We start from the raw sequence: 72,089 nt of genomic DNA, 5'->3' as shown, positions 1-72,089 counted from the left end.
AGACTTTGCTAAAAATTAATTGTTTCTGCTTCTAATTGTTTGGGAAGAAAAAGAAAACTAGTGTGTTTACTGTGGACGGAGGCAAATGTGGAAAAAAGAGAATTGTTAGAAGGTTAAAGAAACTGAAAAAATTGAAAGCATTAGGTTATTTACTAATAATGCTAATTAGAACTATACTGTATGTTGATTTGGCGGAAGATGGACCTAAAATGCTAGTTGCAAATGGTTTGAACAAAACTCAAATAGGACCAAAGCAGTTTTTGTTTGCACTTTCAACATTTTAGACTTTTTTTTTGGTTCCAGTTCATGGAGTCCCATCCCTGTTAGCAAGCTGAGTGCCCTCCAACAAAACTCAGTCATGGGTGACATTTAAGTAGGAGGGGACACACAAAGAGCATTTATAGGGCTCATGACTATCGTTTTTTAACTGAGATTATATTTTTATCACTGTCTGTTCTTGTGTAAATAGTGTGAAAGTCGCTTTGGTCCGTCAGCCCAACCATAGGCCATTGTTTGGTTGACTAAGGGTGTACTGATGTTGAGATATGGCAGGTGTTGAGATATGAGAGATTTCTACTAAATCACAACCTCCCTCCTTCTCACTTGTAAAAACTGTCATGCCAAAAATAATCATAGGGAACCAAGTGAAACCAGTTTGTGACCAATCAGTAATTCTAAATTTTCTATCGTCAGCTGGAGACAGTGACAACTCTTGAATGCTTCTCCACAGTCCTATAAGCATAGCATGTTTGCTGCATGTAATTAATACATCATCTTTCAAGTAGGAACTACATCTATTTTCCAGGAACTTTTATTTATTTATTTATTTATTTTCGGTACCAGGGATCAAACTTGGGACCTTGCGCTTTTGAGGCTGGCGGCAGAACCACTGAGCTAAATCCCCGGCCCTATTTTCCAGGTACTTTTTAAAAAAATTTTCTACTAAATCCCTTTAGGATAGCTTTCTTTGACTTTGAGGCATACTTATTTTTAATGTGAATAATAGTAAGGACACTGATGACAAAAATACTGCCGTGAAAGCAGGAAAACAACCAAAAGTAAATAGGACAGTGGGTGGCTCTTTGGAGTGAGCACAGCGTCAATAAAACCAAATTCCTCTTGTGGCTGAGAAGTTAGCAAAGGAGTTAACAAGGCACATGGCTCCCTTCTCTTCCTGCCGTGGAAGGGACAGTATCACTGTCCAGGAGGCACTGAGCATCTTAGCCCATTAAGCAATGCTCCCCTGCTTCAAATAAAGCACAGCTTCAACTCAACTCTTTGGCCTGGATTTCTCGCCAGTTAAACACATTAATGTGGTTGACATTAGTATTAGTGTTCAGAGTTGTGGCTGGCATGGTTGTCATATCACACGTGAAATGTTTGCCTCTCTTTCACTTTAAAAAAAATTTTTTTTGAGACAAGGTCTCACCGTGTAGCCCAGGCCCAGGATGGCTTTGAACTTGCAGCAATCTGCCTATCTCTGCCTCCTGAGTGCTGGATTTACAGGTGTGTGCCACCACACCTGTCATGCCTTCCCCTTTAGGGGTTTGCAAGATTAAATAGTAAATAGTAGCCAGAAATGGCAAGTAAAATTGTTAATCTTGGTTTTATTGGAAGTGGTTAATTTGTTGATATTAGAAAGCATTTGAACTGCTCTGTGTCTCAAAGTTATCACCAGAAATGTCTTTAGAATTACATGGTCTCTGCCATATATGATGTTAATATTTACATTTTAATAGATTTTCCCTTTATATTATAGAAAACTTATTTTCAGTTTCATGCTATTCTTGTGAATGATTTAAAAACTGACAGGTGCTGGGTGGAGTAGCGCATGTCTTTAATCCCAGCTGCTTGGGAGGCTGAGGCAGGAGGATCAGGAGTCTGAGCTCAGCATGTGCAATTTAGCTAGATCCTGTCTCAAAACAAAATAAAAGATGTGGGAGACATAGCTCAGCACTGCCTGGGTTCAATCTCCAGTAACACACACACACACACACACACACACACACACACACACAAAGACAAGAGAATACAAGCTGAGATAAGGCCAAAATACAGGTATAGATGTGTTTGTTGTAACTGAATGCTATTATTCTCATTAGCTATGTGATATTTTATTCTAGGAGTTGTTGATTTTAGTTATTAGAGTATCATTTATCAAGATTGACTTTGAAACTTCTTATTTTTATTTATGAGTCTACATAAATCTGTTTTACTTTTTATTTGTGCATGTTAGTAATGCAGAGCAGGAATGTTTGTGTTGGAACTGGTGCATGAGCACATGTATCTTTCCCTTTCCTCCACTCTCTCTGACCCTTGCCCCACCTCCAGGAGTCTGCCTTCCAGTTTCCTATCATCTCTCCTTTATTTTATTCATTTATTTATTTATATTTTAGGTTTTTCATAACAAATCTACTTTAAAATGAACACTTTCAAGATTAAAAAAGAACCCAGTGGTCTTTGCCATATAGGATAAATAGTACTTGGTAAATCATCAAATTCTAGACAATTAACAAGAAATGGTAGAAATTCAAATTAATACAAGCTTATTTTTTGGTAAACTTTGTGATGTTAGCATAACCTAGTAAGATTTGTCATGTATTTTCTGACCTTGACAGACATAAAGCCCTTCATTTTATGCTGAAGTTAAACAGAATGTGCTCTTGGTCCAGATAAACGCAGTTCCCAATGTTTGATGCTGACCATGCTTACCATTATGCTTTCAAGGAGGAAAAAAATCACCCATCACTCTTACCCTGTAGCAGTACTCAGAAGCACCAAGACAATTTGTCAGTTTACTTCTGGTCTCTAGGGACACTTTATAGAGTCTCCCTTAAATCAGGCAAAAGGTAGATTCTTCCGACCTACATTCCCAGACCCTTTGGCACTTATTCAGGAGACACTAAAACAATGACATGGGGTTTATCTAACTACTCTCCCTGCCAGCATCATTAACCAACAAAGAGAAGTAAACACTGATAAGACTTCAGAGGCCCTCTGGATGGCTCAGCTCCAGAGAAGCTGTGGACCCTCCTTCCAAAGATTCAAGAGAAGGAAAGAAACTGCTTCCTCGATCTGCCTTCCTGCCCATGAGCACACCTGACTTAAGGTTTGGGTTAATACTGGACTTGGCTGCTTCAGTCCTCCTTCCAGGTCAAGAGATGGAATCACGAGGTTCCCTTTCCTGATGGGGCCCATTTCGCTGTGGTCAGGATAATGAAAGACTGACTTGAAAGACTAGGCCCTGATAAGGCTTCATTCTAATGCACAAATGGGAGGTGATCCCTACCAGAGCTTCTCTGTGCCTTCATACTTATGCTTCTTTAGAGGATAAAGAGGTCCAGGAGTACTAAAAATTAAAACTATTGGGTGTGTTGGCACATACCTATAACCCTAGCACTCTGGGAGGCTGAGACCCGAGGGTCAAATTCAGGCCCAGCATGTGCAATTTAGGGAAACTATCTCAAAATAAAAAGGTAAACCTAGGAGTGGTGGTGATCACCTGGAATCCCTTGGGTGCTGAGGCAGAAGGATTGCTGAGAGTTCGAGCACAACCTGGGCTACATAGTGAGTTCAAGGCCAGCCTGAACTACATAGGGAGACCTTGTCTCAAAAACAACAACAACAAAAACCAAAACCAAACAAACAAAAGGGCTGGGGATGCAGCTCATTGTGAAAGTCCTGGATACAATCCCCAGTACTGAAAAATAAAAAGTAAAAGAGTTAAAAACATGCTGCATGCATTAGTTTTACTGTTATCCAAAGTGGCTCTCATTTCATGCCTTCAAAATGAGGACAAGAAAAGTATTTTGAATGCATTTGTGTTTCATGCCAATTTTGTAAAAAGCACTATTAGCTCGTGGGGCAGAAGTAAGGGGTTCATTAAGACAAACCTCCCAGCTGGAGATTCAATTAGAATCCACCAGGGATTTATGGAAAACACGGGGTATTGGGAGCTGTAGAAAATGGCCTCAAAACATACTTCAGCTGGACAGGTACAGAGGAGTGATCCAGGCACCAGAAGTGTAAGCTGAAAGCTGGCACAGCCAAAACAGTGCCAGGGACTTCAGGGTGCTCCCTGTGCTAGAGGCAGGGAGTGGAGGTGAATGCAGTCTGTGGGGACAGTGGGAACTCCAGATTTTGCCTAGTGGAGCTAAAAGGTTTTAACTTTATTGTCAATATAGTGGAAAGAATCAGAGGGTTTTAAGGTGTGCCAGTTGTGAGATGGGAATGAGAGGAGATAGTGAAATGATTGGGAGTTGGGTGAGTGTAGAGCAGATCTTTTGTTTTTTGTTTTTGGTACCGGGGATCGAACTCAGGACCTTGGGCTTGCGAGGCAGGCACTGGAACCACTGAGCTAAATCCCAGGCCCCTGCTTTTGTTTTTTTGTGACAGGATCTTGTGATATTTTCCAGGCTGGCCTTGTACTCACTATGTAGCACCGGCTAGCCTCAAACTCAGGATGATCCTCCTGCCTCAGCCTCCCAGAGTCCTAGGCCACTATGCCTGGCTCTGGGCAGAGTTTTGTTAAGATGTCTCTGGTTCCATGGTGGACCAAGTGGAAGAGAGTTGTGCCAGCTCCCTTGGTTGTCCTGATGAGAATGGCTGTCACTGGGACCTGAGTGGATGAGAGAGGGAGGAAAAGTAGATGGTTTAGGCCTCTAAGATTCTTTGTGTTTTCAAGCATATGTGAAAAGGCCAAGGAAAGTCATTTAATGAGTAATGGAGGAAATACTTGAGATAAAATGGGAATTACTATGATTTCTTTTGGTGTGTGAAATGAAGCCTGATTTTCAATATGATGTTTCTAATCTCTAGTGCTGAAGGGGCAAAATATTCATTTTAGGATCTGGAAAAAAGAAATATCAACTTAAACCACTTACACTCAACAAAATATGACTCGGAAATTAAGATGAATGCAGGCTTTCTTTTTAGACTCTTAATTTTAAATTCTGTATGTGATTAGGTCATAGAAGATATATTTTGGTACTTATAGCAATAGATTTAATTGGCTACTTAATCAAATTACAGATTTTTTCCCCTGAATTTCACAACGAAGTATGATGAAATTGGTGAAATTACTCCTATTTGACCTATGGCACACACGAACACTCAGCTTTAAAGTCTGTATAATGTGATCTATAGGACACGCCAATGTGTTCTCCATATGGTCAAAATTGTTTAGCCATGTTATTTCAGCCACAACAAGAACTGCAGCAATAACAATGTACTTGTGCTTTGTTTTTCCCTAAGAACAAAGGCACTTTTTTCTCAGTAAATAGGGTTTGTGTGGCTGGCAAATCCTAGCTGGTTCTCAGTTATCGTTCAGTGTAGATGCAGTCAGTGTCTCTAAGAAGAGCCTGGAGCTTCCTATATGGGTCTGATTCCAGGTTCAGACACAAGGAGACAAGGATTCTTTATTTCTTTCCAGAAAAATTTAAGATCATCTTATCTTTTCCAAACTTTCACTTAAGATATATCTGTTGAAAATAATCTTTTTCCAGTTTTTTAAAAATTATTTTGGCAATCACACAATTTCCTTGCCTCTTTCTCTTTTTTCATTGCAGGAAGTCACACTCATATGTCCCATCTGAACACCTGTAAGGCAAGTGACAGGGCCATGTTGAATCCTTTATTTAGAAGATATTGGCTGGTCCCCCACAGCTGCCGCCTCGAGGGCCTCTGTCTCCAGAGCTCCCAGCTTTGCTTGTGACCCCAGAGAGTGATCTGAGTTTCCGTGCCACCTTGGAAGAGTCACTAATTCTTCCACAGAGCCCAGATAGTACTCTGACATGTTCATCCAATTCTCCACCTCCTCTTGCCCAAACAAAACAAAACAAAGCAAAACAAACAATTTTTCTTTTTTATTGGTACCGGGGATTGGCAAAACAAAACTTTTAAACTGCATAAGATCCTAAAATTATTCATGGATCATTTTTAATGAACTGGCAAGGGGAGGCACAGAATTCCCGAGATTAAATCTCTGAGGTTAACATTTTTCATTACCTCCCTTGTAAATACAGCTTTGTGAGATATATGGACTTAAGTCCATATCTACAGATTTATCTTCTTTATGATTTTCTTGTTTCTACGTCTCCTTTGGAGAATGCCTTTCTCCTCACTGATAGGTAACTTAAAATCTTGAGGGTGGCGATGTAGCTTGGTGGTAGAGTGCTTGGTAGCATTCGAAAGCCTTGGGTATCTTAGATGAGAGTAGAAAGGGTCTTCTTATTTCAACATGGTTTGATATTTTAAAGAATACTTGATTTTTGAATTTAATTTTTAAAGTCTAATGTAATCTGAACCCTAATATGTTTCTGCCTTTTGAAGTCTTTTATAAGCGGGAATGTATTCCTATAAGTTTTTGTTTAAGGCAGGATCTTGCTATATAGTTCAGGCTGGCCTTGAACTCATAGCAATCCTCCTGCGTCAGCCTCCTGAGTTCTGGATTACAGATGTGTGCCACCAGGCCTGGCCTCCTCCTACAAGTATTTTCTTTCTCTCTCCCTCCTTCCCTCCCTCCCTCTCTCTCTCTCTCTCTCTGTCTCCTTTCTTTCTGGCACCGGGAACCAAACTTGGGACCTTGCGCTTGGGAGGCAGGCAGCTACAAGTATTTTCTTGCATTAATGTGTCAAGCCGGGAGAAACAATATAAGTAGGCTTCCTAATTGGGCAGCATGCAGTTTCTTGGAATTTTCAAAAATACAAATGCTAAGATTTGACTTTAGACCTTCTTATCAAAGTACTGGGCAATGAGGCTTTAGGATATTTTAAAAGACTTCCCAAGTGATTTTGATGTAACTATCCACTCATTTCCAGGTTGTCTAGGATTTCTAAGAATTTTCTTGGACAGAATACATTTTCTTATAAAACCTGTTTTGGGATCTGACACCATTTCAAGATGTCATTAGGAAGTGCTGTAAGAGAAGAAAAATCGTTTTTCATTTTGGTTGCTTCCACAGTGTTAATTTAAAAAGATAAAAAAAACCCACCTCCCCAAGCCTCTCAAAATACCAGGGATTGAACCCATTCCTGGCATTGAGTCCTCAGGTATTTTGTTACAACGTGATGGGATTAAACATTTCAAAAACAGGCATAAAAACCTGTCTATGGTGAGCTTTGACCTTAATATTTGTAAATCTGCTTTCAATGATTTACCATAGTAAGCTTAGCCAATTAACTGGGCTTTGCCTGGTTCAGATAGTCGCATATTGAAGGCATAACTATATAAGGTTTCTACTAACTAAGCTCATTGATTTTTTTATATTTGCAATATGTAGTGTGGCCTAATTCTTTTTTTCTTTTTTTGGGTGCTGGGGCCTGAACCCCCAGGACCTCTCACATGCTAAGCATGTGCTCTATCACTGAGCTGCATCCTTAGCCTGTTGTGGTCTAATTAGGTATGAGTGGTCTAATTGTGGTCTAATTAGGCTGAGTCACAAAAGCCGTATCTTGAACTACAAACAGATACAAATGTTGTTTGTCAGCAGAGTCTACAATCTCGCTAGAAGGTCAGAGAGCACCAAATGTGTTCCTCCCTCCCCCCCCCTCCCTCCCTCCCTTCCTTCTTTCTTTCTTTTGAGACAGGGTCTTGCTATGTAGTTCAGGCTGGCTTTGAACTCACTGTGTGGCCCAGGCTGACCTCAAACTTATGGTGATCCTCCCACCTCAGCCTCCCTAATGCTGGGATTACAGGTGTGCACTACCATGCTAGGCCTATTTTTAATTTTTGAGACAAGGTCTCTCTAATTTGCTAAGTTGCTCAGGCTGGGCTTAAATTTGTGATCCTCCCACTTCAGCCTTCCAGAGTGCTGGGGTTACAGGCAAGCGCCGCAAAGCCCAGCTAGGATTTCTGTTTATATCAGAAGGGTGCGAACTTAAAGGGAGAGCTACAAATAGGCAGTTTGGGGTTGAAGGAAACCTATTGTCTTTTTGTTGTTGCTGTTTTTAGTACCTGAGATCGAACTGGGACATTGTGAGGCTGAGGCAGGTGGCTGGTGGAGCCACTGAGCTAAATCCCCGGCCTTCCTATTGTCGTTTCTATTTTCCTTTGCTTCACTTGTTTTTACAATGGTGGTAAATGAGAGGCACATAAAATCAAAGAGCATATTTTCCTTTTTTAAATTAAAAAATTTAATTATCTGGATCATTTATACATCACATGGTTCAAAGTTCAGCAGATACAAAAAGCTGTGTATTGAAAAGTCTCCTTCCTGCACTTTTCCCCCAGACCCTTAGATCTCCCCCATTAGGAACCCAATTCCTTGCTTATTCTTCCAGAGGTTTGTAGGTTTAAAAGCAACGATAAAACAAAACAAAAAAAACCCCCCGATGCTTCTCATTGATGACAATGATGATCCTCTCAGCTCTGCCATTAATGGCTTGAAAGCAGCTGCAGTCAGTACCTCAACAAATGGGCATGGCCACGTGACAAAAAAACTAGAAGAGCAGGTGGGCAGCTGGATTTGGCCTGTGTGCCCATGGACTGTCAACACCTGTATACCTGTCCTAAAGCATTGAGTATTGTGTAGTTTATCTTTTATGAAATTAGAGTGGTATTGACTATAGCCTACCCCAAGAAAATAGAAAATAGATACTCAAATAATTTTCTGTATAGCCAGGGATTTAGCTCAGTGGTTCCGGCGCCTGCCTCGCAAGCACAAGGTCCCAAGTTTGATCCCCGGTACCAAAAAAAAAAAAAAAAAAAAAAAAATTTTCTGTGTAACTAATTCTCTTGCAAACCGTGGTTGAGAAAGTCTGTGGAATCTAGAACAGTGTCTTGTAATTGATGCAGTGGGTCCCTTTGGACACTGTGAGCTTTGTCTCTGGAAAAGGCAGGCAGTAGTGCAGCTCCTTCCTTCTCACTTGACACCCTTAGTCTGTGGGACCCTTACTCCCACCTTAGCCTGGCCCCTGAGGTCTGATGGGAAGTATCCACCATGGCCTCCTGTGTTTTCTAATTCCCTAGCACAACGTATGCGTGGATTCCCATGACTTAATGATGTCCATGGTATTATTTTTTTGTTTGTTTGCTTATTTTTTTGGTACTGGGATTGAACTCAGGACCTTGCGCTTTTGAGCCAGGCACCAGAACCACTGAGTTAAATCCCCCACCCAAAGAATGATATTTTACTTTTTTTTTTTGGTACTGGGGATCGAACTCAGGACCTTGTGCTTTCAAGGCAGGTGATGGAACAACTAAGCTAAATCCCCAGCCCTGTCAATGGTATTTTTGAAGCAAACCTTGCCTCATTATAAGCTCTTCCCAGTATGTGGGAACCTAATGGATCAAGTATTAAAAATATTTCTTATTTGGGCCGGGATTTAGCTCAATGGTTCTGCCACCTGCCTCACAAGCGCAAGGATCCGAGTTTGATCCCCAGTACCAAAAAAAAAAAATTTCTTATTTGGGTGAGGTGGGTGTATGTAATTTTGGGGGAAAAAATCAGGGGCCAGAAAAATTAATGACTCAGGTACAGTGGTATATCACCGGAGGCTGGGTCAAGGACCCAGGCTGGGTATGTAGTGTCGCTCCTGGATCACAGAGGACAGAATGTGTCCTTCTGAAAGTGGGAAAAATACGTCTTGCTTATCTTTACACATTTTTTCCCATGTTTTTATTTCCTACCAACCTTCTGGTCTTTTCCTTGTTCTTTTATATCTTTTTCTGGAGGGATTTAGGGCTGAAAGAAGAAAGAAGTTAAAACTTAGGCTAGTTGGTCTAGTTTCTGGTTAGCTCTTCAAATAGTAGTTTAAGCTCAAGAGAAGCTTAAACCACCAATTAAAGTCAGCTCCTCTTTCACTTGTGAATTTCAGATATTCTCTATTTTCAGGTAGCACAAATAAAGGATTGTTTTTCCCCTTAGAAAAATTGACTTCTGTTTTCAAGTCACTGCGCAATGACTGTCTTGTTTGGGCATTTTGCTCCCATCTGCGTATTTTATCAGTCATGAGTCCCTGGAATAAAAAGTTTTTTTAGGAAAAGAGTAACCCAAGTTCTTTCTGTGGCCTTTCTTCCCAAATCAGGCCAAAGAGGAATAAAGTACTTTAGCCTTTAATCAGTTAAAATATTGATAGTTGGGAAAATAACAAACAGTAGAGTGTTTTTCTGCCTATTGTAAAGCAAAATAAAATGTTTACTTATTGGGAACACTATACCTACTTCAAGAGTCTTCTCTCCTATCTTTTCTTCTTATTTTCTTTGATGCAATCTTTCTCTTATCTGAGTAAACATTTTTCATGGTTTGACTTATTCTTGGCACAGATGTGAGGGTGACCCTCTAATTCTAGCATAGGTGGAAGTTTGAAATGCAATTCTTTTTCTTTTTTGTTATTTGTTTTATTTATATTTATATTTATTTTATTTTTAGTACCAGGGATCAAATTCAGGACCTTGCGCTTGTGAGGCAGGTGTGGTGCCACTGAGCTGAATCCCTGGCCCTTGTTTTATTTTTTAAAATCCATCATATTTCTCCATTTACTAAATGTCCTTTACAGCTTTTTAAACACCTCACAATGTGGAAAACCCTTTTGGATACAGCTAATTCTTTGGTAGGTGTATAAAGAAAAGCTATTAATAGATGTAGGGTTTCATAGTCTAGTATTTGGCTTGTGAAAGTTGCTATTAAGTCAAGAGAACTTTTTGTTAAGTGAGATTAAAGTTAGAAAAGTATTTCTAGCATCCTCATAGAAGTAAAAACATAAGCTGTCTATGTCTATATGTTTGTAATAAAATTCAAAGGACAAGCATTATATATATATATATATATATATATATATATATATATATATATATTTTTTTTTTTTTTTGGTACTGGAGATTGAACTTGGGACCTTGTGCTTTCGAGGCAGGCAGCGGGATCACTGAGCTAAACCCCTGGCCCTGTCAAGTATATATTTAAAGTTATATATTAAAGCAGAAGGCATTTTGTGAGTTTGAAAAGGTCTGAGAATCACACAAATGCTCCAAACTTCAGTGTATATCTAAACATTTTCATCAAGAAACCAGTATGAAAAAAAAAAGAAACCAGTATGGAGCGCTGGGGATTTAGCTCAGTGGTTCTGCCGCCTGCTTCACAAGCATAAGGTCCTGAGTTCGATCCCCAGTACCAAAAAAAAGAAACAAGAAACCAGTATGGAAAGCTACAGGATTTCCTGAGAGAATTCCAGTACCTTCCATTGTCCAGGAAACTCAGAAGTTTCTCATTCAATTTACTGTTACCCTGGCTGTAAATCAGAAATGATAGAACACTTTAGATAAAGTAAAAGATGAGATGTTTGTTAAAATATTGGAAAGATAATTTTCTGTTTCATGAGGACAAAGTTGAAGAACACATTGTCTATCCAAGGTAGTTTGTCATTGCAAACATGAATACGCAGATGTGAATGGCTTAATTCTTATTTTCAGTATGACGGCCCTATAATGTAGTCATGAAGCGCACTGTTGCTTTTGAAGTACCTCAGGTTGATATGATAGATTGGTTGTGCTTTGAGTAACAAAATGATAGCCTGGCCTTTTACCAGTTGTTTCATGATTGTGTTGGAGAGATTTTCACATCTCCTCTTTACCATCTGTCCTGACAATATTCTTAATTGCAAAGGGCTTCTTTCTTCCAGCCAGTAGAGTATTAGGTAAGAGGGGCTAAAGGGAGTGAACTGGAATGCACCCACGTATTTTGAACCATGTTGTAGATGTTTCTGCTTTCCTGAAAAACTGTATCTAGTAAATTTAAAAGTCCAAGGAAATATAACTGTTTAAAAAAATAGCTAGCCTTGTTTTGCAACTACCTGAACTCTGAATTACATGTATTATGTACACTGTCTCTTATCCATTCATTAATCCAGCAAAGAAGGTCTTTTTTTTTTTTTTTAAGAAGGCCTTTTTTATCTTCATTATCTAAGGAGAACATCCAGGCTCAAATAAATTTTCTTTTTTTTTTTGGTACTGGGAACCGAACTTGGGACCTTGCTTGGGAGGCAGGTAGTGGAACAGGCTCAAGTAAATTTATTTTCCAAAGGTTAAATAATAAGGAAAGGTTGGAGCAGAGGTTCCAGTCTAGATCTGCTTATCTTTATTTATTATTATTATTATTATTATTTTGATCTGCTTGTCTTTAAAGCCCACACTCTGTTGTTCCTCATGCAGTGAGCTTGTTTAAATTTGTATGATTCTGACCTGGCCCACTACTTGGTTAACTCTGCTAAACAGTTGACAGTGGTATGCCTGTTTATGTATGGCAGGGAATCAGCTTTATTAAGTCTTGCTTGAGAGCAAAAAGTACAGATCAGGACAAAGTATAGGTGACTTGGGTCTCTCCCATTTCTGAATTCAGTAGCCAACAGCAATGGAGATTTATAGTTATGATTTCAACTATGTGCAGATTAGGTGTTTTTGGCAATCTCATGGATTTCTTCCTGTCGCTATAATTGCTGTCAGCACTGATTGTGATGGTTTAGTATCTATAAGATAAGAACAGAAAATTTCACTTTCAGGAAAATGATAGACACAGAATGACACTTTTTTCTAGATGTTTATACATTATGTTTGTTTGTTTGTTTTGGTACTGGGGATCGAACTTGGGACCTTGTGCTTGTGAGGCTGGCAGCAGAACCACTGAGCTAAATCCCCGGCTAGATGCTTATACATTATGGATTCACACATAACTAGAACCAAAGGTTTAGAAAAACTCATATGTTTGTAATCAATATTGCTTTAGGTTTTAAAACACACTGACATGGTAATATTTCCATTCATTTTTGTAAACTGTTCAGCTGCCTTTAGGCTAGGAAACTATAGTTTTTCTCTTTTGTGTTTATTTCAAGAACAGAAGCAATAATACAGTTAGTACAGCTAATTGTAGGTTTTTAAAAATCAGAGTTAAGGCTTATAAATTACCATGTGTATCTCAAGTTGGAAAAAAAGGTGATTAAAATCTATTCTCTCTCTGTACTGGGGATTAAACCCAGTATCTTTCACATGCTAGGCAATTGCTCTATATCTGAGGCCTTTTTTAGTTTTTATTTTGAGACAGAATCGCAAAGCCTGGGCTGGCTTCAAATGTGATTCTCTTGCCTCACCCTCCTGAGTAGTGTGAGCTACCATACTTGACTATTCTTTTCTCTAACCAAATTATAACATATAGTTTGAGCCCTTCTTGCTCTTTGTGCTGTCTTATTATCGGTACCACTTTGGCTGTATTCCTTTGTATAATCCGTCTCACCTAGCATGATGCAGTGCTCTTAACAGGTGGAGTATTTTTGAATAAGGCTGAATCACAAAACTGCTATGAACCCCTTTTTCTAGAGTTGCGTTAATTAGAGATGATTGTGGGCATGTGTGTTCAGTAAGTACGTCTTTAAACTTTCTTCATCTTTCTCTCCTGTTTCTTACTGTAGCTCCAGTAGTCACTTCCTCTGTTCCAGAGGTGAAAAATCTGTGGCTGCGAGTTCACGGAAGGCTGTCAGATCCTAGCTATATCATTTCAGCTTTATGCTCTTCCTCTGAACCATTTTTCTTCTTATTAAACTCTTTTCTTTTCTTTTTCTTTTCCTTTATTTGGTATTCTTCTTCTATAATAAAAAATAGAAAAAAGGAATTAACCATTTGGAAAAAGCATAAATTAATTTTGGTTATAGAAGAATTTGAGTACTCAATATTGTAGCTTTTCCTGTTGGCCAGGAATGAGATTACATGTAGGGAATGAGAAAAGAGCAAAGAGAGAAGAAACTGACCACTAGAAAAAGAAGGCTGAATATGCACTTCTTCCTAGATAGTGTTTTAGTGCAGTATCACAAAACTAAAGACCCACTTTGCAAGGTGTGACCTGTCTGAAATATTTGAGCATTTAGACTGGTGTTAAAATTAACTGTGTGCAAAAACATGCCATGTGTAAAGACAGAGGAGGCTGTAGGGGGCTGGGTGTGTGAGGCAGTTCTGGGAGCCACCATGCAAGGATTTGGGTCCATAAGCTGAGGTCTTTGACATTTGGTCTGGTGGCCAATCTCAGTCTGAGTCTGGTCTTCAAATGTACTATGTGAGCTACTAAGATAGGATCTATTTAGGCACTAGTTAGTATTTCTTCGGAGCACAAAGTTAAACATCATTTAGATACAATTAGGACTGTTCTCCAGGTTCTCAAGAAGATGAGGCTACCACATTCCGCAGGCAGGAGAACCAGTGAAGGATCTGGGGGGAAAGTAGCAACATAGAAGAAGCACTTTAGAGTCAGATTGTCTTTCCTCCTTGTCACCAGTGTCATCGCTCATAAGTCATTTTCTGAACTTTTAAAAGGGATTGTGTTGGATAAGTGGTGAAGTATCTTATGGCTTTGAAATTCTACTTCTTGTCATTTTTATTGCTCATACATACACTTACACTATTTAGTACTGATGTCATTTCCTTTTTGGTATTGGGAATTGAATCCAGGGTGGCTCTACTGCTACCAAGCTACGTCTCAAGCTGTTTTTATTTGTTATTTTGAGACAAGGTCTCTCTAAATTGCCTAGGCTGGCCTTGAACTTAGAATCCTCTTGCCCTAGCCTCTGAATTAGTTGAGGTTACAGATGTGAGCCACCAACTAACATCACCTTTTTTGTTTGTTTGTTTTTTGAGACAGAGTTTCCCTAAATAGTTCAGGCTGGTCTCGAATTCACTCTGTAGCCCGGGCTGGCCTTGAACTTGCAGCAGTCCTGCTTCAGCCTCCTGAGTGCTGAGATTCCAGGCATACACCACCACACCGGGGTCTAACATCATGTGTTTTTAAACCATTCATTCTTTTTCTTTTGGTACCGGGGATCAAACTCTGGACCTTGCGCTTTCGTGGCAGGCAGCAGAACCACTGAACTAAATCCCCGGCTAAACCATTCATTCTTCATTGAACAATTGTTACTGAGCCCTTACCACGGATAAGACTCTACTCTCAGTGCTTGAGGTATGACAGTGAATTTGCCTGAGGAACAGGCCTGTCTCTTGGTTGTGGTTAATTTTATGGGTCAATGAGAGTGGGCCGTGGAGCACCAGGTTAAACCTGTTCCTGGGTGGATCTGAAAATCTCTAGATGAGATTCTAGGGGTGTCTGGTGCTCTTGGCAGAGGAGATGGCTTTCCCAGTGTGGATGGCACCAACCAATCTGGTGGGGGCCTGAACAGAACAGCAGTTGGAGGAAGGAGGGGTCCTCCTTCGCCTGCCTCACTGCTGGCGCTGGGCACCTTTTGCCATCCACTCTCTTCCTTCCCATGGACATCGCCATCCTAGCTCTCCGGGTTTGCAGACCTCAGGAGCAAACTGAGTTAAACCATCAGTTTCCTGGGTTTCTGCCTAGTAGATGGTGGATCATGCTGGTGTCTCCCTGCACAACCTTGGCACCCAATTCCTCATAAAACTCCTTTTGCCTGGTGTGGTGGCGCATGTCTGGAATCCCAGCACTTGAGAGCTGAGGTAGGAGGAGTTCCACAAGTTCGAGGCCAGCCTGTACTACATAGCAAAATCCTGTCTCAAAAAATAAAACAAACAAAACAAAAAGACTAAACTTATCAAGATATATAACTTTGTGCTGGGGATGTAGCTCAGTGGTAGAATGCTTGCCTAGCACACGTGAGGCTTTGGGTCCATCTCCAGTACTGAAAAAAGAAGAGTTATTAACATTTACAACTTACTGATTACAATTTCATGTTTTCTTTGGTACAGGTTTTCAAACTCAAGACCTTGTGCTTGCAAGGCAGGCACGGTGCCGCTGAGCTAAATCCTTAGCCCATGTTTTCTTTTTATAATAGGAAAATACACTTTAACAGAAGTAAGTATATAGGTGAAATAGACATTTAGAGGTGAAAATAGAACAATAGAAAAAAGTATATTATTTTTAGTAGTATGTATTGTTTGACTGAAAAATATTAACTATTTTTTGTTTTTTTCAGACAGGATCTTGCTATGTAGCTCAGGCTGGCTTTAAACTCACAATCCTCATGCCTCAGCCTCAGCCTTCTGAGTGCTAGGACTACAAGAGTTCACTACCATGCCCTGCTCATATGATAAATATTTTAAAGGCTGAGTAAGAACTACTTTCATAGCATCTGTAAAGCAGAAATAGGAAAGATTATTTTTCATGTCAAAATTGATTTTAGTCACTTTAAAGTTTTCTTTGATTTTTCAGAAACCATGGTTATGGGGAAAATAAGAACTGAAACAGATGCTTATTTATTTTATTTGTAACCATAAGAAGTTTAAAGTATCATCTGAAGTTACTTAAAGTAAATTACTGATATGTTGAAATATTTTGGATTACTTTAATAGAGATTTTTTGTAACGTGTAAAATATACAAAAATTCAGTTTTCGGGGTTTGGTTTAATACTTGAATGCTAATTAATTTTAAAAGATATTTTAAATACAGTCTCATTAAGTGAATGTTACCAGTGGAAGTATTTGTTTAACTTTTTTTTTTTTCTCACTGGACTTAGTGCTTTCTTTTTTTTTCCCCCCACCCTTCCCTATTTGCAAAGACTTTGTTTCCATTTTTTTCCTTTTCTCATTTTTCTTTTCCCTTCTTTCCTTTCCCCTACCCCTCCCACTTCCCCTATCCCTTTAGACCTTTTCTCCCTATTACACAATATCAATTATACATTTTTAAAATTATGATATCAAGATCTAGGAGACATTACCACAGATTTTACAGAATTTAAAAGGATATAGAAAGCATATTTCAAAAATCTGTTTTGAAATAAATTTGACAACTTCTAAGAAGTACCTTGAAAGACAAATTAATGAAACTAACTCTGGAGGAAATATCAAATTTGAATAGCACCTATTAAAGAAAGTACATTCCTAGCTTGAAAAGCTACCTATATGACAACAACAGGCTTGTATACATTTTAACTGATAAATTATATCAAACTTTTTTTTTTTTTTTGGTACCAGAGATCGAACTCGGGTCCTTGCTCTTGCGCAGCAGGCGGTAAAACCACTGAGCTCAATCCCTGGCCACTATATCAAACATTTAATGCAGGAAAAAGAAGAAACACTTCTCCCCACATTTTAGGAAATCAACATTGTGCTAATACTAAAACTGGATAAAGATAATAAAAGAAAAAAGTATGAACATAGATAGAAATTTGTTTAACAAAATAAACTATTAGAAGTTAGATCTACCAATATGTAGAAAGTGGTTTTATTATAGGGATGGCAGTGTTGGTTCAGCATTGGAAGATCCACCCCCAGAAGTCATCATTTTAACAGAGGAAAGGAAAAAGCCATATGATCCTGTCACTAGTTGGCGAAAAAGTATTGGACTAAATTCTATAGCTGTTCATGGTAAAAGCTGTCAGGAGACTAGAAGTAGAACAGAACCTTCTCAACAGATCAAAGACATGTACTCCATACTTCCAGCAAAAAGGGCTTCTGTGAAAGGAGAAGATACAATGCTTCTTCCCTAGGTGGGAAACAGGGTAGATATGCCTACTCTTCATCTGTCCATTATACTTTGAAACATAGGCCCAAACCAAAATAGTCTGGCAATAAAATAACACAATTAGGTTACGACTGGATAGGTAGAAGTAAAATCTTTATATGTCGATGAAATGATCATCTACAGAGAAAATACTAAGAAATCTCTAGGAGCTCCTAGAACTTGTATTTGAATTTAGCAGGATTAGAAAACACAAGGTATATATAAAAAGTCAGGTCCATGTATACTTGCTATAAATGAAGAATTGGATATTGAAATTTAAAATTTATGTAGGGGTACAAAGGACCCAGAAAAGTAAAAAGCAAGAGAAAAAACAAAACAGTGTTGGAAGATGTTTAGTACCTAATTTTAAGACTTCCTCTAAAGCTACAGTAATCAAGGCAGTGTTGTTGTAAGGAAAGACATATAGATCATTGGAATAAAACATAGAATCTAGAAATAGAACCACACATATATGGTCCACTGAGTTTTGAAAGATTATTTACCATAGACTTATAGACTATAAACTCAATTCAAGAGCTGAGGAAAAGATAGTGTTTTCAGCGAATGGCAATAGAACACCTGGTATCCGCATGTAAAAAATTAACCTCAACCCTATATTTCCATACATAAAAATAACTTGAAAGTATCTATGAACCTAAATATGAAAGCCTAAAACTATAAAACTTTAAGAAGAAATTATAAGGGAAAATGTTTATGAATTTAGGGTAGGCAAGAACTTCCTAGGATACAAAAAACCTGATGTATAAAAGAAAAAAATTGATGACATTCCATCAAAATTTAGAACTTTAAATGACATCTTTAAAATGAAAAGTAGTCTTTAAACAGACTATATTTACAATGCATATAACCTATGACCAGAATATATAAAGAACTCTTACAGCTCATTAATAGACAACCTAATTAAAAAGAAGACACAAGAAGATGATAAATAGCCAGTACAGCACAAGGAAAGGTGTGCAACTCTAGAATCAGAAAAATACTAATCAGTACAATAACAAGATTGAATTATACACTCATTAGGGAGATGAAGTTAAAAGTTTTAAAAGCCTTGTCATGACTTTTTCTTTTTGTTAGATTCTCCCCATTTGCATTTAATTTGTCACGCCCAACAGATTCATTCTGCTGGCCTTTCTGGGGTTGTGATCCTCATTGTCTTTTCCTAGGATATTGTCTAAAATTTTTTGGAGTGTTGGTTTGGTATTCATGAAGTTTCTAAGGTTCTCTTTATCATGAAAGGATCTTATTTCTCCATCAATTTTTTTTTTTTTGGTACTGGGGATTAAACTCAGGACCTTGCGCTTGTGAGGCAGGCGGCGGAACCATTGAGCTAAATCCCCAGCCCTCTCCATCAGTTTTGAAAGATAGTTTTGTAGGGTACATCAATCTGGGTTGGAGGCTGTTTTCCTTTAGGGCTTGAAATACATCACTCCAAGCTCTTCTTGCCTTGAGGGTTTGCATTGAGAAGTCTGCTGTGATTCTGATGGGCTTTCCTTTGTATGTGATTTGTTTCTTTTCTCTCACTGCTTGTAGAATTTTGTTCTTCTGTTGGCTTTCTGGAGTCCTAACTATTATATGCCTATGTTTAGTTATTTTTGATCAAGGCTATTTGGAGTCCTATATGCCTCACTTATCTGTATGTCAAGTTCTTTTCCCCTGCTTGGGAAGTTTTCTGCCATCATTTCTGTGAACAGGTTTTTTTATGTCATCTGCACTCTCTCCTCTTTCTTCATTGACTCCAATCAGTCTTATGTTATTCTTCTTTGCATCGTCTAGCAGCTGCTGGATTGATTTCTCATAGTCGCTTACAATTTTAAAGCAATTTTTCTTTTCCTGGTCACTAATTGCTGTCTTGTCTTCTATATCTGAAATTCTGTCCTCACACTGGTTCATTCTGCTGTGTAGACTTTCAATGGAGTTTTTAATCTCCTGGAAATCTGTTTGTACCTGTTTTATGCATTCCATTTGTTTCCTATGTTGGGATTCCATCATGTTCCTCAGCTCCTCTATTTTTTTATCTGTGTCTTCTCTAGATTTATTAATCATGTCTTACACTATGGTCACAATCTTTGCTGTTATCTGAGAAATTATTTCTGATTTCATTTTTTCCAGATCCTCTTTTGTTGCCAGTTCAGGGAGTCCAGGTGGTTGAGTATCAGAGTGTTCCATCTTGTTTCCCTTTGGGGTTGGTGTAGCTGATCTGGAAGTCTGTTTTTGAGGCTTGTTTACATGTCTTCTTATTTCCATGGTGGGGGGTGGTGGTGATGGTGCTGCTGGTGCCCTTGGCCTGGGAGAGGTGGAATGGTGGCCAGGGAGCCTCCTCCTGGGCACTGTGATTGGCTCACCTTCTCTGCCCTGGGAGTGGTGGTGTTTAACTTATAAAATTTTCAAGTTTCCTACTTAGGTTTTAGTCATGACAGCAGTTAGAGGAGTGCTCTATCACTGAGCTATATCCCTGGCCCTACTCATCATAGCATTTAATTAATTAATTAGAGACAGGATCTTGCTTGTTGTAGAAATCTCAGAAAGAAATACACGGAGACACAGAATTCAGATAAAATAATAAAATTTCTTCTCATGAGTGGGTGGGAACACCAGAAACCGTTCTGGTCAGTATCCATGTCCCCTTTGCTCAGCATTTACCCATTTATATACTTTTTAGCCATTATCTCATCCCTAGTGGTCTTTGATGTGTAAATACAATTCCAGTTCCTGTTTACAAGTCTCAGACACAAGATAGGCATGTATACGTTGTAAATTCACCCTGGCATGGTAACTTTGTTAGGTTAATGAAGTTACCAGTTAGAGTCAGATAATCGTCACCTTAAACAAGGAGTTATGGGAAAGGCAAATCTTAAAAGAACACATTACTTATTTTGTTTCTACAAATACCTTAATATTCGATCTATTAAGTTATCTAAAACTCTTCCGTATCAGCTAAGTAGTTCAGACTGGCAGAGATCCTCCTGCCTCAGCCTCCTGAGTGCCTGCTTTACAGGCATGTGCCACCACAGCTGGCCAATTTTGGATTTAAAAAAAATTTCATGGGAATAACTAAGATGTCTCAGAACAGGAAATCATAGAGGGAAGCATTAATTTTTGTCAGAGAAAGATAAAAGATGCAAAAGAATTAATTCTCAAGAATGAGTGCCATCTTCTGACATTGCTTTTTACTTAGTTGTAGAAAACCTTAGTGGTGATACAGACATATCTATGAAGAAGCCTCAGATTAATAAGGTTTTGTTAGATGCTTTCATCTCTGATAATGACTACAGGATAAAATTGCTTTACATTTCACTCTTTCCTAGTTACAAATCTTATATATAGGTTGGAGCAAGATTCCAAAGGCTAAATTACCAACATTTTTACAGAGAGAATATTGTGCTTCTATCCAGTGAAGTATTTTATAGTTGACAAATATTTTGATAGGCCTGAAAGTGCAATTATTTATAATGTCAAAATGATATTTATTTATTTTATTTATTTTTAAGACAAGGCCTTGCTATGCATTCCAGACTGGCTTCAAACTCACTATGTAACCCAGGGTGGCCTAGAATTTAGGGCGATCTTACTGCCTCAGCCTCCCCAGGGCTGGGATAACAGATATGCCCTACCATGCCCCGCCAACAGGATGACTCTTTTTTTTTTTTTTTTTTGGTACCAGGTATTGAACTCAGGTCCTTCCGCTTGTGAGGCAGGCAGTGGAACTACTGAGCTAAATTCCCAGCCCCATGGGATAACTTTTATGTGTGTCAAACTCTTAAATTTCCTTAATCTAATTTGTATAGATTTTGGACCACATTTTTTTGGCTGTCACTATGGAATGTCATTTTGGATAAGGGAGAGGAGTCCAGATCTTTGCCTGAGTTGATTCATTTGTACCTCTGCTGCTTGTGATTCTTCCATGATACCTTTCATACCAGTGCTGGGGCCAGACCTACTACGCACTCCAGACATCAGCTGATCATCTGCAGACCTGTGGGATCTGCAAAGATTCAGAAATTCAAATATTTTTCTACCAGTACTACCTTGTATTAATTAATTAATTAATTAATTTTTTACCAGTACTACTTTTGAGGGATTAATTTCTGTAACTGTGTCCTTTTATAAATAGAAATTCTAATATTTTCTATGTTTAATATATAGAAAGGTAATGCACATATAAAATATTTGGGGGAAAGATACTATTCACATTTGTAAATATGGCTATGAGCTCCAGGGAGCAAAAATAGCAATTATATTCAACTAATGATTTATTTTCTGAAACACATATTCTATGGTATTGAAAATATTCTTTCAGCTGGGCTTGGTGGTGTATGCCTGTAATCCTAGCACTCAGGAGGCCGAGGTAGGAGGATCCATCTCCATGAATTAGAGGCCAGCCTGGGCTCCATAGTGTGTTCAAGACCAGCCTGGACTACACAGAAAGACCCTGTCTCAGACAAACAAACAAAAATTTTTTCAAATTCGAAGAGTTCAATGATCTGGTGACATTTGTATTATTCCCAGTAAAAGACAGACATTGAAAAGTCTTCTGAAAAACATTTCTGTAGTCCCAGGTCTTCTTAAAAATACAAGACTGAGGATGGTGTGGGGAGTTTTTGAAAAGACTGAATTCAAGGGGTGAGTGTAAGATCTAGACTGAAAATAGCATTATAGTTGTGAAAAATTGACCATAACACATGCCCCAAGACAGTGCATGTGTAATAAGTGCTTTGCCAAATATATTTTACAAAATATGTTTACATCCAAAAACGGGGCTATGTTGAAAGATGTTCCATAAAAAATTCACTTCTTTAAGCACTAAGGAGATTAGAACAGAACAGGATGAAAAACAGACCTGTTTCCTTGGGCAGATGAGAATGCACATGTTTATATAAAACATTTTCTAACAAGATAGGGACTTGGAGGTCAAGGTTAAGAGATCTAGAATTTCCATTATTGGGAAGAAGTGCATTCTAGTTCACAACATTTGAGATTCAGCTGTCAAGTAGGAAAGAGCTCAGGGAATCCTGGGCCTGCCCTGGTTTTATCCATCAGCTTTAGCTTTCCAAAGTCAGCCCAAGTACATAGCTTTAACTTGGAACAAAAAGAAATAAGGAAGGAAAACACGAGAAGAAGGAAGACAAATGAAGAAAGGTGAAAGGAAGAATGAAAGAAAGGAGGGAGGGAAGAAGAAAAACAAATAAATAAAAAATAAGAGAAATGACATGTTTGTCCTCTGGAAATGTGCATTTCCTTCTCTGAACACCCAGTAGTTACAAAAGTCATGGCATAGCATTTGGAATCTCCCTGAGTGTTGTGTGGAGGATGGTAACATAAATTCTAATTTTATACAAATACCAATACCTTTTTTTTTTTGTACCAGAGATTGAACTCAGGACCTTGTGCTTGCAAGGCAGGCATGGTGCCACTGAGCTAAATCCCCGGGCCCCAACATCTTATTTTTTAAAAAAATGTCTTTTAGAATTATTTAGTAAAAACTGAGATACAGCTGAAAGGAACTGAAAGTTATTAAGTGGAGTCACATAGCATAGGACTTAGTGTTACTTCTTTTCTCCAAACTGCTGTCCTCAGCAATTTCTGGGGATGTCCTTGAGTTCGTTCAGACTTACTGGTGGCACCTGCAGCCTCACGGCCCCACTAGAGGCATTTTTGTGTTCTGTAACATCCACTTGCATTCTGAGAGGCACATTTGGGTGACACAGACTCCAAGCCTCTGGTCCCAATGTGAAAAGCAGTGACAAAATCCTTTGAGACAGGGCAGATTCAGCTTAGCTTACTGGTTTGGGTTCTCTACTGGGAATCTAAATGCTTGCCACTAGCAGTTAGGTGCAAAAGAAGTGGAACTAAAGTAGTTGAAGTATGAATAAATTTTCTGGGTAACTGGTCTTTAACTGAAGAATGCTGGAAGAAAGCAATATGATTCTAGCAAGAAGTACACATTTTTAGGGGCCAGGGATTTAGCTCAGTGGTTCTGCCACCTACCTTGCAAGTGCAAGGTCCTGAGTTCGATCCCCAGTATCAAAAATAAAAACCAAAACCAAAAAAAAAAAAAAAAAAAGAAGTACACATTTAAAAAAACCCCATTTATTTTGCTAATTTCTATTTAGTGGCTGTTTATTTAATCTTACCCCCCCCCTCCTTTTTCCAGTACTGGGAATTGAACTCAGAGCCTTGAGCTTGCCAGGCAGGTGTGGCACTGCTGAGCTACATCCCCAGCCCTAGAAGCACACAGTTAAGCTAAAATATATCTTCAAAAATGAATATATATTAAGGTCTGTTTTCTCTTTGTTTGTATCCCCAAGTCATAGATTTCCTGGCTATAATTTAGACCTTTTTTTTTTGTATTTTGAAACAGGGTCTTGCTATGAGGTTCAGGCTGGCCTTGAACTCATTATGTAGCCTAGGTTGGCCTTCAGTCCTCCTGCCTCAGTCTCTGCAGTGCTGGGATTATAGGCATATGCCACCACGCCCAGGTCTAATTCAGACAATTGATGGCAGAATTTTAACTACCCATGAGGAGCTGTAGTTGTCTACATTTAGAGGAAGATGTCTTTGAGATATTCTTTCACCTGTAACCTGAGGTAAGGCCCAGAAGTGCTTGCAGGAAGCTGTTTGATGGCATTTTCATTATCTACTAGGAGTTTAAACATCACCCATTACATAAAACCGGAGCTGCTGGCAGGTGGGGTTGGTTTACTGAGCAAATAGTCTAGCAAACATCTTTCAACTAGGATTAAGTTTCTGGGAAATAGTGTTGTAAAAATAAACTTGATTACTTTCCTGAAATCTGTAAAGTTGATTTTTTCCTTAAGGTTATAATTTTTAGATGCAAATTTGATATTGGTTTATCATATATACTTTTATAAAAGTGCTTGAGCTTGACCATCTCAGATGGGAAACCATTGTTTATGTGGTCTTTAGGGACAACCACTATTCCTCATAATCCATAATTTTTACTATCCATAAATTGAGATTTGGAATGGGATTTAGGAGCTCAGAGGATCTGTGGTGTCTCAAGCTGTGATATTTAGTAATTTACTCTAAATGATATTCTGCTTCTACCTTTATAAGACAGTGTCTTATTCTTATAATTCTCAAATCATGTTTCCTTTTGTTCAAGAGACACATATGGCAAGATTAAAGATTATCTAAATACCTGCACTGCACAACTCAATGTTAGAGCTGTATCTCAAGACTATCTCTATAACAGAAACATATTCAGTGACTATATAAATAATTCCTTGAATATAATTAGTATTTCACAGTTCCCAAGGTTCACTTGAATGCACTGTCTTATTTGATCGTCACCCTGGGCAGGATGAGGGGTGTTATCTCCATTTTATGGAGCAGGAGATACAGGGTTCCAGGTCTTTGACTGTGGACCTCAAAATTCAGAGTTAATGAAGTTTTAAAAAATGACATATAAACCAATACAAACGGCTAAAGATACCACTTGTGAATAGTGCTTTTTTCAAGTGATTTTTAACTGCTTCTGTCCTGGAGAAATTTTCCTTCTTTTACTAAATATTACAAGACTATTTGGTACTGCATAAATGCTGACATATAGATCAACAGCCTAGAGAACTCAGAAATCGATCCTCATGCTTAAAGCCAACTGTTTTTTGACGAGGATGCCAAGAACATACAACAGAGAAAGTCTCTTCTATAAATGGCTCTGGGAAAACTGAATATACATAGGCAGAAGAATGAAACTAGATCCTACCTCTCATTGCAAAAGACAGCTCAAAATGGACCAAAGATCTAAACGTAAGATGTTAAGCTATGAAGTTACTAGGAGAAAACACAAAGGAAACCTTTCAAGACATTGAAATAGGCAAAGATTTTTTTGGATAAGACCTCTAAAGTATATCCAACAAAGGTAAAAATAGACAAAGGGATTACACCAAACTGAGTAATTGTGCACTGCGAAGGAAACAATTTACACAGGGAAGAATGTGAGAAAATATTTGCTATTTCCATCAAACAAGAGATTAATACATGCCTAGAATATATAAGGCACTCAACTCAATAGGAAAAAACAAAATAATCTAGTTAAAAAGGGAAAATAACTTAAATAGAAAACTCTCAAAAGAAAATATACAAATAGCCAAGAAATACATGAGAAAATCTTCAAAATGATTAATCACTGGGAAAATGCGAGTCAAAACCCAATGAGATATCATTTTACTCCAGTTAGAAGTTATAAAAAAGAGAAAAAAATGGTAACAAATTCTGGAGATGTGAAGATGGGGAGTAAGCAGAACTCTTGCACACTACTGGTGGGAATGTTAATCAGGGACATTACTGGGCTGGCCATGTAGCGCAGTGGTACAGTGCTTGCCTAGCATGCATGAGGCTCTGGGTTCAGTCCCCAGTGCTGCAAACACAACACAACACAACACAGTGCAACACAGCTTCATACAGCCATTGCAGAAAACAGTTTGGAGGTACCTTAAAAAACTAAAAACAGAACTAACATATGATCCATTAGTGGATATTTATCCAAAGGAAAAAAATGCTATAGCAAAGAGATACCTGTTTATTGTAGTGTGATAACTAAGATATGGAATCAACCAATATCTTTCAACAGATGAAGGTATTAAAAATGTGATGTATACACAATGGACTATTATTCAGCCATAAAAGAATAAAATCTTGTCATTTGCTTTAAAGTGGACATAATTATATAAACCAAAATAAGCCAGGCACAGAAAGATGAATACTGAATGTTCTCATTCATTTGTGGAAACTAAAAACTTGATCTAGTAGAAGAAAATGAAATAGTGCTCACTAGAGACTGAAAAAGGATGAGAGAAAAGAGGCAGAAAGAAGTTAGATAAGGGATACCGAAATACAGCTGGATAGGATGAATTATTTCTGGTGTTCTAGCAACTAATAGGATAACAATAGTATATAACAATATATGATATATTTCAGAATAACTAAAAAAGATTCTTAAACTTCCCAACACATGGAAATGATAAATGTTTGAGATGAAAAGTCTCATTATCTTGATTTGATCACACTGTATACATGTATTAAATTCTCACTCTGTACTCCATAAATATGTATGATTATTATGTGTCAACTACAAAAAGCACATTTGTATTACTGAGGGAATCCAAACCAAACCGAACCAAACCAAAAAAACCCAAAAACCAAAAACCCAACAAACTAAACTTTAAGGAGCAGCCGATGACAGCACAGATTATTTTCTTTTGTGTATAACTACTAATCTCTGCTTGTCCAAACACAAGGGTCCCCAGAGGACTTTATTTCTCTGTCACTTCAGCGAGCCCACCCATCTGGCGCATCCCCATGAGATGTCCCATATTGATTTTGTTCTAATTCCCAGGTACATACTAGAATGCAGAATTTCCAAGGTGAGCTTTTCTTATTTGCATCTCAACCCTCAAGGGAGTAAACTGTTTGTGTACCTTACTTCTCCCAGCATCTTTTGTCTTCTTTTCAGCTGAGGTCAACAAGCCATGTTCTTCAACTTATTGCTGGATTCCTATTCATATGAAATTTATTATGGTGTTATGGAATTCCACCTGTTCATGGTTGTCTTGTTTTATTTTAAAAATTTTCTTATGGTTATCAAATGGCTTTTTCTCCACTAAAAAGACTTTATCTAGATTTGTGGCAAATTCTTATATCAAGAACTAATGGCAGCTACAATCTCAATCACAATTTAAACTGCTGTTAGCTTAGGAGTTTGGGCAGAGAGTGAGACCTGGTCCCTGGTCTGTGACTGAAGGGTGGGTGGTCTTGGGAGTCAGGCTTGGAATGTCTTTTGTCCTCTGGCCATATATTTACCTCTCCCCAGGGAGTGGTGAGAAAGTCTCCATGTTGTTACAACTTCTACACTATTAGTCTCATTTCCCAGCTGGGCTCCCATCACCAACTTGCTTCATAGCTCTACTTTAATTTTGACTTTTTAGGGCCACCATTCTTACTTTGTTTTTCAGCAAAGGGAGGGTGAGGCAGGGGATTTATTGTGCCCTGGTGAGGGAGAATAATGCCTGGAATCCTTGTCATTTCCAAGTTACTGAAGCTGTTCTTTTGGAGTTAATTTTAAAATTTTTATGTTAGAAAAACGACATCTGTCTTTTTCATTTTCTGAGGCTTTTCTGTATAAGTAGCCATAGGGAAGTTCATGGAAATGGCGTGAAATGTATAGGTAAAAAATTATGCTATTTTAGCAAGATGCATCTTTTTCTCTATAAAATATGAAGAACATATTGTTTTCTATATTGGTAGAAGGTTTTATCTTAAAAAAATAAGATATTAAATTCATTTAATTGAAATGATTATAAGAAATCTATTATAATGTCTTTAAAAATTATCTTGTATTTACAGATATCCATACTTAATCATAGATAAAGGATTTGTTAAACTTTGTGGTACTTTTTATAGATTTTATTGTCATTTCTGTGTCAGTTTCTTTAAAACTTCCATGAGAATTCAGAACTTTATCATCAGGTGCTGAATTAGATAGTATTCTTTTTAAGTTTACATATCTCAACTATAATATTTATTTTATATTGCTTTGGAGATAAAGTAGTGTTTTTAACCCTACAAAAAATTGGAATAGATGGTCTCTACTCAATCTGATAAAAGCCATCTGTGAAAAACCAACAGCCAATATCATCCTAAATGGTCAAAACCTGAAATTCTTCACACTAAAATCAGGAACAAGACAAGGATGTCCACTATCACCACTCTTCTTCAATATAGTTTTGAAAACATTAGCCACGGTAATTAGACAAGAGAAAGAAATAAAAGGAATAAAGATAGGAAATGAAGAAGTCAAACTGTCATTATTTGCACATGACATGATACTCTATATAGAAGACGCCAAGAACTCCACCAGAAGTCTTCTAGACTTAATAACCAAATTCAGTCAAGTAGCTGGATACAAGGTCAACACACAAAAATCAATAGGTTTCCTCTACATGAACAACAAACTCACTGAGAGAGAAATAGGGGAAATAATTCCTTTCACAATAGCATCCAAAAGAGTGAAATACCTAGGAATCAACCTAACAAAAGAAATCAAAGACCTCTTTTCTGAAAACTAAGCACTCTGAAAAGAGAGATTGAAGGTGATATCAGAAAATGGAAAGAACACTCCCTGTTCCTGGGTAGGAAGGATCAATATAGTGAAAATAGCCATACTTCCAAAACTGCTATATAGAGTCAATGCAATCCCAATTGAAATCCCAGCAGCATACTTCACAAACCTTGAGAAAACAATCCAAAAATTCATTTGGAACAAGAAGAGACCCAGAATAGCAAAAGCAATTCTAGGTAACAGAGACATGGCAGGGAGTATCACAATCCCCTACCTGAAACTATACTACAAGGCTACTGTGATGAAAACAGCATGGTAGTGGCAAAGAAACAGACCTGAGGACCACTGGGACAGATTAGAAGATGCAGAAACAACGCCAGACACACTCAGCCAACTCATCTTCTATAAAGGAGCCAAACACCCTCACTGGAGGAAAGATAACCTCTTTAATAAATGGTGCTGGAAAAATTGGGCTTCAGCTTGCCAAAGATTAAAACTAGACCTATATCTCTCACCATGCACTAAACTAAAATCAAAATGGATTAAAGATCTAAATATTAAAATAGAAACGCAGAACTGGCTGGAACAGAGGTTAGGTAGAACTCTTGAAGACATCGGTGTAGGAAAAGATTTTATGAACAAAACCTCAGTTGCCCATGAACTAGCACAAACAATCAACAAGTGGGATCTCTTCTTATTAAAAGGCTTCTGCACAGCAAGAGAAACCACCAGCAGTGTGAAGAGACAATCTACAATGTGGGAAAAAATCTTCACCTGCTCTTCCTCAGACAAAGGTCTACTAGCTCGAATCTATAAAGAACTTAAAAAGATCAGACCTCCCAAATTTAAAGACCCAATGTGAAAATGGGCATCTGAAATGAACAGACATTTCTCAGACAAAGAAGTAGAAATAGCAAATAAATACATGAAAAAATGTTCAACATCACTGGTCATTCGAGAGATGCAAATGAAAATGCTGAGATTCCACTTCACTCCAGAAAGAATGGCTGCTATCATGAAATCAACCAATAACAAATGCTGGCAGGGCTGTGGGGAAAGAGGAACCCTGCTCCACTGCTGGTGGGAATGTAGACTGGTGCAAGCACTGTGGAAATCAGTATGGAGATACCTCAAAGAACTAGGACTGGAAGTCCCATTTGACCCTGCTGTTCCACTGCTGGGTATCTTCCCCAAAGAATTAAAAAAATCATACCACAGTGATATATGTGCACCCATGTTCATAGCACACAATTTGTGATAGCTCAAACTTGGATGCAGCTCAATTGCCCATCAACTGGAGACTGGATAAAGAAAATGTGTGTTTTTTTAAAAAAAAAATAAAATGGAGTACTACTCAGCCATAAAAAATGAGAAACTAGAGTCATTTATAGCTAAATGTATGGACATTGAGGCAACAGTCTTAAGTGAAATAAATAGGACACACGTGTAAATACTGAATAGTTTAGTGGGAGAAACTGAAAATGTAAATAAGGACTAAAAGGTATAATAGACAATGTGAAATAGGAAGAAAAGGGGCAAAGGGGAAGGGGAAGTGTGAGGGGTAGGGGAAAGGAAAGAAGGGAATAGAGTTAATATGAGAAAATGGAAAAATGGAAACAGAGTCTTTGTAAATAGGGAGGGGTAGAGGGGTTGAAGGGAGGGCAGGGGAAGGGGGAAAAATAAGAACCAAGATGGATTATGTAAAGGTGCAAATTTCCAATGATGAATGTCATCATATTGTATACCTAAAATGTACCAATGATTAAAATGAATAATCGATAATGTGAAATAGGAAGAAAAGGTCCAAAGGGGTAGGGGAAGTGGGAGGGGCAGAGGAAAGGAAAGAAGGGAAAGGAAAAATGATGAGACATGGAAAAAATGGAAACAAAGTCTTTGTAAATAGGGAAGGGTGGAGGGATGAAGGGAGTTCAGGGAATGGGGAAAAAATAAGAACCAAGATACATCATATAAAGGTACAAATTCCCAATGAGAAATGTAAATGTATTATATACCTAAAATGTACCAGTAAAAGAATTTTTTAAAAAGTAGTGTTTTAAAAATTTGCATAGAGTAAAATGGACTTTTTAGGTGGTTAGGTCCATGACTTTTTTTTGTACTAAGGCTTAAACCCAGGGCCTTGGGTTTATGAGGCAAGCAGCTCTTCAGTGGAGCTATAGCCCCAACTTTTTAAATTTACTTTGAGACGAGGTCTTGCTGTGTTGTCCAGGATGGACTCTAACTTGCTATCCTCCTGGCCCAGCCTCCAGAGTAGCAGGACTACTGGTGTGCACTGCCATGCCTGGCTAGGTCCATGACTTCTGACAAATGTATAGACAGCTGCCATCATCAGCTCCAAGACAGAGTCGACCTCCATCCAAAAGTTCTCTTGTGCTGTTTTGTACTTGAGCCTTCTTCCTAAACTTTTTGCTTGTCAAGGACTGTTCTGTTCCAGACTGTCATGCAAATGGAATCATCCAGATTGTAATCTTTTGTCTTCTGGTGTCTTTCATTTAGCATGGTGGTCCTTAAGTGGCAAAAACTCCACACTGGCATCTGGCAGCATCTGGAATAGCTGGGGAGAGCTGCATGCATCTAGGGAGAGACAGCCTAAAGCTCAGAAGACAGCTGCACACTGAGAAGGGTTTTCTGAGAGTCGCTCATACTGTTGTATGCATCCATCATTTGTTCCTTTTTTGTTGCTTATTAGTATTCCATTGCATGAATGTACCTTACACTGATCATCTATTTATCTGCTACGAGGTATTTAGGTGGTTTGCAGTCTTTGGTCATTATGAATAATGGTATAAACAGTTGTGTACAAGTTTTGTGTGAATATTAATACTGAGATTGCTTGATCATATGGTATGATCATATGATCATACATTTTACTTTTGTAATGAATTCCAAGCTACTTTTCAGAGCAACTGTACCATTCCCACTCACCCCTCCATATGAAAGTTTCAGCTGCTCTGCCTCTTCAGCAGCACTTGGTATTGTGTTAAATTTAGTATATGATATGTGTGTGTGTTATGTATGTATGTAGATTTATATGTATGTATTTTTTTTGTATTAAATTCTTTTATTGGTACATTGTAGGTAAACAACACAATTACATTTCTCATTGGGAATTGTACCTTTATATAATGCATCTTGGTTCTTATTTTTTCCCCATTCCTAGCCCTCCCTTCATGCCCTCCACCCTTCCCTATTTACAAAGACTTTATTTCCATTTTTTCCATTTCTCATCATTTTTTCCTTTCCCTTCTTTCCTTTCCCCTGTGCCTCCCACTACCCCTACCCCTTTGGACCTTTTCTTCCTATTTTACGTTATCAATTATTCATTCTAATCATTGGTACATTTTAGGTATACAATATAATGACATTCATCATTGGAAATTTGCACCTTTACATAGTCTCTCTTGGTTCTTGTTTTTCACCCTTGCCCAGCCCTCCCTTCAACCCCTCCAGCCCATATATATGTATTTTTGGTACTGAGGATCAAACCCAGGGCCTTTGCACTGAACTACCTCCCTGCCTTCTTTTTACTTTTTATTTTGAGATAGGGTCTCACCAAGTCACTAAGGCAGTTCTCCTGCCTCAGCCTCTCAGAGGACTGGGATTACAGGTATGCACCACCAAGTCCAGCTAGTGCATATGTATTTAATTTTCATTATTTTAATAGGTGTGTAGTGGTATCTCATTGTAGTTTTAGGTTGGTTTTGGTTTTTAGAATTTTAGCATTTAGCACACATTTTCTGAGATTTCAAAGATAGTATTATATAAGTGAAACGTATAACAAGTTGTCTGCAGTAAGTGATGCCTTTGTAGCTTTTCATTCTGCTCTTCCTCACTATAGAGCTACTGATCCTTTCAGAGTTTCTCTGTTCTGAGATTTGAGCTTCCTGGTGTTAGATTCATTGTTCTACCTGGTCCTCCAGAACACACCTGGCCCAGGTCCCCGCCTCATCTCCAGAGTTTGAGAAAAGAAGGTAGAGAAGCGATCCACATTTGAAATATAATTAAAGGATTAGTGGTAGACCTGCTTGCATTTCTCACAGTTCATTGGGAAAAGGGACAAAGCTCTGGTGTCCCCAGGGTGCAGCACGGTGCCTGGTGGGAAATTAGTTCCACAGAGGTCGCACCTGGGAGCAACAGGGAAAAATTGTTTTTCTTGGATCACTGGCTGGATGTTGCAGTTACTTCCTAGAAAGCATATGGAGAAATTAATCTATTACCAGCTTTCAAAATTTTCTGTATCCTTACCTTTAGCAACCTGTTATTAAGTGGGTTATAATCCTTTTAAAGTATAACTTTATTAATTCCCTTGTCTCTCTAAACAGGTGTGTTAGGAGTCTTGATACAGAGAGGCTGTTTTGATTTCATGTAAAACAAATTTGAAACTTGTCTATAGAAATAACCAGCTGTAGCCCTGTCTCATTCCAGTTAAGTTCTGGGCTTTCATTCAGGCCAGTGAACAAGATGAGATGATCTTAGTCACACTTATGGCCATGACTTACTTTACTTTGGACAGTTTCGTTCATAAGACAAAAGGCTCATCATGTCCAATGAAAACTGAAAGAATTGCAGAAACTCATCTTAAAAATAGGCATATTAGTAGAGAATCTGCTAATTGGCCATCAATTGCAATGTAGTCTTTTGGTAACAGGAATTTTCCTCTCTTCCATGAAGTGAATGCAGAGGCTTCCAGTTTGGGATCCAGGCATCTTGGCATGTTGCTCCCAACAATTTAACTGGAGCCCTTAGTGCCTGTGGGCTTAGCACCCACAGGACTATGCGGTACACTGTTAGCTCCATGTGACCAGCAGTTCACCCATGAAGGACAGAAATAGCCTGGACCGACCAAAACGTGACCCTGCTTCTAATTACTACAGAATTGGAAACGAACGCAGTCTTCATATACATTCTCTCAGATGGCACTGCTTTAGTTACACTTATCCTAGCGCTAAATTTCTCTGGTGCCAAAAGACATTTATGTTCCATCAAACAGAATTACAAATACAGTTTTAAGGTAGAGAAGCTCTCAGTTGAAAATAATGTAATTGAGGGGATTTAACTCAGTGGTTCCGCTGCCTGCCTCGCAAGCACAAGGTCCTAAGTTCGATCCCCGGTACCGAAAAGAAAAGAAAAGAAAATAATGTAATTGATGTTTGGATTTTGTTTTTATTCCATTTTTTGAAGCACAACTTTTATTGTTTGGATTTTCTTTGTACCGTTCATTCTCCATATTATTTTACATTTTCTCTGGGGTGGAAAGTCACTTCTTACTCACAAAAAGTATCTTGCGATAGTAAACAATGGTGGATTGTCAGCCTGTGTGTATCATCTTTTTTTTTTTTTTTTTTGGTACTGGGGATCAAACTCAGGACCTTGCACTTGTGAGGCAGGTGTGGTACCACTGAGCTAAGTCCCTGGCCCTTGTGTCTGTCTTTATTCAATGATACCTGAGTGTATGTATAAAATCACATCTCTCCCCTGCTTAAATCATTAACTATTGTCCCATTGCTCATGGGATAAAATCAGAAGTCCTGATATAACCGCTGGCCTTCTGCCTTCTCGTCTCCCAGTCACTTGGCCTGAACTTCTATAACAGAACTGTGTTTGTCAGTCTTTTGACTGCTCATGCCCCTTGCATGGATTGTCCTTGTCATCTGTTCAGCTCACCCCCTTGCCTTACCCTATGCATCACCATGCTGGACTCATCATTTCCTGTTTTCACAGTCTCCACCTATTTCTCCTGCCATGGGGCAGAAGCCTGGTGCATACTAATTAGTGGTGGAACTAAAGCTGATTTTATAATATTGCTTCTATAATACAGCAGTATCAGAACTATCTCTAGTAGAGCCTCCCTGCTCTGGCAGAGTTGGTCTGTTCACTGCATGTGACTTTCTGTATTTTGCCTTTATCATTTAAACTGTCTGCTTATGCTCCTAACTCTATGAATGTCCATTCTCCTTCAAAACACAGTTAAAGATCTATTTCTTTCCAGAAGTATGCGTAGGCTCAGTTCAATTTTTGATACCACCAATTTTCTTGATTTTTTTTAAAAACAAGTATTAATTGACTCATTATAGTGACTATCTCACTGAACAGAAATAATTGTGGATATAAACACTTCTTTAACCATGCCTTGCTTAGAAGCAAAGTTTGAATTAATAGTGGATGGCAGGTGTGCTTAAGTGCATCCTTCAGAGCTCTTCTGCTAGAGTCTGATCAGTGTATAAAAATGTATGTTTTCCACAGCTCAGTGCTCATCACAGTTCATGACTCTGTTAAATGGGGAGGGTAATGTGGTATGGCGCAAGTGTAGTAAAATGTGTCCTCATAAGAGGTTAGCGGGGCTCCTTACCATCAGGTCAGAACTGAAAGGTTACGTGTTCATTGGAATGTGCAGGGCTTTTGCCTCATGAATATTTAAAAGGCTGTGATCAGGGCAGTGAAGCCATCAGTCAACAGCGACTTGCTTGGTGACCAGAGGTGTAGTGAGTCACTGTAGGGAATTTGTCAGTCCTGCAAGGATGGCCAGGCAGAGTTGTGACTGTGCTGTAACACTGCTCTTTGTTCAGTGTTGTTTCATCTTGTCACTGTTGTTTTAAAGATACAACCACCCATGTTCTGGAATTTATGAGTATGCCTGGAACAAAAGCCAAATTATTATTTTTTGCTACTTAGCAAATCTTTGCAAAACAAGGGGTGTCTTTTCTTCTTTTGAACTGCTGTGATGTCCACTACAGTTGGGTGGTAGGTACTCAATAAATACTATTTACTCTGAAGTGACATTTGGTGTCTCACATACCAATCTAAACAAGAATGCAAAAAAATAAAAACAAAAACCATCTCTCCCAACAAAACAACAAAACAAAAACCAAAAATAGTTTATAAAGGACCATAGAAATGAGATTTATTTCAATAAACTCTAAACAAGTTGAATAAGTGTGTGTAGGACAAATGCCAAAATAATATTTGGTTGACAACAGCAAACAGCTGAATCCGGGGTGGCAGACACCGCAACTGCATCAGGCTGTTAGAGAGACAGAGTCATAGACAACCACAGCCTGTGAATGACACATTACAGCATAAACCAAACCATCCAAACAAGAAGAACAAAATAACAATAAAGAAATGTTTATAATAAGTGGGGATGTTTCGTTTTGTTTGTGACAGGGTCTCACTGTGTAGCCCAGGCTGACCTCATGGCAATCCTCCTGTTTCAGCCTCCTGAGTGCTGAGATCACAGGTATGCAGCACCACACCCAGCTATACTGGTAGTTTTGTGTTTTAAATAATATTATCCCACTTTAATTTTATCCTCACTTAGTTCTGTGCAAGTAATGTATTATCTTTACTAATTTATAAATGAATATAATTTACTTAAGGGAATAAATAGCACGGATGGGATTCTGAGCCTTTCCTCTCTCCTCTCACACATATATTCTAAGTATTATTTTCCACTGACTCTTCCACCTGGTCTCTTCAGGTAGAAAACATTTTAGGGCTATTTGGTCACATCGACACTGTTGGACAAAAGCAGCTGAGACATCTAAGTGAATTCTTAACAAGCATAAAGTTCTGAAGTCTAAAGAATTCCAGGGTGACTTAGAACATGTCCTACTCTGTGTTGGACGCAGCCTGGGGCTTCAGTTCTCCCCTAAGCTCTGTGCATTGTTGCTGCTGTTTCCATGGTGCTCACCGGGCAGCTCACATGGGTCCTGGAAGGGGGCGTCTGGCATGGGGGTGTGGACAGCTACTGTTTGTCCGGAGGCTGCACACACTTTTGATGAAGGATCATTACCTACCCAGTGGATCCTTGTAATTCCCGGATGATCACTTCCATTTATCACTTCCTGTGAGTCATTAGAGCAGACAACTTTCAAAGAAGGACCCAGTGTGCAGGTGGACAACAAGATAATTCAGGCAGGAAATAGCTGCTTCCACTGCACCATGTGCGCTGTTCTCTGAAGATACAAGCAGACTCTCACATTAATCTCTTCTAGATTGAGAGTGTAGCTACACAGTGCTACATTTAGAAACTCAAGAATGATGAAATGGACAGAAATGATTTTTTATAACTCAAAGAAATGGATTCAGTAAATGTATTGTGGGTAGAAGAGAGGGGATCTGGAACTGGGCTTTAATCAAAAAAGTTCCAAAGTCACTGAGTTATAGTCCCTGATGAGATTCTTATAGCACTTGAGTGTTTTCTTCCATGACAAAAATAGTTGTAATCCCACTGGGCAACTATATATTATCTTTTATTGTATCCATTTGAGATTATCATATACACAGACTGGACTTTTTTTTTATAGAATTATTTTTATTTTTAACATCCAGAGTTTGTAATGTAAGGGCCAGAGCTTTCTCCAAAACTCAGTTTTATAAACTCTCAATTGGCTGAAGGATACTTCTTCTTGTCTAATTTGGTTTCTGGGAAGACTTCATTCAAGTCCTCGATGGTCATCTGCTCAAATGGAATCATGTTCTTTATTTTCTCTAGCTGCTTCTTATATTCCACAATCCGGTACTTTGGGAGAGACACAAACTCAGCACAACATTTCACCTTCTTTTCAAAGTCATCCACGAAGCCTACCTTGGCCACGATGGCCTTGTAGAAAGCCCAATCGATCGCTGGTGGTTTCTCAGACGGAGCAGCCAACCTGGAGCTGAGGGTCTCATTCCATGACTTCAGAGAGTTAGCAACAGCCCTTTGGTTTTGGGGTATGGTCTTCCCAAAAGCTACCCAGTCAATGGCTTTTAGAGCAAGTTTGCTTCCAGCTATCTTGGGATCCTTCACCAACCCCGGTGAAGCTCAATCCCCAGCGGCAAGGACTATGTTTTGTCAGAGGAGGTGCGGGGAGGAGAAAGAATGAAAGACAAAGAAAGAAATGAACAAACAAGGAAATCAAATTTATTTTTGGCTATTACCATAAGGACAGCACCTTAAATCCTTGGCAGGGTAGTTTATTTTAGAATCTTACAGGAAGGAGTAGAAAAGCTATAGGTAAGTGATTTACACTTGAGATTGCTTTGCAATCAGGACAAGTATCATTCAGGTAGCTGTACAGGAAATGTTTATCTCAGTGTCCAGCTAGTTTCTGGGGGACAAACAGTTCTAATCTCAGCTAAATCATCTATCTATAATACAAAGAGTGGAAGGTCTTTATCTGTCTATGTCCGCAGCTTCAGGTAAAAAGGGGAAAGCTCGGTGTCTCTGTCTCAGGTAAATAAGACAATTCTTGTGGGTCTTAGGGAGGTCATAAGGCAGGTGTACAGTGAGTCTTACCTATGTGACATGGGGAAACATGGTCTTTGGGTAAAGCCATTTCCTGGAACACGAGAGTGGAGGAATTTGGGAAGATGAAGGGTCAAGGGGCCATATGTCTTAATCATAGCTATGTTTCAGAAGCTCAGAGCTCAGATAATGTTCAATCTTGCTAGTTTTTGTCTCTGGCTTGGGTTTAAAGAAGGCAGAGAACCAAATTTCTGGCCCACTTCTTGCAAAGGAATAGATTTACAAGCATGCCTTGTAAGTTTTTGGATGTTAACTGATGGCTGTGCATATAATTCTGCAAAAAGAATCTTGTTTTTGATCTGAAAATAAAGGTTACTGGGAAAGATCATTTAAAGTGAATTTACTTCATTAGGGTAAAATTTAGTAGAATACAGCAAAAAAAAAGTTTAAATGAAATCTTATCTTGAAATTTGAAACCAGGTGATAAAATTAAATTATTACTTTTTCATTAAATACCATTTGTAATATCGAGGATAAGCTAATTTTATTCTACTTTTCAGTTTTTTCCAGGATGGAACTTACCTTCTAGGCAAGTAAGTGCTCTACCACTGAGCTATAGTTCTAACACCCCTATAAGCTAATTTTAAAAGGTGAAAGATTTATATGATCTGAAGAGAAACCAGACTATTATAAGCTAATTTTAGAACAAAGAATGAATGAAATATTGATTGGGTTGGGTTAAGGGGGATTACTTTTTGGACATATTTGTATCACGGCTTAATTCAATGCTCTTATTATTTGTGATTTTCATTGAACAATTTTATAGAGGCTATAGTTTGCAAAAAATATTTAAGCCTTCCTCAGTATTATGAGATGTCTTGCAGTCCTTCAATATTCATTTCATTCCTCTTTGAAGTCTGTGTATCTTTCTTCTTTATCTAATGGGTATCTAATTATATGAGGTGCTTACTTTCAGTAAGTTTGCCAGAGGGATTCATGCTGCCCTAACCATTCTCTTAAGTCTTTTATAAGGTATGTGATGTCATCTTGCAGTTGATTTATACTGAATTTATCATATTGCTGGATTTTTAAAATAAAGACATTGACCCATTTGTGGTCGAGTACAAATTGGTCTATAGTAAATACTTTCCTTACTTTATTATCCCTGTTGCCCTGTCCTAATCCTGAAGAATTCAAAGAAGATAATTATAATAACAGTACCCTCTGCATTTTTATATATGTTATTTAGTTTAATTCTTACTTCAACTCTCTGAGATAGATACTATTATTATTCCTAATATGCAATGAGAGAATAAAGGCTTTGAGAATTTGTGTGGTTTGCACTAAATCACAGTTACCAAATGACAGAGCTAGGCCTGAACCCAGGAATGTCTAATAACAAATTTTGTACTCTCCTTTTTAACAAAAGAAGTTAGGATAACTATCAACATTTCAGAGCCAATAAAACATTTTCTTAAATCTGAACCCACTTAGCTATGGGACCTGAGTCAAGGAGAGCACCATGAGAATCTCTGACCTCCTTCTCTTCTGCCCTTGTAGAAGATTTTGCCTACATAAGATCTTGCTTTTGGGTATGTGGACACCAGCCACATAGCCATGCTTACTCTTCATCTTCTGCATACAGATGACCACCCAAAGGCCTTGGGGTGTGTCTGCCAGTGGTTTGACTCATCTTGGGGAGCATTGTTGTTACTTGGGAGTTAGTTATAAATGAAGGTTCTTAGGCCTCAGCAAAATCCACTGAACCATAACCTACTTTTCCATAAGATTGTTATGTGACTTGTGTGCACACTAGAGTTTGAAAACTCTTGTTCCAAACTGGGAAGCTGAAGACCAAAACCTCAATCTCTGAGATCTAAGGGTGATATCATTAAAATGCTCCTCTTTTTAACACTGAAAGGATTAAAAATATCTAGCTAATGATTAGTTTTTCCCAATTCTTGTTGGACTTATGTGCATTTCAAATTAGGCTCATTTCCTATGTTGAATGAAGAAGTTTTAATTTGAAGACTTAATTTTCTAATTTGGTTGTTTTCCTTAAGATGTTTTCCTGGGATGTACCCCACTCCACCCACACTGCACCCTATTCTGTCAACATTCAATTGCGCCTGTTTTCAGCTGGACTGTGAAGCCTCTCTCAGTGTCCCCCGAGACCTATCTCTCCAATTCTGATGCCGACACCCTTAATAAGAACCACTGGTGGGGCTGGGGATTTAGCTCAGTGGTTCCGCTGCCTGCCTTGCAAGCACAAGGACCCGAGTTCGATCCCCAGTACCAAAAAAAAAAAAAAAAAGAACCACTGGTGTTCCATTGACTACATCCTGCTCTGGCCACACAACGGAATCTTCCACTTGACTGTCAGCTTGCTGCGGGTAGGAACTGAGACCTACCCACCCACGGAGCCTCTATTATTTATAGTATAGCCCATTAGATTGTCAGTAAATGTGTCTTGAGTTAAATCTGGATCTTCTCAGTTCATTTTTAATGGCATCTGCAGCTCTCTATTGGTGCTGAGAAAGAAAATTAAAATAGTCCTGCTATTTTAACAAAGATAGATTTCACTCAGATTTTTATCATAGTTCGGGAAGCGCATGCCTTTTTGTACTCTCATGTGAAGTTGTGCTATGTCTGCGCTGGTGGTTATGATAAGAAAATGCAAGGCTAAAGGTGTTTTTTTGATGAGAATCCTGTACCAGGCAGTTCTGCTTTTATCTGTGATCTACTCTGCTGCTTGTAATAGTGTTCAAATAATGAAGGGGCTCCGCCTGAGAAATGAATATCTGATATAGGAAGAATAGAGTTGGAGAGAAAGAAAAATATGAAAAAAATGTGGTATGAAAGTATAAAGGAAAGTTACATTTGTATGACTGGTCTAATCCTTTTACTCATGCTCACAGATTATAATGAGAGAGCTAAGTTGGTGGAGAAGATGGGGCAGGAAACCTCGAGTTGGGAGACTTTGTTCTCATCTCAGATCTTCCATCAATTAACAGAATGCTGGAGAGACCCATGGAACCTTTTGGATGTGCTTTATTAGGACTGAAATATGAGTAGTCGGCCAGAGCTTCTTTACCACGGGAAGTTAGATCATGGGGAACTTGTTTAAAGACACACAGTGAGGGGAGCACTTGTGAGGGGAGAAATGCATATTCACTATGGCTGTGCTGAGTCCAAGCATGTGGCCCCTTTCCGAAGTTCGTCTCTGCTTAAGAATCAGTAGATCAGGTGCTCTTTTAACAACCCTAGCTCAAGTAATCCCTGATTTGGTTAGGGGTCTTTATGTCCAGCAGGCTTTCTTCCTTTAGTCACATAGACTGAACATTTTAGCCAGGCTCATGACCTTCAGTAATAAAAATTACACCTTCGGGTCTCCATTTAGCTGTGTACTAAACTCCGACAAAAGGAAATGGTCTGTGTGCATCTAGAAGTGCCCTGAAAGAAAAGAGACTGTGCTACCCTTCCTTTTGCCTTCTCTCTGCTAACTGGCATGCACAGATGATTCCAAGAGCCCACTGTTTACATCGGCCAGTTACATGAACTGTAGGTTAAAGATGGCAAGGAGCCAAGGTGGAAGTCACCTGGGGCCAGGCCACTGTGGACTGCCCTGTCAGCCCTGAGCTCAACTACCATGTGAGAAAACACAGTAGAATCCAGATAAAAAAGCTGCGATTTTGGTTTTGGTCTTTTTTCAGCCCAAACCATTTTAAACCAATGTAAGGTAAACAATTTGGGAAACAGGAAGACTTCATGGACTCTAGTTATGTTTCCCAATCTGTGCATCAGCATGAATTAGAATGTCTATTTGCTGGGGCTTTTGTTTCCAGTTATGTAAGTGGTGGATGTCTATGTTAGAGAGAAAGTAATGTTTCTTTCACAGCCAAGAATTGAAGGCGGTGGTTTGGATAGGAAGTGCAAATACAATTTGTTTTTTATGACTTTATCTTATTCTCTATAAAAATGTGTAATTTCCTTGGTATATATTTATATACTCACATACAAATATATAATTTTTTTGGTCTCAAAAATGTAATGCTCCCTCAGTTATTGTCAATTTTGTATAAAATTTAACTACTGAATTGCTGAATTGCCAAGCACAACATGTAAATTATATGCTTCCGTTGTTAAAAATTGCTATTATTGACAACTAGCAAAACATGTGGTATTGGGTTTTTAAATACTGGTACATATTTTCCAAATGTTTTGGGCTTTGACAAGAACTTGTTTTTTAAAAAAATTGTTAATCTTTTCCTTTCCATGTAGAGTTGAATGAAAACACACACACACACACACATACACACATACACACACCCTATAAAACAAAGCAAATTTTTACATACAGAACAGAAAACAAACCAAATTGAACCACATGGAAATACAGTGATAAAGGCAAAGGAGACAGAGTGACCGTGAAGAGCTCTCTCTTTACCTTCATTCCTCTCCTCTGGTCTAGTGTAGATGGAAGCCAGGGAAAATAAGGAGAAGATAACAAAAGCCAGTAGGATGAATGCCATTTCCAGGTTGGTGAATGGGAGCTCCATGAACTACCAAAAACTCCTTCACCTAAACAGAAAATAAACAGTGGCTGAATGCACTATAATCCAGGGAGCTTGCTCAACAATAATTTATTTTAGAATCAAAACACGAGATTTGATAAAACTTATTAAAATACCTGTGTGCCAGGAATGATGTATTTGGCATTAACAAAGATGGAATAGTCTCTCTTCCTCTCTCCCTCCTGCTTTATAATTAGGCACAAATGAACTTACAGCTTCACAATATAGCACTATATAGATTGAAAGAGAACATGGGAGTCTGAAAAGCAGGGTCCATTTATGTTTCTGCACTGCTTTGAAAGTTTTTCCCCCCCTGATATTGGAGACTGAAGCCAGTGCCATTATAATGAGCTATACCCTCAGTCCTTTTTATTTTTTTATTTTGTGACAAGGTCCTGCTAAGTCACTAAATTGCCCAGGCTGGACTCAAACTTGTGATGCTCCTGCCTCAGCCTCCCAGAGTGCTGGGATTATAGGTGTGCCACCATGCCCAGCTGCATTATGACTTTTTAAAACAACTCTGAGAGCAGAGGTATATTTCATTTCCTGAAGGAAGAAGTAGTAATGTTGATATCTATCTGGCTATGACTATTAATAGGCTCAGGTTAAAATCTCTTTGGTTTATGGTCTGAAATTACATAGCATATACAGATGTAGAATTGGAATAATTTTGTGGTTAAGACAGGGTCTTTCTGTGTTATTTAGGCTGGCTTTGAACTCACTATGTAGCATAGGCTGGCCTTGAACTCTTGGTGATTCTCCTGCCTCAGCCTCCCCAGTGCTGGGATCATAGGCATGCACCACCACACCTGCTTTAATTGGAGTAATTTTTAATGTAAAAACATAACCTTGGATCTTATATATTTTAGCAATCCTCATTGACTTCAACCACAAATCTAAGCCAAATAAAGGTAATGTGTTAACAATTCAATCATTAAAATTAGAGAATTTCAGACCCCCAAAAGTAGAGCTTATGTATTTAGAAAGGAAACAGTAGCTCCACGGGAAAAGTACAGCATTATCCAGTTGGGAGTAATCTCTCATTCCGTCTTTCATTGAGTACTAGACAAATGTCACATATTTGAAGCATTGCTGCTATAGGACAGACTGTTAGAATTCTGAAGACGCCTAGGGAATATAGTTTCACATCTTTCTACCATAACATGTCTCAAGGGTAATTTATCAGAGTCTTTCTCATAAGGTTTCACATTTCTTTGACTGTGTTTTTAAAATGACTTTATCACATTCTCTAGATGAGATACCAGACTTGAGGTGAAAGCTAGGTTTTCTTTCTTTCTTAACTGCAATCCTCCCATGTCCCCACAGCAGAGCAGAGGCCTGTGAGGGAATAATGAGTTCTAAAAATGTGGTGGTTGTTTACAAATTTCTGAGAGTTTTATTTGGAGCTTTAAATTTTTTTTTGTTACATTTTTTTATTTGTTACATTTGATGGTAGTTTTGGAGATATCACTCAGACAGGCTGCAGCTCTTTGTGTTTCCATAGAACCGAGTCTTGGCCATGGAGTTTACATGTAACAAGAATCCTATATTAAAGCATGAATGTGGAAGATACCATCAAGGGTTCAGATGTGTTTCAGGGGTTTCCTATGTTGATGCATCTTGGTCTAGCTCATTCTGGTTAATGGCAACCTACTGTTCAAAGGTGTGACTCTACCATTATTCATTAGTAACCTTGAATTCACACACATTTGGATTCTTTCTTATTTTTCATCATCACCAATGATGCTGCAGAAAAGATTTTATAAATTTAACATTGCACGCACTATAGTATTTCTCTAGGAAAGATTTCTGAAAGTAGAATTGTTGGATCTCCAAGAGTTTAAAATGTTATTCTTCCAAACATTTCTCTGGGCTTTCCATGTACACAATAGTATAGAAATAGCAAGTTCCTCAGGGCCAGGGGTTTAACTCAGTGGTAGAGCATTTGGCTAGCATGTGTAAGGCTCTGGGTTGAATCCCCACCAACCCTCCACAAAACAACAACCAAAGACACTCATTTTCTCAATTTTTCCTCGACACCTCTTCTTCAATTTCTCCCAATTTGAAGTTAAAAATATGATCTTGTTTAAATTGGATTTTTCCCGCATTCTAGTGAGATTGAACATTTTTTTTCATGTGTTGATTAGTTTGCTCTGTGAATTATTTGTTCAATTTTTTGTTTTTGAGACAGGATCTCACTCAGTTGCCCAGGCCAGCCTCAAACTTACAATCCTCCTGCCTCAGCCATCTGAGTAGCTGGATCTGCAGGCTTGTTCAACCTTGTTGGGCTGTTCTTATCAATATCTTTTGTCTAGTTTTTATCTGAGCATTTGTAATTTTCTCACCTACTTGCAAATACTCATATATATGGGGATATCCAAAATATATATAATAAGTGTCTGCAAATATAGATCACCATATCCAAAATGTTAACCACACCAGAAATAAGGAAAAACACAAGATATATTCTGTTTTCTTCAGTCTGTGTCTTATTTTTAATTTTGCTTTGATTTCCTTTGTTGCTCAAATTTTTAAAAAGTTGTTTTATGTTGTTCAATCTATCCATCTTTTTAATTTATTGGTCCCAAATTTTGTCTTGCTCAGAAAGGTATTCTTGATCCAACCCTAAAAAACACATTTTTTTCTATAGTTTTGTCTAAGTTTTTCTTCTTTTGGTTATTTATATTCATGATTATGTATTTTAATAGAAAAATAGCATCCTTTCATTTTATGTTATCTGTTATGTATATCATTTATACATATACACCTCAGTTATATATATATTCCAGTTATATATATCTCAGATATATATATACATATAATATATAATATATATTATATCTGACATTATTCACCTAATTAAACTGATCCTCCAGGGTAGTGATAATGAAAATATCAGTTATTTCTTGAGTAGTCTGGCCTATTGCTTATTTTGAGATCAATTCAAAGCTCCAAGTAAAAGTTTAAACACGGAGTCATGAGTCTTCTATGTACTAGTTTTCGTTTTAATAGTAAAGCAATTGTTAGCCTTCAGCTAAAGGAGGCAAATTTTACTTCCTGTTTGTTCAGTACATAGTTATTGAATAAGTGATTAAATGGATGAATTAGACATATGCCTTGGTTAGCATGTACTATGTTCTAAAGAGAATGAGGCCAAGGGGAACACGAGCTGCAGTCCTTGTAAATTGTAATAGGTGTCTACCCTTGAACCGTGGGTTGAAAAGGACAAAAATGAACTGCGTGCACCACATTAAACATCATACACAACCCCTCAGCACCACAGACACATCTCAAGTGACTCTACTTCTTTTCTTCTCTGGATTTTATTTGTCACACTGGAACTTAACAATTAACACAGAGGTAACACATTTGCTTCTTTTCCATGTTGGCTGAGAGGCAGTTACCCAACTCTGGTTGTCTTCTGAGCTTGCACTGAGGTCTTGGCATTTCTGGGGTGGGGCTTTGAGGTTAGTTTATTACTTATAACAGTCATTGTATTGTTAAAGAGTTGGTGACACGACCCTTGCTCTCTGTCATCCCCACTTACCAGCTGAGATGGCAGAGGAAGGAGCTATCCAACATAGTATTGGGAAGTGGAAATGGCTGTTTTAGATGATGTGGGCAAAGTAGAATGTAGGAAAAAGTGAATATGGTATTCTGTGATGTATCAGCATCTATCACAGGGAGCAGATTCTGTTTATTTCACCAAGACTGCATTGTTTTTTCACCAGTATTGTGCTTTTAAAACCCAAAGGATATGTCCCTGAGTGGAGACAGAATTTGCTGAATCATGTTGACATTAATAGCCTGGACAGTCATATAAAACTGGCTGATATTAAATCACCTTGGTGAAAATTTAATAATTTATTCAAATTCATGATTTTTTTCCAACAAAACAGACTACAATAAAAATGAACATCTATTTCTGTGGTTTTTGTTGCAAGTAACATTGGTTGCCTCCAAAATCCTTTGTAAATGTGTATGTGTTTGTGTGTGGATATCTTCTCTTTACACACACACACACACACATATATATATTTGTGGTTTTTTTGGTACTGGAGATTGCAGGCAACGGAACCACTGAGCTAAATCCCTGGCCCCATAAATACATTTTTAAAAAGAATCAATTTTTTAGTAGTTTCATATTTACATAAATATTGAGTAGATAATTCAGAGAATTAAATATACCATTCCTTTCATCATTTCTCCTATTGACATCTTTCATTACTGTTGCATTAGTTGCATTTGTTATACTTAATGAACCAACATTGCTACATTATTATTAACTAAATCCATAGTTTACATTAAGGTTCACTCTTTGTTTTGTGTAGTTCTATGAATTTTGACAAATGTGTGTCAACGACTATTATAGTGTCATGGGGAATAATTAAACCACCTCTAAATCCTCTGTGCTCTACTTTTCACCTCTCTTTTTTCCCTCTGCTTATACCCTGGCAGCCATGAATGTCTTCACTGTTCCTGTAGTTTTGCCTTTTCCAGTTGTGATACAGCTGGAATCGTGAAGCACGTAACCTTCTCAGTCTGGCTTTTTTTCACTTTGTAATACACATTTAAGGTACTCCTTTTTTTGTGGCTTGGTAGTCCATTTCTCATGGTGTGCCACCATGCCCAGCCAAATTTTTTTAAAATTTTAGACAACCTAGTAGTTGTTCTAATTTTCTATTCCTTAATGCATAGGATATTGAACATCTTGCAGTGATTTGTCAACAGTCTATCTTCTTTGTTCAGAGCTTTTGCCCATTTTTAGTTGGGTTTTAGGTTTTGTTATTGTTGATTCTTAAGGCTTCTCTAAGCTGGACTTTTTGCTTTTGTTATCTTCTAGTTTTGGATTTTACATTGAGGTCTGAAATGAATTTTGAGTTCTTATGAAAGATATGAAGTCCATGGCTAGGTTCTTTTTTTAATGATATTTTAGAGAGATTAAAAATGGCAGAGGAAAGAGAGGCAACAAAAAACAGCCTTTCCAGGACCTGGAACGGAGGTACCTGAAAGGGTGACCCTAGCTCCTGCGGAGGGGGCCCGTGTCCACTAACACAGGGGAACCTGGAGAGGGTCGCAGCTCCAGGGAGAAACGACAGACTGGGCTGGCAGTGCTAGTCTTAAGAAAAGCCCATGGTTATCGTGAATCGCAAAAACACCATGGAGCTTTACTCCTAAAATGACTTCTGCGTGGCCGCTAGAATTGGAGAAGAAATCCAGTGCATTCCCACCATAATTGAGAGGGGTTAACTTAGAAGCCACTTTGGGAAGGGGTTAATTGTTTAAGACAGCTACAGAACAATTTTACTTCAGGGTTTCTGGGGTCACCAATGTGCTTAGGACCTGACTCAACTTGGATGGTTGCCATAACCTGGGGTGTACAGACAGGCTCCTCTGCAGTAGGGGCACCTCACAAACTCACAGACCATAAAAGTAGGCAGAGAAAGCTGTGACTTGGGGCATGCAGAGGGACATGGAAACTGGGACTGGCCAGAGTGAATACAGGCCTAGGGCGGACCCCATTGACTGACCATGCCCAGTAGAAAAGGTAGGGCAAGGGCAGGATTCAGTATTCATACACAAAAACACAAATGTGGAAATAAAATAGGTCTTAGCAGTGACTATCTCTCTCCCATATCAGGTGGATTCCAATACTGCAGACTCTGGAAAGAAATCTCTTATTCAATAACATGGAGGATTTTTTTAAAAAACTCATTTCTCTTTTTCTTTAGTATTTTCCTTTCCTTTCCTTTCCTTTCCTTTCCTTTCCTTTCCTTTCCTTTCCTTTCCTTTCCTTCCTTTCCTTTCCTTTCCTTTCCTTTCCTTTCCTTTCCTTTTCTTTCTTTTTTTCTTTCTTTCTTTTTTTTGAGACAGGGTCTCATTATGTAGTTCAGGCTGGCCTTGAATTCACTGTGTACCCATGCTGGCCTCAAACTCAAGGCAATCCTCCTGCCTCTGCCTCCTGAGTGCTGGGATTACAGTGGGATTTTCCTTTTCTTCTTTCTTTCTTCCTTGCTTTTCTTCTTTTGGTTTATTTTTTTTCTCTGGTTTTTCTTTTCTCTTGCTTGGTCTTTTTCTGTTATTTTTATCTAGTTCTATTATTTTTCTTTTACTTTTTAATAGGATTCATTATATCACTTCTCTCTCCTTCTCATCTTCCTTTTCTTTGTTTTTCTTACTTCATTTTCCTCTTCCCCACCTTTCCATCTGTACTAAAATTACTATAAAGTGTTATTAACTTTTAGATATTTAGTTGACTCTTCTGTTATTGTTGAATTCTTTTCTATTGTTAATAGTGGTGGAGGGCAGGGGATTTAGCTCAGTAGTTTCACCGCCTACTGCGCAAGTGCAAGGACTTGAATTTGATCCCCCGTACCAAAAAAAAAAAAATAGTGGTGTAGTTGGTTCATTTATTAAATATTTACTGTAGGTCAGTATTTGTTTTGTCTTTCTGTCTGTCTTATAATTACAGATGCCTTTTTACTGTTAAGGATGATACAGGGGTAGCTTTCATTGGCTCTTAGGGTATGTCAGTATCTACTTTGACTCTATTATTGTTACTGATTTTGTTGCTATTGCTAGGGTGGCATAGTTGCTGCTTTTAATTGGTTTCTATTATATGTCAATATCTTCTTTGTTGGGCTGGGGATTTGGCTCAGTGGTTTCACCGCCTGCTGTGCAAGCGCCAAGACCCGAGTTTGATCCCCAGTACCAAAAATATATATATATATCTTCTTTGTCTTTGTGTCATCAACAAATATGTTTTATTTCTGGAGAACTGGTTACTGGACCAGTGACTCCTCTCCAAATAAATAGGAAGTGGTCAGATCTTAAACAGAAAGAAAAGTTTATAGTTAGCCACACCCAGAGCAGACACTAAGTAAAGAAATCTCCATACTAGTAAAAAAGCCTTTCCACTATAATCAACCTGTTACCATCAGTGCAAAAAAATTTTAAAAAATTTAAAAATCACAATAGAAGCACAAGAAAACAGGTCAACAAAATGCCTTCCCAAACTGCCAACTCCCCCAGAGCTGACCCATGGGGCATCAATGGGGAGGAAGTCAAAGCCAAATAGCTGAATTATACAAAATGATAAAGGGGTAGACAAGAAAACAAATCAATGAGGTGCCTGGTGAGATGAAAGATGATATAACTAAACAGATAATGATAAAATAATAAAATGATTAGTAAGCTTGTAGAAGATGCTAAAAAAAAGCTAGCTGAACTAAAATTATACAAAATATGAATAACCAGTTTAGCGAATTAGAGTCTACAAAAGGGAAGCAAATAGAAATACAGGAAATAAAAAATTTTACTGAAAGTGTGGGCAGCAGAAGTGACTAATGTGAGAACAGTTCAGAACTAGAAGATAGGGCTGATGCAGGGACCACAGACTTAGATTCCTTAAAAACAAAGGACCATGGAAAATGCATCCAGTAGCTGCTAGATCATGCAAAGAAGACTAATTTAAAATTAATTGCAATTAGTGAAAATCAGAAGACAGCACGAATGGGATACAACGCTGAGATTTCACTTCACTCCAGAAAGAATGGCTGCTGTCATGAAATCAACCAATAACAAATGCTGGAGGGGCTGTGGGGAAAGAGGAACCCTGCTCCACTGCTGGTGGGAGTGTAGACTGGTGCAAGCACTGTGGAAATCAGTATGGAGATACCTCAAAGAACTAGGACTGGAAGTCCCATTTGACCTTGCTATTACACTGCTGGGCATCTTCCCCAAAGAATTAGAAGAATCATACCACAGTGATATCTGTGCGCCCATGTTCATAGCAGCACAGTTTGTGATAGCTAAAACTTGGAAACAGCCCAAATGCCCATCAACTGGAGACTGGATAAAGAAAATGTGGTTTTTCAATAAAATGGAGTACTACTCAGCCATAAAAAACGAGAAATTAGAGACATTTATAGCTAAGTGGGTGCACATTGAGGTGATACTCATAAGTGAAATAAATAGGACACACATGTATAAATACCGAATAGTTTCTCTGGTGTGAGAAACTGAAAGTGTAAATAAGGACTAAATGTATAATAGGTAATGTGAAATAGGAGGAAAAGGGGCAAAGGGGAAAGAAGTGGGAGGGCTAGGGGAAAGGATAGAAGGGAATGGGATTAATATGAGAAAATGGAAAACTAGGAACAAAATCTTTGTAAATAGGGAGGAATGGAGGGGTTGAAGGGAGGGCTGGGCAAGGGTCAAAAATAAGAACCAAGAGAGACTATATAAAGATGCAAATTTCCAGTGATGAATGTCATTATATTGTTTACCTAAAAGGTACCAATGATTAGAATGAATAATCGATAATGTAAAATAGGAAGAAAAGGTCCAAAGGGGTAGGGGTAGTGGGAGGGCCAGGGGAAAGGGAAGAAGGGAAAGGAAAAACGATGAGAAATGTAAAAAATGGAAATAAAGTCTTTGTAAATAGGGAAAGGTGGAGGGCATGAAGGGAGGGCTAGGAATGGGGAAAAAATAAGAAACAAGATGCATTATATAAAGGTACAATTCCCAATGAGCAATGTAATTGTGTTGTATACCTACAATGTAGCAATAAAAGAATAAAAAAAAAAAAAAAAGTAATAGCAGACAAGCCGGGCATGGTGGTGCATGTCTATAATCCTAGCACTTGGGAGACTGAGGCAGGATTGCCTTGAGTTTGAGGCTAACCTGGATTACACAGTGAGTTCAAGGCCAGCCTGAACTACAGGGCAGGACTCTCAAAAACAAAACAAAACAAAACAAAACAAAAGTAGAGAACTTTCCAAGTATGGGGAAAGAAATTAACATACAGATAAATTAGGCATATAGAACCCAAAATACTCATATCAGAAGATGATCTTTCCACTGCATATCATAGTCAAAATTCTAGAAGTCTAACAAAAGGACAGAATCTTAAAAGCTGTTAGAGAAAATCAACAGATAACTTACAAAAGTAAACCCATTAGAATTACAGCAGACTTCTCTACACAAACTCGAAAAGCCAGGAGTGCAGTATTTTAAGCTCTGATAAAAACAAAACCTTATAACCCATATTGATATATCCTGCAAAATTATCTTTCAAAATTGGTGGAGAAATAAGGCATTTCCATGACAAAGAGTACTTAAAGAAATTCATGATTACCATCAATGGAAAAGAATAGAGGACACAGAAACAACCCCCAGCCACATTCCACCATCTGAACCTTGAAGCAGGAGCCAAAAACATTTGTGGGAGGGCCAGGGATTTAGCTCAGTGGGGCTGCCCACCTGCCTCTCTAGCACAAGGTCTTGAGTTCAATCCCCCCCCCCCCAACAAAACAAAAAAAACATATGCTGGAGGAAAGACAGCCCTTTTAGCAAATGGTGCTGGGAACACTGGCTTTCCACATGCAGGCGATTGAATCTAGACCCATATAGCTCATCATGTACTAAAATAAAACCGAAATGGATCAAAAATCTAAATATTTAACCAGGAACACTTAACCTGATGGAAGGTAAAGTAGGTAAAACTCTTGAAGACATAGACATAAGCAAGGACCTTCTGACCAGAACTCCAGTTGCACAAGAAATAACATCAAGAGGATGTGAGGGTGATCTGGCTGAGACATCTGCCACCCTGTTGATCGCCAGGGTTGATTCAGCTGATCTGGCTGGCTAGGCGGGTGTCCACTTCCTCCCTCACCACTCCATGTGCGTCTTTCCCAAAGCTGCATGCTGGGTCGAAGAGGATGACCACCCCTGATAGAGGAGGACCATTTCCTTGGTCAAGGGTACACAAGTAGCTGTGTTCCCTTGCTAGAATTTCCAACCAAGCTTTCAAGAAATAACATCAAGAATCAAAAAATGGGACTATATCATATTAAAAAGCTTCTGTACAGAAAAAGAAACAACCAACAGAGTGAAGTGACAAACTAGAAAATGGGAAAATTTTTTTGCCAGCTATGCCTTGGACAGAGAACTAATACCTAGAATACATAAAGAACTCAAAAAAATTAGACACTTCAAGCTAAAAGACTTAATCAAAAAATGGACCACTGAATAGACACTTCTCAGAAGAAACATGAATGGCCAATAAATACATGAAAAAATGTTCAACATCTCTGGGCATTTGAGAAATGCAAATTAAAACAACACTGAGATTCCATCTTACTCCAGAAAGAATGAGTATTATCAAGAATTCAAATAATACCAGATGCTGGTGAGGCTGTGGGGAAAAAGAACTCTTCTGCATTGTTGGTGAGAAAGTAAACTAGTCCAATCACTATGGAAATCAGTTTGGAGATTCCTCAAAAACTAAAAATAGAAATTCCATTTGACTCAGCTATCCCCATTTGAGGTGTCTTCCCAAAAGAATTCAGGACATCATATTACAAGGATACATCATGCTCATGTTTACAGCAGCACAAATTATAATAGCTAAATCTTGGAGGTGGCCTACATGCCTATTAAGAGATGAATGGATAAAGAAAATCTGGTATTTATACAAGATAGAGTACTGCTCTGCCATAAAGAAGGATAAATTTGAGTGATTTGAGGGAAAATGGATGCATCTTGAGACTATAATGTTAAGTGAAATAAATCAGATGCACAAACTTAAACATCACATGGTTTTTCTTATGTGAGAAACCCAAAGTATAAACAAATTAAAGAGCAAAATAAAAAATAGATAATAGGAAACAGGGAAAGAGATCTTTTGCAAATGGGAAGGAGTCCAAGAGATGGAAGGAGGGAGGAGGGAGGAGAAAGGGGAAGTAAAAAAGAATTAAGCTGTGCTATGTAAGTGTGCCAACTTCTCACGATGAAATTAATCATTGTATACTGCAAGTGTGTATTAATAAAAATAAAAGTTTAAAAGTGATATTGTAGGCATGGTCTCTAGTGTTTTCAAAGCCACATGAAGGCATGGGGTGAGATATCTCAGCAGATGTAGGCCAGACCCTAATGTTGCACTGTCAGGTCCCAACCTGGAGAGTCTGGTCAGACTTCTGTGGTGATGCGTAAAAGCAGACCCCAAAGTTAATATTGAGACAGACTTGCTTTTGGTTAAAAGAAAAGTCAGATGGAAAAACAAAATTTAGGCAAGAGGCATGAAAGTAATTGATTTTTGTAACCCCTTAAAGTGAGCCTTTGCATCTTTTCAGAGCAGGACAAACTTATCCAAATCCTATTTGTCCTATTCTTCCCAGCTGGAGCCTCACCTCATACGCCAAGTGATTTCTAGACTCTGGTCCCAAGAGTTCTCATTCTCCAATGGATTTTCTCAGCACTTGATATCTATTTTCTATTTTTCCTTTCATAGTGAGTATAATATAGATTGGTAAATATAGTTGTCCTTCAGTATCCACAAGGGATTGATTGCAGGACTTTTTGCAGACCGCCAAATTTGCAGACTCTCAAATTCCTTATATAAAATATGCAGTATTTGTGTAAACCACATACATCCTTCTTACACTAAATCTTTTCTAGATTTTTTTTCTAATAGCTAATACAATGTTAATGTGATATAAATAGTTATTATACTGTGTGAGTAGGGAATAATGACAAGAAAAATATGTGAAATGTCCCATACATTTTTTTTTTTTACTTTTTTTTTTTTGGTACCAGGGATTGAACTCGGGCCCTTGCACTTGCGCAGCAGGCGGTGAAATCACCGAGCTAAATCCCTGGCCCCTGTTTCATACATTTTATTGACAGTCTAACCAACCAATCAAACAAATCACAATCCATGCTAAAAGAATCATGGTTTTTTTTGCTTAAATAGTTTTTTTTTTTTGGTACCGTGGATCGAACATGGGCCCTTGTGCTTGCGCAGCAGGCAGTGAAACCACTGAGCTAAATCCCCAGCCCTGCTTAAATTATTTTATTGGTACATTTTAGGTATACAGTATGTTTACATTTATTATTGGGTGCTTGTACCTGTACATGATGTATCTTGGTTCTTATTTTTTCCCCATTACCTGTGCGCCCTTCACCCCCTCCACCCTTCCCTATTTATAGAGATTTTGTTTCCATTTTTTTCTCATAATTTTTCCTTTCTCCTTCCCCTCAAGAGAATCATGTTTTGCAAAGGATACTGTGGGTTGATTGGAAAGGGATTTTTAATTAGATTGCAGTAGAAGATAAAGTTGGTTAGGCAAAGGATAACTGAAATATAATGGCACAGTGAGAGTTTAGCTTCCATCCAAATGATACTACAAGGTGAATACAAGGTCTTCAGTCATACAATGACAGGAGGAAGCAGTGTTTTGAGAATATCAATCACATTTTCATGTTCAGGATAGAATGAAAAATATGATAGTTGGAAAAGATCACAGAGTGAGAATTATAGCTCTGTAAGTCTTAGGATTTTAGCAATAGGGATAGCTAGGAAGAGCTGAAGTTAAGAGCTATTTGAAGGACATATAAGAAAATCTTGGAAACTTGTTTATTTGGGTTGTGGAGAGTAACTCAAAATTAATGAAAATGAAGTACAAGGAGGCAGAGAGCAGATTAGTTTCACTACGAAGAAAAAAGAGCCACATAGTCCTGTGTGAATGAAATATAGAGCACATTAATCACCTTAAACTTCCTCGTGAAATTCTACAATTCATCAGTATTTTGAAGTTAGATTGATCATGCTTATGCTACCCCAGAGAGTATGAAGACTATTAATTATGTTAAGACAATACAGAGAGCAGAAATTATTTCCATTGTCAATATTCTGCATGAAAGATTTCAAGGGGAAAAATACAATAAATCAAAATAAGAAAGGTAAAAACAGAAAAAAGTCATGGTGCCATCTAGTGGTGTCTAAGTGCTGTAGGTTGGAGTTAGGAGGAATTACCCAAGCTCTAATGATACTTCATTGTTCATATGTGGTACCGCATACTCATGGAAAAATGGTTTTACATATTCTCCGATTTCCTCCCAATGTCTAGAATATATACTGATTTTAATGCAGCTTTCTAAAAGTAGATATTAATGTTTTCTGCACTCACAGATCATATGAGCTATTTCTTGTTCACTGTCCACCATGCTGTCATTGTAGGCATCATAATAAACACAAACCACAGGATTTTCAGTAGAAGTTGAGAGCTGAGTGAAAAGAGATGGTGGATGATACATACTGTCAGACATCCATGACTATCAAATGTGGAATCGAATTTCCTCCTTGTGAAGCACTCAGGGCAAAGTGCCTTGAGCAGGAGTTCTCCACCACATGGACCTGTCTGCAGTCCTGCATTTGCTGAGCTCATTTCCAACCAAACACTTGCACAACTCTTTTTTTGTGTGTGTGTGGTACCAGGGATCAAACTCAGGACCTTGTGCTTGGGGGGCAAGCATGAGGGGCTGCTAAATCCCCAGCCCCCCTGCACAAATCTTCTTCTTGCTTGGGAATCTCCTCTGCACCACCAGTGACTAGTTTCTGGGCATCCTTCCCTCTGCAGTTCAGATACCAACATCCCAAAGAGGCCTTCTTGACCTTCAACCTAAACCATATCGATGCATTTATTTTAATCACAATTACTTCTATTCCTTGTATTTTTGTTGTTGTTTGTCTATATGTCCCCATAAAATAAAGCTCCATGAAAGGATGTCCTTCTGTTGTTTACCTCTGTGTCTGTAGGGCTTAGAAAAATGATGAGTCCATAATAAAATTTTCTATAAACACTCACTGAATGGACATAAACGAATACACTAGTGGATGAAAGCAGCGCATACATAAACAAGTTGATGCAAGAATCTGGATTTCATAGCTACAGATAGAAGATCTGAGTTTAAGGTATATTCAGAATTCTCAGTGGGATCAAGTACTCTATCACTTTCGAAAATCCCACTCAGAGGACAATAGGTATACTTTGAAAATGGCTCAAAGGTTTCAGTAAAATAGGCAGTGTGGTTGGGATTGTGGTTTTTCTTACCATTGTTATTGCCTCCCCTAGGGGAGGAACATTTCTTTTCCTTTGTTGCTTCCTTCTGCTCTCTTGGGGCTGCCTGTTTTGCTGGCTGCTCTTTTGGAGCCCCACATATTCATTGTGCTGATTGCTCGGGAACTGTGGAACTTGCCCTTCTTGCCAAATCTCCTTCCTAATGTAAATGCTGTGTATGCCCTGAGGGCTGGAGGGACTAAGTAAAATGATTGCCTTAATCCAAAGAAAAAACCTGTCAGAGTTGAAAGAAAGGGCTCATTGACAGTAAGAAAATAAATTTCTAGCCACCAAGGAATGGTTTAGTATTTGGAATGCTTATAGCTGGCTACATCAGACAATGATAGGAAAAAATTCTATGCAGTATCAAAGGCTCCTGTCTCCTCCTTGTTTTCAAAGGCCTTGAGAAAAGGTCTAAAAGCAGTGCCATTCACAGGTATCTTCATAGTTTCATACTAAAGCACAAACTGTGGCCAATAACCCAACATACATGCCATTTCCTTTGCCTGCTGGATTTATCTGCCCTCTTTCTGAGACAAAAATACCTCATTCATCTTAAAAATGCTGAAGAATGGGCTGGGGATTTAGCTCAGTGGTTCCACCGCCTGCCTTGCAAGCACAAGGTCCTGAGTTCAATCCCTGGTACCAAAAAAAAAAAAAAAAGCTGAAGAAGACACGTGCTGTGTGGATGCTGCATCATCTGCAAGGTCTGAAGCCAGTGTCGTGTCTTTCTTTTGTGTCTGTAGAGTTAGATGCATGAGATGTTAGCCATGTTTCTGTCATGGTATGAACATCATCAAGGCCTTGAACCATAATCTTTCCTGTTGCTGAAACAACACTGATTTGTCTCTGTACATGTGTTTTTGAATTATCAATTGCCCTTAGAAGCTCATCTAGGCTGGAAGCTGCGCAAACTGTACTTGCTGAATGAAAAATGATGTGTCCTCATGTCCTGCCATGTTGTGTCTACTTCACTATTTGACCGGCTGTGTGTCTTCTTGATTGATTTTCTCTGTCTTCCTTTTGAAACCCTATCGTGTCACATTCTTCTATTTCTTGGACAACTCAGTATTTCAAACCTTCTTTCCCCACCCGCCCTTGAGACAGGCTCATGCCATGTAGTTCACGCTGGCCTTGCACTCACTATGTAGCCCAGGCTGGCCTCAGACTCATGGTGTTTTTCCTGCTTCAGCTCCCAAGTGCTAGGATTACAGGCATGGGCCACCAGATTCAGTTTCCAAGCCTTCTTCTCTTCAGACTGACTCAAATGCCATCTTTTCCTCGAGAACTTTTCTCTCAATTTTAGGTTTGGAAAGAAAATCAAATCACCTTGACCAAACATTATGGAATTTTTAAAAACTTTTGGCCAATTAGGTGCCAGCCTACACTTAAATTCCTCTAGTGACCAGGGACTCAGTACCACCTGAGCCCATTGAGTAGCTCTGCTCTGCCCCTCAGATGAGCTGAAATCCCACTTCTTGTTCCTGAGTATAAAACTAGCAAGTTCCTTTTTCATGAAGATGATGTCACCTGAAATTCCTTTCCTTTGTCTAAACATACCTACATATTACACAGTTCTGTGTTCCTTATCCTGTGTATTCTTTCTCCTTTGTTCCCAGTTTTTCAAAAGTGAAGTAACTAATTAAAAACTATGAAGATGGGCTGGGGATTTAGCTCAGTGGTGCTGCAGCTGCCTGGCAAGTGCAAGGTCCTGAGTTTGATCCTCGGTACCAGAAAACAAAAAAACAAAAAAACAAAAAAACTATGAAGGTAATGTTTCAGATTAGCTTTACTAGATTCCACCTGGGCAGCATAGGCATCTATTGTATTTTAGCTGTTCTGTTACCGCGACTGGTGTGGCTGTCAGTAAAGCCTCATTATTTATTTATTTATTTAATTCTTTTTTTTTTTTTTTTTTTTTTTTTTTGGGTACCAGGGATCGAACTTGGGTCCTTGCATTTGTGAGGCAGGAGGTGGAACCACTGAGCTAAATCCCTGGCCCAATGTATTTATTTTAATACTGTACCTACTGTCAGAATAAATACACTATATCTTTTTTTAAAAACCAGCATTATTGCCAAAATGCCAAGCTGTAGTTCTTGTATTTCACATTGTTATGGTTGGTTGCTTCGTCCTTAACAAGTATATCCACTTAATTTTATATTGTTAGATTTAGTCCATCTGTCTTGGCCCTCTAAGATCTAGTTGAATCCTTCTCTTATCATCCCATGTATTTGAAAATTCTTTCAGCTTTATGTCACCCACAAATTTTTTCTTAGCTTTACTGAGTTATAATTGGCATATAAAATTAGAAATACTTAAGGTGTACAACCTAATGTTTTCTTATACATTTACACCTCTAAGCTTAATGAATAGGTGTTCTGTGCCTTTATGTAAATCTTTGATGAAAACATTCTTAGAAACAAGATCATCTATTCTATAAGAATAAGCCTAATATATAGTGATTATTGGAGTTGTTTACTCTAGGAGTTTAGGAAAACACTTTTAGAGTTTTATGGAGAATCATACGAAATTAAGAACTTTTAACTGTGCCTGACATTTGGTGGGTGCTCAATAAATATAGTCAATAAGATTCACTCTTCCTCTATGTGCCAGGAATTACTATGTTTAAGACCTTTGAAGATTTGTTCTTTTAAGAAAATTCCATTATTTTTGGTCTGAATCTGTTTGGTCCATCTTTTAAAATTTTTCAGATTTAGCTTCATGATTATTGTAAGAGACTATTCTCATTCTTCCCAATGTATTTAGTAGTTTTCAATTTATTTCATATCACTTCCTGTGTCTCTAAAGGATGATTTAAAACTAACATTCAAAGTTTTTTTTTTGTTTTTAAGAGATAAAGTATTTGTTGGAGAATTTCAAAAAATAAACAGGAAAAAGTGAAAATCATAAAACAGTTTTATTTTCATTTTGATATTCCTATTCAGTTGTTTAAGCAACAGGCATTTGTACTGCTGAAAGCAACATTACCAAATTTGCAATTCTCTAAGGTGTGGATTTCCTGAAGTTTTTTTTTTCTCCCCTAAGAATATATACACTGTGTTTAACTCAAGTTCATGCTATGAATATTTTCATTTTTTTCTTTACTCTTTTTGTCTCTAGCTAGATATTCATCCCTGGAGCAAAACAGTCAAAATCCTTTTATGATTGAAAAATAATAGCTCTCTAAGCTCCTTTAAGGTTGGAGTCACTTGAGCTCTATTTGCCCAAGGAGAGCATGAGTGAGGTGCCTTTAGATTTTCACTTTTGCATTTTTTTTCAAAATGTTTCATTTTTCTAGGCAGGGCAGAATCGCAAAAATCTACTTACAACTGAGTAGCTCCTATGCTCTTCAACCTGATAGGATGTAGACAAATCGTATGCTAGGTATAAGTACATTTTTTTTTTTTTAAGGTTGCTGGGGTAGAACCAGGGGCTTGAGCATGCTAGGCAAGCATTCTACCACTGAGCCACACCCCAGCCTGATATATCTTGTTTCATGGCAGTATTGTGGGCTCTGGTTCAGTGTTGTTAGATATTTTCAGTCATTTTGATTGACTGAGGCATTTATTCAATCACCTTCTTTGAATTAGATATTTGTTAAAACAGAAAGAGCTTTTATTTAGGGCATTATACCTGTATTTCCACTGAGCTACATTTTTCAACCATTTTTATTATTTTTAAAATTTGTTTTTATTTTTTATTTTATTTTATTTTTTAAAATTTATTTATTTATTTATTTTTTGCAACTTTACATAGTCTCTCTTGGTTCTTATTTTTCACCCTTGCCCAGCCCTCCCTTCAACCCCTCCATTCTTCCCTATTTACAAAGATTTTGTTCCTAGTTTTCCATTTTCTCATATTAATCCCATTCCCTTCTATCCTTTCCCCTAGCCCTCCCACTTCTTTCCCCTTTGCCCCTTTTCTTCCTATTTCACATTACCTATTATACATTTAGTCCTTATTTACACTTTCAGTTTCTCACAGCAGAGAAACTATTTGGTATTTATACACGTGTGTCCTATTTATTTCACTTAAGAGTATCGCCTCAATGTGCATCCACTTAGCTATAAATGTCTCTAATTTCTCATTTTTTATGGCTGAGTAGTACTCCATTTTATTAAAAAACCACATTTTCTTTATCCAGTCTCCAGTTGATGGGCATTTGGGCTGTTTCCAAGTTTTAGCTATCACAAACTGTGCTGCTATGAACATGGGACCACATATATCACTGTGGTATGGTTCTTTTAATTCTTTGGGGAAGATCCCCAGCAGTGGAATAGTGGGGTCAAATGGCACTTCCAGTCCTAGTTCTTTGAGGTATCTCCATACTGATTTCCACAGTGCTTGCACCAGTCTACACTCCCACCAGCAGTGGAGCAGGGTTCCTCTTTCCCCACAGCCCTGCCAGCATTTGTTATTGGTTGATTTCACGACAGCAGCCATTCTTTCTGGAGTGAAGTGGAATCTCAGCGTTGTTTTCATTTGCATCTCTAGAATGACCAGTGATGTTGAACATTTTTTCATGTATTTATTTGCTATTTCTACTTCTTTGAGAAATGTCTGTTCATTTCAGATGCCCATTTTCAGATTGGGTCTTTAAATTTGAGGAGGTCTGATCTTTTTAAGTTCTTTATAGATTCTAGATAGTAGACCTTTGTCTGAGGAAGAGCAGGTGAAGATTTTTTCCCACATTGTGGGTTGTCTCTTCACACTGCTGGTGGTTTCTCTTGCTGTGCAGAAGCCTAAAATTTGTTTTTATTTATTTTTGAGAGAGAGTCTCATTAAGTCCTAATTTGCCCAGGTTGGACTTGAACTTGTGATCTTCCTGCTGTTTCAGCCTCCTAGAGTGTTGGTATTTCCTATGTCTCAACCTCCAGCTTGATATATCTCCAGTTTGGTATATCTCTTATTGCATTTCCTAAAACTTTGCAAGGAGTGTACTCTTTTTGCCCATACCTATTAGTTATTTTAAAGTAGTCATAGTTAGAGTCACCTTTCAGCTGTAACCATTTTCCATTACAAGATTTCCACTTAGAGTTGCAGACAGTTTCTCATGTCGGGACTACTAGGCCCTGTAGAGTGTGCTGTGTGCTAGGTTGGTGCTGATGGAGGGTGGGGAGTTGCGGCTCTCTGGTGTGTTTTTTTCCCTGCTGTAGACACTGACTGAAGTGGCCAGAGTCCTGGTTATGGGAGCCAACCCAAAGCACTAGGCACCTTCTTAAATTGAGTCTTGTGTCTAGGGTGGAGGCAAGTTGCAACATGTCAGGCAAACCTGTGGTGGTGGCCACTGAGCTGCTGGACAGTAGCATCTTACTGACCCAACTGTAACTGCAGACTACACAGGCCAGAAGAAGAGGCAAGAGGAACTGACTATGGCTTTTCTGTTGTGTCAGCCAGCGTTTGATTGCCAGATGGCTAGTTCCAAAGGGCAGTACCTTTGTAATTAGCTTTGTAAAATTGTGAGCCTTCCTAAGTCTCCAGCTCTTAGTTCTACCCTTGAGACAGCATTTTAAACGTGCGAAGTATACTGTGACACGTACCTTCTCAAAACCCTGCATGCTCCCATGTTTCTATGAGCCAGTATCTATGACTATGAGCCAGTGTCCTTGTAGTATCCCCTTCTACTACCTTTTGTTATTTAGTCTCATTTGGTTTCAGAGTTTCTCTCCTACTTCTCTCTGCTTCATTTGCTCCATCCTAGGTACACTGGCCCCTGGCTTTTGCTTCTTCACTCCTAGCAAACTTCCATCTACATCTTTTGAATCAGCTGTTCTCTTTGCCAAGGATGATCTTCCTCTGAAGGGATGAATTGGTGTCTCCCTTACCTTCAAGTATTTTCTTTGTTTTGGTACCAAGGATCGAACTCAGGTCCTTGTGCTTGCGAGGCAGGCGCCAGAACCACTGAGCTAAATCCCTGGCCCACCTTCAAGTTTTTTCTCAGGTGTGTTACCCTCTCAGTGTGGTCTATTCTTATCATCTTATTTAAAACAGATTCCCCCATTTCTTTAACCTGCTTTGTTGTATTTTTTGAAGCATTTACCACCTAATCACTTACTTATATTTATTGTCTAGAGTAATAGTTTTTAAGCTTCACAAAGGCAAGTTTTTCTGGTGTTTTTGTTTGCTAAGCCTAGAACAGTGCCCAACATAGTACCTGGCCCTCAACTTGTGCTCAATTAATATTTATCAATGTTGGGGCAACCCATTTTCCAGACCCCCTTCTGTCTCTCTTAGGCAGAAGCTTTCTTTCTCCCAATACATTTTTGCTACTCTTAACCTCCCTTGTTCCTAGAATTCACTCTTTGATTTTTAGAGAACACAAACTCGTGTTTTGGATATCTAGTAGGTTTGAGAGTTACATCTCTTTCTCCTATATCATTTTGGAGGTCTTCCACCAAGATTACTGGTCAGAGGTGTTCAACAACTAAAGTTTGGAGACCAAAGCTAGAAAGGTAACTGGGCTAAGAGGATAGCCAATATTTTGGCCCTGGCCCCTCAAGGTCAACAAAGATCCAGAACACAAAGGAACCTTTCCTACAGGATCCTACATCTTTGGTAAATCACTCAACCTCTTGAGTAGGGAGATTGCTGGGCACCAGAGGACAAATGCACCGTGTACCAAAGGAGGGCCACCAAGAGGGAGAAATCTCCCACGCTTTCACTGAAAGCAACATGGTCAAGCAAGGCCGTGACCAATCCTGACGGCTGACACTAGCAGAGGAGCTGAGAGGCTCCATGCATGGTTCCAAAGTAATGCCTGAGGAGATTTAACTGACCTTGATAGATAGCAAGAGGTTCATACTGATTCACAGGTCTCACTTTAACTTGGTCTTAACACCCAGCAGGAAAGAATAACCAAAAGAGGTATAAAATAATGCCATAGTAATAAAGCTAGATGTAAAAAGCAGCTCCAGTCACTGACCCCTTCTGGCAGTTTCCAGCTCTACCAGTAGCTGACCATGATTATGGATCATTAGCAAAAAAACTATGGTAAAATCTAAAAGAGCTCAGCTAGAGTTTTATATTTCTTAGCAAAATTTGTTCATCAAATTGTCTCCTATCTTCTTACAGCTGAAACTAGAGAGATTTATGACAAAGTATCAGACTTATAGATAACCTCTTATCAATAAAAGAATCTAAGAGTCAGCAGGTTACAATCATTATTTCAATTTCTAAGTGTGACTTTCTCCTTTCTCCCCAACCTGCCCTTTCATTCTAGTGTGCTCATGCTTAAATTTTCATGCTCTAATTTCTTAAAAGTTTTGTTTATTCTTGCCTAGAGGCTGCCAAACTCCAAGCAGTCATACAAATGGAACCAATGACAAATGTTCTATACTTCTTTTACTGGGATCCACCAGATCGACCTTGTAAAATGGCCATAACTACTAAACTATGCAATATGACTTCTATGTTGGATTCTGAAGTCCCCTGGACCTTTTTTTCTTTTCTTTTTTTGGTACTGGGGATCGAACTCAGGATCTTGCGCTTGTGAGGCAGGTGCCAGAACCACTGAGCTAAATCCCTGGCTTTCCTCTAGATCTTCTTATCTTCTTTGTGGGAGGCTATTACTACTTCCTCCCAATGGAAACACTTGTTGGCTATATTCATAGCAGTCCTGCTAACCTTATAATTTGGTTCATGTATTAACTGTTTCTTTGGCTTTATCTCCTCCAGACTCAAAGCTATATGGCTACCAAGATGACAAAGCCTGGCACCTATCCAGGGCCTTTAGATAGACTCTGTAGAGCAACTCTAACTGCTGATCATAGCTATGACCCTCTTCAGCTGGAAGTAGCCAGAACGGTCTTTGCCCTTTGCCACCTCACAGCAGTTAGGGGCACTTCTTCAGAGGGGGAATATTCCAGATAGGTAAGTTAATTAGATATCTTGTGTGCAGTTAGACAAGACCAGCCTTCCAGGAGCCAACACAGCAAGGAACCAACATGGAGAACAATTGAGGCACATTCACTGGTTAGCATTATAAAAAGAAGAGGCAGGGCCGGGGATTTAGCTCAGTGGTTTCGCCGCCTGCTGTGCAAGCCAAGGACCTGAGTTCAATCCCCCATACCTAAAAAAAAAAGAAGAGGCACTACTTCCCCTAGAGATAGAGAGCAATGATTGATATTCTAAATGGGAAATTCCTTGTATGTGACTTGTTTTCCCATTTGATCCCCATTTAATCAATATTACCTGGGTGACTGTACTTGTAATCTTATTGGTTGGTCATGGTTTTGTCCCACCTTATGCCCACCTTATAAATTTCCACTGGGTCTTTTAGGTTTGTCCCACTTTGTACCCACCTCAACACATGGCTTTGCAGTATAAAACATCTTTGAAAAGTGGGGTAAGTGGGCAACCCACTTTCCAGACCCCCTTCTGTCTCTCTTAGGCAGAAGCTTTCTTTCTCCCAATAAATTTTTCCTACTCTTAAAAAAAAAAAATCATTATTATCAGCTGGCCATGGTGACACATGTCTGTAATCTTAGCACTGAGGGAAGCTGACATAAGAGGATCACAAGTTTGAGTTTTGCTTGGGAAAATTAGTGAGACCCTGTCTCAAAATCAAAAATAAGAAAGAGCTGGGGATGTAGCTCAGTGTGATGGCCCTGGATTCAATCCCCAGTATATAAAAAAAATCAATGTTATGAAATGAATGAAGTAAGGAAACCTAATGAATTGGATATAGATTTGGCAGCTGGAATGATTCTCCATTAGTGGGTTTATCTTTGATTAAATGACTATAAAAATAAATTTTATAGATTTTATTTGAATGGAAAGATCTTACTTAGAATTAAAACTGACTTAGGCCAGGCCACTAACTGATATAGTCTCCCCCTTCTCCCCCCAGAATTATTTGACTATTTAATGAGCTAATACATATAATATACCTATTATAGCAACTGACATATTGGAAGGCTTCATGGTAACTATTATGATGACCAATCTCCTGTTCCATGAGAAGAGTATGATGGTTCTTACAAGATGAGTGCATTTTATAAAACATTTAAGGAAAAAAGTAATATCAGTGTGTAAAATCTTTCAGGAAATAGAAGCAGAGGAAATAATTCTGAATCATTATCTGAAGCTTGCATTAATTCTGTTACCCAAACTTGATAGTAACAAAACAGCAAGAGAAAATTAGAGTAATAGTCCTAGTGAGTATAATCACAAAAATCTTAAGAAAGTAATAGCAAATAAAACCCAGTGACATATATCAAAGAATGACAAGATGAGTAAGTCGGGTCTATCTTAGATTTTATCAAGGGTGTTTAAACTTTGGTATTCAGTCAGGTAATTTCCTATATTAATAGAACAAAGGAAAAAAGAATAAAGGAAAAAAAATCACATGATTATTTCAATATAAACAGAGAAGGCACTTGACAAAATTCAACACCATTTATGAATCTCCAGCACATTAGGAACAGAAAGGATCTTCCTCAGCCTAATATAGAACATCTGTGAAAAACCAAGAGTTAGCATAACATTGAAAGAAGAAATATTGAGTGCTTTGGCCCTAAACAGTAATGTCTACCTCAGCCAACTTTATTCAGCCTTACACTGGTGGTTCTACTCAGTGCACTAAGGTAGAAATAAAAGTTAAAACAGCTTGAAGATCATAATAAGAGAATTAGAACTCTATTTTCAAGTGACATGAATATTTAGGTAGAAAATTGTAAGGATACTAAGGCGTGACTATTAGAAGAACTTAGCAATGTCTCCCAATACAAGGGTAAGATACAAAAATCAATTGTATTTCTATATGTTAGGTTCAGGAATTGTAAAATGAAATCAGTTCTACTTTAGCACAGTTAAAAAACATGAATAAATTAACAAAAGATATGCAAGACTTCTGTATTTAAAACTACAAAACACTCTTGAGAGATGTAAAATAAGACTTAAACAGTTACACCACAGGGCTGGGGATATAGCTCAGTGGCACTGCAACTGCCTGGCAATTGCAAGGTCCTGAGTTTGACCCTGGTACCAAAACAAACCAAACAAGTAGGTATACCATGTTTATGTATTGGAAAACTGAATATTGCTAAGCTTATTTCTAAATTAACTTATAAATTCAAGGCAATTCTAGTCATAATCTTACTGTGGTCTTTTGTAGATTTTGAATAAGTTGATTCTAAACTTTCTACAGAAATGCAAAAAGATAGCACACACAAATGTTTGAAAAAGTACAAAGTTGAAGGACTTACACTACCTGACTTTAAAAGTTATCATAAAAGTATAGTAATCAAAATAGTGTGATATTTGCATGTATGGGAATAGATTAGTGGAATTAAATAAAGAATCCAAAATTAGGTTTCACACTTTATGGTAATTTGATATTCTACAAAGGCTCCTAAGCAACCCCTAGACAAAGGATTTTTTTTTTTTAAAATAACAGTGACCCATCTAGAAATCCATATATATAAATATATGCAAAAAATCGCCATTTCTGCTTCACATAACCCAAGTAATAAGCCCAACATTATCTTAAAAGCAAACATAAAAGTGAAGCCCCTCCAAAAAAAGTGAAGCCCACAAGGCCTATAAAACAGAGAATATATTTGCAATATACGGGTAGAAAAGAATGTTTTATGTAGACCCCAGAAATTAGTAACTACACAAAAGCTGGTAATTATACTTTATCAAATTTAAACTTGTGCTAGTCAAAATATACATTTAAAGAATGAATAGACAAATGTCAGACTGAGAGAAAGAAATTGCAAAATATATATTTCTGAAGGACTTTTTGTTCACAATATATACCTGTAATAATTCTTCCAAGTGATTAATAAAAAGACAATCCAGTTTTAATAAAATAGGCCAAACATTTGAATAGGTCAGGAAGGAAGGTATACAAATCTTTAATGTCCCCCACGGGTAAATGCTCAACATTAGTCTTCAAGTAAATGTAAAGGAGATGGCATTGCCTAACCACCAGAATGTCTAAAGTTACAGTACAGTGGTACGTCGGTTTATGAACTTAATTTGTTTCACGATTTTGGGGAAGATGGATGCATTTGTGTTCATGTGTGGAAGATGGCCGTGGTCATGTTTGCCACTGTAAGTTTGCAAACTGGAAGCAAAATTGTGTCCAATGCTTTTGTTTGTGAACTGGATTGTTTTCAAACAGAAGTATTCATGAACTGTGATATTTCTGTATTTATTTACTTATTTGTTGCTATGTTGGGGTTGAACCCAGAGCCTCAGACATGCTAGGACAGTTCTCTACTGCTCAGCTATACCTTCAGTCTTAAAATTTAAATTAAAACTCCCAAATTGGCAAGGAAGTGGAAAATTTAAATTCTTATACAATGCTGATAACACAATCACTTTGCAAAAAGCCCTGGTGGTGTCTTGTAGGACTAAAAGTAACTACAGTATGATCCAGCAATTCTACTCCTTGATATTTATACAAAAGACTGAAGACATATACCCACAAAAAGACTTGCATATATTCATAACAGTTTTATTTATAATAGCTAAAAACCAAACAAAGCTCAGGTGTCCACCAATAAGAGGAAGTGTACACTGTCATATTTTCATGCAATGGAATACTATTCAATATGGAAAAAGAAATGATCTACTGACACACACATCAACATGAATGAATCTTAAAAAATTATGTATGTATCCTGTATAAAGACAAGTTTTTGTTCTTTAGAGGGTGGCGGGAGCAGGAACTGTCTGGGTGAGGGAATGAAAGGACTTTTAGACCTGGAGTGACGGTTGTGTTCTGTTTGAATTACACAGGTGTATGCATTTATCAAAACCCATCAAATGGCCCACTAAAGGTCTATTCATTTCTCAAGGAAAAAGTTAAACAAGTTTTGAACTCTACCTGCTGATATCTTTCCTTAATGTTTAGAAGTGAAGTTTACAAAGGTCTTCAACTTTAAGATACACCATAGAAATAAAGACACTCATGCCGGGGATTTAGCTCAGTGGTTCCACCGCCTGCCTTGCAAGCAGAAGGACCCGAGTTTGATCCCCAGTACCAAAAGAAAAAAAAAAAAAAAGAAATAAAGACATTGAATCAATGGTTGTATAGATGGATATTATTAGTATTTAAAGAAGACAATATAACAATATGTTAATAGCAGAATGTACATGGTAGGTATCTTGGCATTTTTTTCCCCTAAGAATCTCTTGTTGGGGATGCAGTTGTTGCTCCGCCCCAGAAGAGGGGAACCATGTGAGACTCAATGAGTTTTCTATGATACCACTGGCAAATCAATAACATCAGTTTGAATCTTTGAGGCATGTTCCTTAACATTTTACTTCAGATTTCCAAGTTGAATATCTGGAAAAGCTTGTTAGTCATAGATTTATATCAACATATTTTTATTATATAAAGGCAGTGGAAATATTCATGAGGGAACATTACCAACTACCTGCTTTTAATCCTACATAAAAAGTAAATAAATCATTATTTAACTGTGTAGCTTGGAAATAACTTCCTTGAAAGTATTTCCTGCTTTCACTAAAATATGGTACTATATTTTTCAGCAGTAAGAGTGTGAGAGCTGACTGAGGTCTTGTGATTTAATTTGTTTCATTCAATCTATGAATTAAATGAAAATACTTATCTTCTAATGTGGCATGGGGTGGGGGTGGGCAGGACAAATAAAGCAAATATAGTAGAGGTAGAAGGAAAATGTTTTACAAAGGAGAGGATTTTTTTCCCTCCCTCTTTGAAGAATTAAAAATATTTCTTTTACAGTTAAAAAAATCTCTAGAAAAGAACAATAAAAATAATTTTATATCTGTGACAATGAAATATTATATTACTAGTTAATATGGACTAATAAAAAAGAATAGTTTCATTGTGAGGCAAAGAAAATATGAGTTTTATAAAAACTTACCAGTAGCATTCCTGTCCCTGAGAGCGGCTAGGAAAGAACCAGTAAGTTCTTCAAAGAGAGTCTTCAGTGTCTTGGATCAGGGCTGGACAGTCTGTGTCTGCTAATCAACACTTTTGCTGAGCTCTACCAGGTCATGAAGATATGGGCACTTCCTGATGCCAGTTCATTAGCTGAAGCGTTCTCCACTCCCAGCTGGAGTTTTAATCAGGTTTCACTCCAGGGGAATCTATACTCTTAAAGGAAAAAAAGAAATCATTTGCCTCCGAAGAATCGAAAAGGAAACAGGAAACTATATGAATGAAATGTAGTTGTTTGCTTTTTGTATCACAACCCTAACTGCAAATACCACTAGTATATACAGCTCTGAGCAAGCAAACACTGTACCTTGCCTCTCACACACAAACACACATGAGTCCCAACAGGTGGCTTATAGAAGTGACGTGTTTTGACACGGGTCAGTTCTATACGGGCCATTCTTTAACAATAACAGCCAGGCTGAATAGATGAGAGTCTGGTAAACAATTAACTTTCCAACATGCCTTTACCTTTATAGGAAGTTGCCAATTTTGTCCTTTGTGTGTGTGTCTGTGTGTGTGTTGTATTTTAAGTGGGCCTTTTACTGTTTACAATGAGATCTCATTTCTTTACTTTCTTCTTTTATTATTTTTTACCTTAAAAGTTAACACAATTAAAGTGTGAGAGCAACATTCTGCAAAGACTTTAGCAATACATTAATGTCCCCAAACCAAGGGGAGGAGGTTGTTAGAAGGGCTGCTCAATTCACCTGTGCACCACATACTATGCAAGTTGAAAAGTTTTCCACATAATATGTGGTTGCCAATCTTTTAAATGAGTGATTATTGTGTGGTTAATTACTCATTAAAAAATAAGCATTTGGAGCATCAACACTCTGAGCAACATTCTCTGGCAAATTATTCTTACCATTCTTTGTGTAATCTTTTGTCAAGGTTGTCCCACACCAATCAGATGACTGTCCAAGTCCCCATATCTAAGGTTGAGCATTTCTTTGCATTTTAGTTCTATGCCTTCAATAATTTGCCTTATAGTTTTATATAGATTTCTTGTTGGTTCCTTAAATTCATTTAAAAATTAATTAATTAATATTAATTCAATGAATTGTATAAATTAATGGGCTTCATGGTGATATTTCCAAAACTCACTATTTTTAAAGAATGCTATTTTCTCTCAAATTCAGTCTTTGTCTTCTGTCCCACAGGTACGAGTTTCATGTTGCTATTGAGTGTATGAAATATAAGTAGTCAAAATTTAGTATGAAATGCATAATGGGTTTGTACATTGAAATGATAATATTTTGGATTAAGTAAAATATGTTAAAATTAATTTAAACTATTTTTTTTTTTTGGTACCAGGGATCAAACTCGGGTTCTTGTGTTTGCGCAGCAGGCAGCGAAACCGCTGAGCTAAATCCCCGGCCCTATTTTTTGTTTTTAAAAATGTTACTACTAGAAGGGCCGGGGATTTAGCTCAGTGGTTCTGCCACCTGCCTCACAAGTGCAAGGTTCCAAGTTCCATCCCTGGTACCAAAAAAAAAAAGTTACAACCAGAAAGTTTATAATTACATTTGTGTCTTGTATATTTTTATTGAGTAACAATACTCTAGATTTCCCTGAATCTCTCACCCAGGGATTTTGGATTTTTTTCTTTCTTCAAATACCACTCTCATGTTCAGCTTTATCCTTTCATTTACATGATCAATGCTGCAGTCACTACACTTGGATCATTTGTCATCCTTTCCCTTAATATTTCAACTATTTTGCTTTGGCATCCATTAATGTATTTTAAAAATTATTGGCACTCTTTTGGAGCCTTAGGTATGTATATAATTTATGTGGATATGAAGCCATATATATATATATATTTATAATATATATATATTTGATAGGTTCTTCATTTAAATTTTTTCTCCTGTGTCTGACTCCTATATACTCCTGGTATTTAGTTTCTTTTCTCCATGTTTCTTTTTAAGCATTTTTTTCCCTTTCCCTTCTCTGCCCAGACATGGGCTCATATTTGGTGAAAAGCTTAGCAACTTCACCTTTGCTCCTGCTGTGGCTTAATTCTAAACTACAGGAAGGAGGTGCATCATTTAGTTGTGTTGGTTGTCCTGGAGGACTGTACTGAGGTGATACCCAGTGCTTATGGATTTTAAAAGAATGGCACGAGGGGCTAACTAGCACAAGGTAGAAACTCAGGACAAGATTGAAGTGGTAGGAGCCAGAAAACAGATATTTGATCTTGTTATTGAACAACACCAGGTTTGTGAGCAGTAAGCTATAGTATGGATATTGAGGTTGTCCAGGGATACTGAAGCCTAGAAAATTGAGGCTAACATAGTGTACCACAGTACGGTAATGGAAAGTTCCTTCCTATGAGTGTATTGACCATATGTGACCTCAGTCATTTTGAAGCTCTTATTTGATAGAATGAAGTCCATCATTGGAGTGTTGGTCTTTCCTTCCTTCCGTTCTCCCCCCTCCCCTTTCTCTCTCTCTCTCTCTCTCTCTCTCTCTCTCTCTGTGGTACTGGGGACCCAGAGTCTTCACACTGAGCTAGATCCCTAGGCCCTTTTATTGTTTTTCTTTTGAGACAGAGTGCTGGGATTACAGGTTTGTGGCACCTTGTCTGGCTTCAATAGGATTCATATGTCAATCTTCTCAACAGTACTTCCATGATAAAAACTGTCAAGGAAGAGTTAGGGGGTTTCCTTCAATTTCATAATGGTTAAAAGCCTAGTGAACACCATCTTTATAGGGTAAATATCGATGGTCAACCCTCTAAGGCAATAGTACACACCTAAAGCACTTCTTTTAACGTTTACTAGAGGCTCTTGTTAGTGCAATAAGATATGCTCTGAGTAATATTTCTACCTGGAAGTTTCCTTCTTTTGGTTGAGTTTTCAGTATTGGGGCTATAATAGTTT

The 72,089-nt window shown here is 38.1% G+C and overlaps 1 long non-coding RNA gene and 1 pseudogene across 1 annotated transcript; both read right to left on the bottom strand.

The window, feature by feature from the left end:
* Positions 1 to 11,939: 11,939 nt before the first annotated feature.
* On the bottom strand, positions 11,940 to 69,485 carry LOC147826703 (uncharacterized). Its single transcript, XR_015453415.1, has 3 exons — positions 69,128 to 69,485; positions 42,234 to 42,367; positions 11,940 to 13,568 (listed from the first exon to the last, which is right to left on the bottom strand). It is a non-coding gene; the product is annotated as an uncharacterized LOC147826703 (long non-coding RNA).
* LOC101725792 (ATP synthase peripheral stalk subunit d, mitochondrial pseudogene) lies at positions 36,916 to 39,405 on the bottom strand (annotated as a pseudogene).
* Positions 69,486 to 72,089: the final 2,604 nt, after the last annotated feature.

This window comes from Heterocephalus glaber, unplaced genomic scaffold (genome assembly GCF_053883595.1).
Source record: "Heterocephalus glaber isolate CG9 unplaced genomic scaffold, H.glaber_assembly_v1.0 deba00001461, whole genome shotgun sequence".
NCBI classification, from domain to species: domain Eukaryota; kingdom Metazoa; phylum Chordata; class Mammalia; order Rodentia; family Bathyergidae; genus Heterocephalus; species Heterocephalus glaber.
The sequence above is the reverse complement of the archived record's forward strand: the minus strand, read 5'-3'. Positions and strand labels throughout refer to the sequence as shown.